The sequence below is a fragment of the Phaethon aethereus genome (genome assembly GCF_964289735.1).
Source record: "Phaethon aethereus genome assembly, chromosome: 31".
NCBI lineage: Eukaryota > Metazoa > Chordata > Aves > Phaethontiformes > Phaethontidae > Phaethon > Phaethon aethereus.
The window spans coordinates 1,635,873-1,704,210 of record NC_138607.1 but is presented as its reverse complement, the minus strand read 5'-3'; the positions used below and the strand labels follow the sequence as shown (position 1 = coordinate 1,704,210).

The following is a 68,338-nucleotide window of genomic DNA, read 5'->3' as shown; positions in this document are numbered from 1 at the left end:
ATTTCCCACAAACTTCCCTCCCATTACGCCAATGTTTAGACAAGCTCGGTCTCCACGACCTGCAGATTTTTGCTGCACCGCGTTGCTTTTGTGGCACCTTGTGTCACAGTCCACTCTCAATAGCCATCCTTGGTAGCAGACATGTCACTAAATGCAAGATGCCATTAATCGCCTCATGCCATTACCACCTGCAAACAGAAGATACAAAGCTGTTGAATGCACGCTTCGTCTGCGAGAGAACAAAGCTCCACAGCTCTGCTCATCCGCTCTGCTCTGATTCCAAAGATAACGCTTCACTGTCAGAGACCTCCGCGGCACCTGAAAATCCAGAGCGGCCTAATGCCAGATCTGCCCTAAAGTGACCGACAGCTCTGATGCCTGTCACGCTGCTCCTCGGACCTTGATTCCTCAACTGTTTCCCCAGGCTTGCTACAAGGTGCCTGCAAAAACCATCAGGAAAACCACTACCAGCTTACGAACTTTGTTCATGCTACCTCACAAACTGACTGTGATCTGCTCAACTCCCACTCACATGCAGAGAGACCTCAACGTCACATAACCCTCTATGCTGGCTCTGCAATGCCATACGATATCAACATAAGACAGATGTACAATGCGTGTGCAGATATAATGCTGTACAATGCAACACTCAGATCAGTGTCAAGGCAAAACACAATACAGTGTGCCACAATGGAAGACCAAACACAATACAGGGCCATACAACACAAGAGTGTCTCAAAGGACAGTCAATACACCTAGGGAGTGATATCATACAAGTTGTGACACAGAGCCATATGACACGAGACGGTCTCGAGCAGCGCTCGATATGAGTGTGGAGGGATATGGTAAAACACCCATACAGAGCCAAATGATGCGTTACAAAATTCAGCTACAGAGCAAGTTATGACACGAGGCCATATGACGCCATACAAGTTCAAATGTGGCATGATACAATGCAGAACGTGACACAAGGCCATACAATACGAGACAGACTTGAGCGGCGGTTGAAACTAGTGCAGAGTGATAGGGTACAAGCCAAACGATGCATTTATAAAATTCAAATGCAGAGCGACAGAATACAAATGACAATGCAAGGCCATATGACAATTCAAATACAGAACACACAACACAAAATTACATCAGGCCATGCGACGCGATCGTGTCTCCAATAGCAGTCAATACAAGCACAGAGGGTTATAACAATACGAGACTAAACAGAGTGATATGACGCAAAACAAAAGCGCAAAGTGAGGCAGTCTCAGATGGTAGCTGAAACCAATGCGGAGTGCTGGAGCGCAATACAAAACCAGAATATTGGTTGTATGCAAAGCCAGGCTTGAAGACCTACACCCATAAGGGTGCAGGGATGAAATGCTGCAGGGGATCTCTATGGAAAGAGAACTTTTCAGAGCAGAGCTGTCATCGCAACCCGGATCGCCTCCACAAAGGCGACCCTCCAGAAACTTCTGTGATGCAAAATGCGCTTTAAGCTCTGATCACAAGACGAGAAGTGCTCAATGGGCTCTACGCCAAAGCAGCGAGGCATTAGAGAGCCCACAGACACCTACTGAGGTGGGTGCCAAATGCAGAGAGCCCGTGGAGCAGTAGAGACCCCCGGAAAGCACCATACAGGAGACTGAACGCAGACAACACAAATGACGCTAGGACGCAGACACTGGCCAGAAAGTTCACATCCTGCAGGTTGGACCCCAGGCCCTCTATCCACCCCCAGACATAACAAAGCCTAAATAGCCCTCTCCACAACAGTCATTAAACCACCCTCCTGGCCCCACCCCATCCGCTGCTTTTGCTGTTTACCCTTCAGAGGGCAGGGTCCAGAATCCATGCTCAGCAGCAGCGCTTCCTGTAACTGGGATGCTCCTGCATTCACCTGGTTCCTCTTAATCACCCACAAGACAGAGCACCGCTAGTCACTGACAGGCCGGCCAGCATTGACTGCCACAACAACACGTTCCTCAGAAGTGCCACACTGATCCCCAAGAAAAACCCAGATGTTGCAGCTGGCATATCCTACAGAAGCAAGAGAACTCAAGACATAAATCGCTTATCCTGCTCTGGAGCCATAACCTGCTCGGCGGTTCCTGCCCTGATGCTCCTCTCTCCTCAAATCCTCAGCTGTTTGAGGAAAGTCCTCACGGTGCCTGTAAAGACCAAAGACAAATGCTTGACTGAGTAGTCACACGATCCTCAGTGATTCAAGCCCAGCCAGACTGCATAATGAGCCACTTGCCTTTTCTCAGACTGGTCATTGCTGTGTGGCTTCACTGCTCAAAAAAGAAAAACAGAGGAAAAAGCATGGCACCAAGATACTGCCCAAGTCCTCAGCCCACTCGTGGCACTTCCTCTCTCCCACTCCTCCACCTAGGCTGCTCAGACCCAGACTCTTTGGTCTGCTGTGACAAGGCCTGGCCACCACCTGCAAAACACCAACAGGGTATGATTCTAGCTACATGTATATTATGACCCCTCAGTAAACTGCTAATTCAGCACACTGGTCATGTCTCACCTTGCCAGAGACCACTCCAGTGCGGATATCCCACCTCACACATTGATTCAGACCTAGAAGATACCAAATAAGCATAAGCTAGTCAAGCTCTGCCGACAGTCATGCCAATTCTCAAACATCAGATGCCAGCCCGCCTTCATCTGGCTCTCTGCTCGCCTCTTCCATCACCCTTTGGTGCACGGCTCATCACTCTGCATCTGAAAAACCCAAGCAAACCGTGTAAAGCAATTCGCCTGGATGCTGACTGACAGCTTGACAAGACCAAAGGTCTGTCTTTCTGCATATGCCTTCTAGATACATCTAAAAAAAAACAACCAAAGCCCAGATATTGAGCCCCACATACACAAGCTAAGGCACATGCAAGCTTTGACCCACTTGACCACCACAGAAACTGCTGCTCCCAGGAAGGCCAGAGTCCAAGCTCTGGCACCTGGAAAACATGATAAAAATAACTGTGCCAACTGTCTACAGCTACTTGTCCAGAGATGGACCATATAGTCCTTGCCAGAAGTATCAGGGCAGGTCAACATAATACCACACCACTGTAAAGCTATGCCACCCACATCTTTAGTATTTCTACATCCCCAGGCAGGGCAGCTCCACCCGACACAGAGCAATGCCGTGCATGGACACCACAAACATGACTGAGACACAAGAAGATGGCAAGCAACAAGAATGACTCCCATACAGAAGATGATGCTGGCAGAGAAACCCTCTGACACCGCAATGGTGCAGATGCTTTAGAGCAGCCCCAGGAAAGAGGGGCGATGGCTGTGGCCCGAGAGAGAAAGCTAATGTCAAAACCAGAATGAAGGATGCATGAGAAGCTGGGCTTTGAGACCTAAGACTGTTAAGGACATAGGGATGAAAGCCCAGAAGACAGCTCTGTGCAAATAGAACTCTCAACAGCAGAGCTGCAGGCACCAGCTAGCCCCACACTGCAAGAGATGACCTTTCAAACATCTATGATGTGGCACAGGGCAGATGAATGCAAACTGTAAGCTATCATTGCAAGACAACAGGAGCTTGATAGGGGTAGTGCTGATGAGGGGATGCACTCGAAACTCTCCAGAGGGATACGGAGGTGCCTGCTGATGACAAAAAGCTCTCGACTAGAATCATGATTCCTGGACCAGAGACACTGTCAGGCAAGATGACCTACAGGCCTGCAGCAGTGATGTGAGGAGGCTCTACAGCAACCCCAGAAAGAGTGGAACGTAATGGCCTATCATAAGAAGTTCCTGTCAAAACTGAGATGACCAATGCCTAAAGAAGCCTGGCTTCAAGACCTAAGAGCATAGGATGCAGGGAAGGAGTCCCAGTCTGAAAAGGGATGCCTAGAGAGCAGAGCTGCTCACCCAGCCTGGAAGGCTGCTACAAAAGAGGACCCAGCGGAAACTTCCGAGACACGGGACCAACACATGCTTTAAGCTTGTTACGCAAGAAAAGCGGCACCCAGTTGCCACAATGCTGATGAGTACAGGCATTCAAGACCCTAGCAATGGCGCCCAAGACACAAGTATGAGGACATCAAGACCTGAGGAAGGTCTAAGACACACAAGACAGACTACACAACAACAGACATGGGCTGGAACTGCCCTGCCTGGCACACACTACTGGACTGAAGGGTAACCCTGCTCCCTTTGCCCAAAAAGGGGACTGACCCTTCCTGGACAGCCCTTTCCCCTACGCTAACTTTAAAACCCCTCCTGGCAGTTCCCAACCTTGTCACTTCCTCCAACCAGCCTCTCCCCAGCTGTGATCCCTCAACTTAGCTTTCAGAGGGCAGAATCAATCAACAAAAAACCCAAAACGCCAATCTTGCTGCACTCACCAGGTTCATCTTTATCATCTGCAATAAAAAACCCAAGTACTGGTGGCAGTAACCATCACATCAAGTGCCAAGCTCTTCCACAACACCCCACAAAACCACAAAAAAATACAAAGAAGGGATGCTTATGCCTTCACCAACAACATGACACGTGAAACACAAATGCTATTTCAGCCCAACAGTCATTGCTCACCTTGCCTGAGCCACCTCTGGTGCCAATATCCTGCTTTGCTCATTGCCTTACACCTGCAAAATAAGAAAACCACAAACCTCAATGTACCCACATAGCCACCAGTCACATCTTCCCTCTGACGCCATGTGCCAATCCACCTTCTCACAGTACTCCGCCCATCACCTCCACTGCTCTTTGGTGCGCATCTTGGCTCTCTGCCTCTGAAAACAAATTATTAAACAGGTCACCTGGATGCAGATGTGAAATATGTTCATCTGATTCGTGTGATGAAGTGTAACCTTCTGTACTTTTATGGATTTCTCCTGCACCATAAAAAGGGGTATTTTACAGGAGATTGGAGTAAACTACTTTGCTGGTATATCAGCTCAAACCAGTTTGACCACTGACCGCATAATATTGTGTAAAGAGAAACTTGTAAAGTGCATGCATAAAGTTTGAGGTCATCCTGGGGGCACGCCAAGGAAGATTCGAGAAGACTCTAGAAGGAGAAGAGAGCATGCGCCAAAGACACGCCTATTCATGAATATGTATTAGCAGACAGGATATAAACCAAGAACAGGAATTGTACCGCGTGCGTCTTGGTGGAGCGGAGACTCCCGGCGCACCCAGCACTGTTTGCTTGCCTCTATCTGTTTAATAAATTGTAAACTTGAGTTGGAATCCTGTTAGGGACTCAATCATTTATCACAACTGGGGGCTCGTCCGGGAGGGTCTTGGTTCCTGAATTCTGACTTGATCTAGGAGGGGCGCCCCACCATTCAGGAGCCCCACCGGCTCCTGATCAGGTCGGGACTAATGCCATCCTGAACCTGAATAGGGGCAAGCAAAGAATTTGATTTTTTTATGAGCTCCCTTGCCGGCTGCAGCAATTTATTTTGCCCATAATTCTGTGCGCGAAGGTCCGAACGAAGACGACGGAGTCGTAAGTATTTAAGGTGTATACCGTTCGGTTGGGCAGGATTCGGTTGCCTGTGTCTGTAAGAGTGTGACAGACAGAACCTAGTTCTGAAGCGATTGTGGAGGTCTTCTAACCGCGGTTCCAATCTCCCACGAGGGACTTGGCCGGTGAAGGACCAAAGCAATTCCTATAGGATTCATGGGTGGGTGATAGGTCCTAAACCCCCTGCAAGACACTCTTACTGGTAACCAAGGGCTGTAGGAATTGCCACAGTAAAAATTCCTAGATGGGTCAGATGAAATCAAGAACCCAGGACCAGAAGAAAGGGAGCGAATTACTAGAAATACCTCCGGAGAGTCCATTAGGAATAACGATTAAAAATTGGAATGATAGGGGCCCCAGAAAAGGAGAAAGTAAATTAAAATTAGTTCAATATTGTATGGTAGAATGGCCAAAAGAACCTCTTGGACCACATGTCTTTTGGCCTGTTTTTGGATCTTTTGAAGACTGGGTCTGCCAGGCCTTAAATATATATGTTAATTCAAAGGAATCTTTTAGTCAGGAGGAAAGTGATTATGCAGGATTAGGGAACAGAACTTTACCTCCTTTTCCAGCCTCAATACTTACATTAAAAACAGATGAAAAGTTTGAGGAAGAAGAGGAGAAAACTGAAAAGGAAAAAGAAAAAGATGATAAATGGGAGCCACTGGATAACCTACCACCTCCATATTCTAATAATCCATCTCCGCCGGCAGCTCCCCCTCCGGTGGCCGTAGTACCTCTACCTGTACCACCGTTGCCCCTATCTCCACCACCAACAGCACCAGAATTAGATCAACCTCCGGCTGCATGTACGAGAAGTAGGACTGCTGTATCTGAGGGAGCTTCTCTATATCCCTTACGAGAAGTACCCCTCGGAGGCAATCAGGGAGGCATCGGGTTTGTGGCAGTCCCATTAAATACCACAGATGTAAGAAATTTCAAGAAAGAAATGGGGACCCTATTAGATGATCCCCTCGGAGTAGCTGAAAAACTGGACCAATTCTTAGGCCCCAATACTCATATCTGGGAAGAAATACAGTCCATTTTGGGGATCCTATTCACTGTTGAGGAAAGGGGAATGATTAGACAAGCTGGAATGAGAATTTGGGAAAGACAGAATCAGGCAGGACTCCCGGGAGATCAGAAATGGCCAAATGTGGATCCCCACTGGGATCATCAACAACCCCAAGGAAGACAAAATATGAGGGATTTGAGAACGTTAATCATACAGGGAATAAGGGAAGCGGTTCCCCGAGGGCAAAACATTACTAAAGCATTTAATGAACAACAAGGGAAAGACGAATATCCCAACAGAATGGTTGGAGAGGTTGAGGAAAAGCCTACAAATGTATTTTGGAATTGATCCGAATACAGTGTCTGGGACCGCACTCCTTAGAACACAATTTGTAGCTAAATCCTGGGGGGATATAAGAAGGAGATTAGAAAAATTTGAAGATTGGCAAGAAAGAGGATTAGAGGAGTTACTTAGAGAAGCCCAGGAAGTCTATGTTAGGAGGGACGAAGAAAAACAAAAAGCAAAAGCAAAAATTTTTGTAGCAGCGGTAAGGGAAAGTCAGAAAAATGAGAGACTGTCTGGAGAGAAAAGGGAAAAAAGAATAGAGCAGACACCCCAGGGACAGCCTTATCGAGAAAGATTTACAATTCCCGTCTGTTACTACTGTAACAAGAGGGGACATGTTCAGAAGAACTGCCGTAAGCGGGAACAACTGCCGTAAGCAGGAACAAGATGAGAAGATGTTCAGAGAAGATTAGGGGTGTCAGGGGCTCTATCTTCTGGGGACTTCAACATCAACAGAGCCCTTGATAAAATTATTAATTGGTCCCCATAAAGAGGAAGTTTTATTTTTAGTGGATACAGGGGCTGAAAAGTCAACCATTCAAAAACTTCCAAAAGGAATGGAAAAAGGGAAGAGTTGTATGTCAGTAGTAGGAGCAAAAGGAGAGCCTTTTAAAGTAAGTATATTGAAAGATGTAGAAGTAGAAACAGAAAAGAAAATTTGTCTTAATGAATTACTTTTGCTCCCTGAAGCGGAATACAATTTTTAGGAAGGGATTTGATTTTGAAGTTAAACTTGAGCATTCAGAGCCAAGGGGACAAATTGCAGATTAAATTATACACTTTAACACAAGAGGATGAAGCAGCTATTAACCCCTCAGTGTGGTATAAGGAAGGGGAAACTGGAAAGATAAAAATGGACCCCATAAGGGTTCAAATAATAGATCCGCACCACCCAATTAGAATCAAGCAATACCCTATACCTATGGAGGGTCGAAAAGGATTAAAACCTGTAGTTGACAGACTTTTGGAAAAAGGAACCCTAGAACCATGTATGTCACCTCATAACACGCCCATTCTTCCCGTAAAGAAACCGGACGAGTCATACAGGATGGTGCAGGACTTAAGAGCTGTAAATCAGCGAACAATCACTAAATTCCCTGTGGTGGCAAATCCTTATACTTTATTGAGTCATATATCTCCCAAACGTACTTGGTATAGTGTAATAGATTTGAAAGATGCTTTTTGGGCCTGTCCTCTGGATGAGGCATCCAGAGATTATTTTGCCTTTGAGTGGGAGGACCCCGAAACAGGACAAAAACAACAATTAAGATGGACTGTGTTACCACAAGGGTTTACAGAGTCACCAAATCTATTTGGACAAACTTAGAGAAAATTCTACAAGATTTCACAATACCTAAGGAGGTAAAATTATTGCAATATGTGGACGATTTATTAGTAGCAGGAGAAACTGAAGAGGGGACCCGAAAAGCCACCATTAAATTCTTAAATTTTCTAGGGGGAAAGGGATTAAAGGTGTCCCAATCAAAGCTACAGTTTGTAGAACAAGAAGTAAAATACTTAGGACATTGGCTGAGTAAGGGAAGGAAGAAGTTAGATCCTGATAGGGTATCTGGGATTCCATCCTTAAGACCCCCACAAACTAAAACGGAAATTAGGCAAATATTGGGATTATTAGGATATTGTAGACCATGGCTTGAAAATTATAGTGAAAAAGTAAAATTCCTATATGAAAAATTAACTAATAACCAACTTAAGTGGTTTATTGAAGATGATCAGAGATTTGAGGAAGTAAAAAAGGCATTAATACAAGCACCTGTATTGAGCCTCCCAGATCTAGAAAAACCTTTCTATCTCTTTGTGAATACATCAAGCCAGAGAGCATATGGAGTTCTTACTCAAGACTGGGCAGGAATCAAAAAACCCATGGGGTATTGTTCTAAGTTACTTGATCCAGTAAGCAGAGGATGGCCTGCTTGTCTCCAAGCTTTGGTTGCTACAGCATTATTAATAGAAGAAGTTAGGAAGGTTACCTTCAGTGCTCCTTTAAAAGTGTATACCCCACACAATGTCAGAAATGTTTCACAACAAAAAGCAGAAAAATGGTTAATGGACAGCCAAATCCTAAAGTATGAAGCAATGCTAATAGACTCCCCTGACTTAGAACTGAGGGTGACTTCTGCTCGGAGTCCAGCACAATTTTTGTTTGGAAAACCACCAGAGGAATTACAACATAACTGTTTAGAGGTAATTGAGACCCAGACTAAGGTGAGACCAGATTTAAGAGATGCTGAGTTGGAAAATGGAGAAGCACTGTTTATAGATGGCTCCTCCCGAGTGGTAGAAGGGAAGAGGAAATCAGCATATACAATAATTAATAAGGACTTGGAACTTGTGGAATCAGGACCTCCGAGTCCATCATGGTCAGCTCAGGCTTGTGAGCTGTATGCCCTATGTAGGGCCCTGGAATTATTAACAGGAAGAAGCAGGACTATATTTACAGATTCCAAATACGCATATGGGGTGGTCCACACTTTTGGAAAAATTTGGGAAGAAAGAAGTTTGATTAATACTCAAGGGAGGAATTTAATACATCAAGAATTAATAGTAAAAATTTTAAAGGCATTAAGAGAACCAAAGGAGATAGCAGTGGTACATGTGAGGGGACACCAAAAGGGGTTAGATTACCGAACTAGAGGAAATAACTTAGCAGATAAAGAGGCCCAGGAAGCAGCCTTGAGGACTAAAGTTGACCATTGGAAAAAGATTAAAAGAATTAAGAGAGATTGGGATGGTGGCCCAAACACCACCTTTAGGATTTGCAATTCATCAGTTAGAACCAGGAGATAAAATTCTAATAAAAACATGGAAAGAAGGAAACCTATCTCCCCTCTGGGAAGGACCTTTTCTTGTTTTATTAACTACAGAAACAGCTGTGAGACATGTGTCACGAGTGAAAGGTCCAGTGAAGGAGTGGAAAGTCACATCTGACTAAATTGCTGTGGGAATTTTATTGTGGCTACTCCTGTAATAGAAACAGGAGTGAAACATGAAATTCCCACAGTTGCTAAAAATCTATTTATAAATCTTGCTGAAAACATTGCTAAGTCATTGAATATAACTAATTGTTACATTTCTGGTGGAACAAATCAAGGTGAACGATGGCCATGGGAAGCTATGGAGAGCAATATAAGTAATCCCCAAGTTTGGAAAACAATGGGAAAGGGTAATAGGAAACAACAATGGGTACTCCAAACAAGTATAATTGGAAGGAGTTGTTGGCAAAATAAAACCTCAGAAAAGGAGCTGGAACTAGAATTTGTCCTTTGTGTAGAAGGTGGTGTGTATTTGTAAGATTAGTGTTGCAGGCTAACTGGCAGTTTTCTGTAGCCATAAAGCCTTGCAAATAAAGAGGATCGCCAGGCTCAGGCAACTGCTCAGGTCTGGACAAACCACTGATCTGGCAAAGCTCTGGCCTTCACAAGCAGTGCTGCATTCTGGCAAGTAGTTTTTCTTTTTCTCTCAATTAATTTGGGTACTAAGAAAGCACCCCCTTAAAGGAAGGAAGAGGGCAAGACCGGAGGGGAACTGGTGTTGCAGCTTAAAAAGGGTCTGCCAAGGGCTGCAACCCCTTCAGGCTGTGACCGACAATCACTATGGCCCTGACCGGACCTCTTCTAGTTCTACTTGGGGTGAGTTCCTTGACTCTGACTACGGCAAATAACTGTAGTCAATATTGGAACAAGTCCAGCTGGGGTTTACCCCAGAAGTGTGTAGGAACTAACTTAGAGGTAAAAACGGAAAAACTGAGGACCTTTTCTAATTGTACATGGTTGGTCAACTCTTGAAGGACATTATTGCATTTGTGGCAAGCTAGCATATGCATATTTGCCAAAGAATTGGAACAATAAAACCTAGTTTTTTCCTGTTACTCATAAATCGGGGAGAGCGACCAGCATTCCAGGTGTATAACAAACGGCCTCCTGAGAGACAAACTTGGAATGGAGTCAATCTAGGAGGATTTTGGGGAGATTTTATGGGTGGTGATTGGCTTACTAAAATCAGGATAGTTGTATTGGGGATATGTGGGGGATTGTTACTAGATTAATCCACTCGGTTATACAAGGAATGCAGATATCTGCAGTACTCAATTGGAAATGAAAACACGAATCAATACTATAAAGAAGATGGGGGATTGTGAAATATGTTCATCTGATTCGTGTGATGAAGTGTAACCTTCTGTACTTTTATGGATTTCTCCTGCACCATAAAAAGGGGTATTTTACAGGAGATTGGAGTAAACTACTTTGCTGGTATATCAGCTCAAACCAGTTTGACCACTGACCGCATAATATTGTGTAAAGAGAAACTTGTAAAGTACATGCATAAAATTTGGGGTCATCCTGGGGGCACGCCGAGGAAGATTCGAGAAGACTCTAGAAGAAGAGGGCACGCACCGAAGAAGACACGCCTATTCATGAATATGTATTAGCAGACAGGATATAAACCAAGAACAGGAACTGTACCGCGTGCGTCTTGGTGGAGCGGAGACTCCCGGAGCACCCAGCGCTGTTTGCTTGCCTCTATTCGCTTAATAAATTGTAAACTTGAGTTGGAATCCTGTTTGGCACTAAATCATTTATTACACAGAGATGAAGCTTAACAGTTCCGGAGGTCTTCTTTCCATTTAGGAACACCATCTAGAGTCCAACTACACACAGCCATTTAAAAAACCACCAAACTTTAAGCCCCGCACAAACAAGCCTTAACACCTTTGAGATACGATTTGCTCCACCACCATTGAACTGCCCCTACAAGATGCCTGCGATCATCTTCCTAAAACAGTATTGAGGCAACTCTCCACTCAGCCTGCCAGCAGCTACTTGGTGCAGGGTGACTGAACAGCCTTTGCCTAAACAGTCGAGGCATATTGACATGCTAGGCATAGGCTCCTACTGCTATTGCACCTACCCGTGACGCTACACCCCAGACAGAGCAGCTCCATGCCAAACACACACACGGTACAGACCAACATGACACAGAACACCACAAACAGCACAACTCAAAGATGAGACAACTGTCAGAAGAATCACGATTCCTGGACCAGAGGCACTGCCGGGCAAGGTGACCAAGAAGGCTCTACAGCAACCCCAGAGAGTCGAATGTAACAGCCTGTCACAAGAAGTTCCTGCCAAAACTGAGATTATGAAGGCAGGTTTCTTGTGCATCCAAGACCTAAGAGCATGAGGGTGCCGGGAAGAAGTTCCAGTCCATGAAAAGGGATGCCTAGAGAGCAGAGCTGCTCACCCAGCCTGGAAGGCTGCTGTGAAAGACGACCCAGCAGAAACTTCTGAGACACAGGACCAACGCACACTTTAAGCTTGTTACATAAGAAATGTGGCACCTAGTTGGCACTACGCTGATGAATATGGGCACTTGAGACCCTAGCAATGGCACCCAAGATGCATGCTGTACCCCTTGAGCACTGAGAGGTATGAGGACACCAAGACCTGAGGAAGGTCTAGGACACAGAAGACAGACTAGACAGACACAGGCTGGAGCTGCCCTGCCTGGCACACGCTACTGGACTGCTAAAGGGTAACCCCACTCCCTTTGCCTGCCCAAAGGGGACTGACTGCCTGGACAGTGAGGGACAGCCCTCACCCCTATGCTAACTTTAAAACCCCTCCCTGCAATTCCCAACCCATCACCCCCTGCCAGCCCCAGTCCCTCAACTTAGCTTTCAGAGGGACAGGGCTCTGAATCCATCCTCAACAAAAAAAACCCACATCAGCTCACTGATGTTGCTGTAGTCACCAGGTCCCCCTTCATCATCTGCAATAAAAAAGCAAATAGTGAAGGCAGTAAATATCACATCAGCAAGTGCCAAGCTCTTCCACAAAACCCCTCTCTTGAGAACCACTGTGATGTTCTTCTCACCTGCTCATTCCAGAGCCAGACGCTACAGCCATCATCTCCACAGTACCTAAGAGAACAAGAAACAAAGCCACTGCAATGCTTGTCAGTAGTCACCAGCCCCATGATACTCCTTGCTACTACCCCAGCTCACCTCAAATGCTCATCCGATTCCAAAGGTGCCCACACAGCACCTGCAAAAGAAGGTAAATGCTTAACCAGGTTGCCATAGAATAATTTGCTATTAGATACCAACCCCGACAACTGCCTCACCTCCTCAGACCGCTCATCGGCATACAGCTTCACCCCTCCGAGGCTGCGTGCGGCACCTGCATAAGGCACGTGCTGAGATACTGCCCGAAACCGCAGCCTGTGTGCGCCAATTCCTGACTCCCGCTCCCATAGCTAGGCTGCTTGCCTGACAGGCCCCTTTTACGGGTTGACATGTTGTGGCTTGGGTAAAACACTTGGGATGTTTATACCTTCACCAACATACACCACCTGAAAAACAGCTGCTAATTCAGCCCACTAGCCATCACTCACCTTGCTTGAGTCCACTCCAATATCCTGATTTGCTCAATGCTTCATACTTTCAAAATAAAATTTAAACCAAGACCTGTAAGCTAGTCATAGAGCCACAAGTTGCATCTTCCCTCTGACCCCATATGCCAACTCAACTTCTTACACCTCACCCTTCCACATCTGCAAAAACATCAAACAAGTCACCCAGATGCTGATAAACAGCCTACCAAATCCAGAGGTCCTGTTTCCATTTAGGAATACAATCTAGATTCCAATGATAGCCTGCCATCATAAAAATCCACCAACATTAAGCATATGTGTACCAGCCTTACCACTTTTCAAATTCAACCTGTTCAACTACCACTTGATCAGCCTCCCTCAGATAGTTCTGGTCATCCCCTCGACATCCTCACCCACTGCTGCTGCAGGCTACTTGCTCTGAGGTGAACTGTACATTCTCTAACTAAACACTCCAGGCATGTCAACATTAACTAGAGACCCTTCTCGTAATTCTTCCCCTGACTAACACCGCTACGCCCCTGGGCGGAGCAGCTCCAACCCAGACACATGTGCAAACTGACACTGCACACAAGACAAGTGACTTGACCCAGAAACAAAAAGATGACTCTCAGCAAGAAGAATTATTCCCAGAGGGAAAACTCCTTTAGGTGAGAAGACCTAGGGGGGCTGCCAGGAAGAATCTACAGCTGCCCCAGAAGTCAAACTCTGCAGCCCATCACAAAAAGATACGGCCGCAACCGTGACGCTGGATGCACGAGAAGCCAGGCTCTAAAACCTAAGACCAAAAGGATGCAGAGAAGTAGACTCAGAAAAGGGCTTTGTGGAAACAGACAGCTCAACAGCTGATATGCTGATGCATCCTGGATTGCTGCCATGAGAGAAAACTGTTTGTAGACTTCTCAGACAGGAGACATGCAAGATAAATCTCTGTGTTGAGCATCTAATGCTAGCCAGGAAGCGCTCAGTTAGCGTTCTGCTGATGAGTTGAGGCACAGGAGACCCTCAGTATGGTTACCCATGTGCCCACCTAACACAAAAAACCCAGTGGGAACATCAAGACCTGAATAACATATGACATCACGCACAGAAAACAGATGACACAGTGACAAACTTGTGCTGGAAATAAGTGCCTAGTCAATGCCTCTGAGTAACATTGACTCGGACATCCTGATGGACGGTGAATAGATGGATGCAAAAATTAAGTTGGGAATGAAGCAAGTAAAAGGCAGAGAGAAGCAAAGACCTCAGAGTCCTGGAGGGCATGTTTTCATGTACATAATGCTTTCCAAGAGGACTCATCTGACATTTGGCCCCACGTATGGCAACACAGATGCCTGGATGGTTTACCCTGCATCGCTCATGATTTTGTCATGCCTCCCACCAGCTGTGGAGAGACCAAAACAGAACAGGCCTCACCGACACCCAAATCCAACTGCAAAGCCAATCTGAGAAAGGCTGATGAGCCCTCCTCCCTTTCCCAACCATTCCCCTGCCCCAAAACGTTAGAAACCCCTTCTCTTCCCCTGAACTGCCAGGGAAGGAACTCCGCTCCTTCCTGACAGCTCCTTCCCTGTGTTTGCATCCCCTGAACCCCCTGCACTGGCCACTCCTCAGAAGCTGCTCTTCTGAGCCATGCCCTACATTCTGCAGGCACCTTCTATCTCCTGTCTTCCCACGGGCTCTGCTGCAGGCCCACAAAATAAGTGAAGTCCTGACACTTAGAATCTACAAGGGGCCTGCTGCAAGCTGCCAGTGTTCTAGGGACAACGGGGTACTCCGTGGGCAATCAGGAAAAGCGGCGAGCTGTCCCATACCCTGAAAAACACCATGCCCTGCCCCTTTCTTGAGAAACGCTAAAACTACATATACAGATGCATACAAGATGCTCACGCTATACCCAGCTAGATAGTCTCACCGCCATTCCTATTAAGACAGGTGATATCAGCAAGTTACACAGCATACAGCAAAACCAGTAAAGAAGACAAGGTCCCATCTTCATACAGTCAGGAATTCTAGGAAAATGCAATGCACCTAGGACAAAAAAAAAACCACACCACCAACACATGCTATTAAACCACCTTGCTACTCCTGAACACTCAACACAAAATTACTGACCTGAAGAAAACAGAAAGCTGCACACAAACGTACTTTCCACTATATATGCCGCTTTACCTCAGTTGGTCCTGCAGCTCTTACCTCAGACACCTCTGCTTCTCTAAATGCCAAAACACACCTGCACCAAACAGCTGAGGCAGCTCAAGAGCAGCAGAGAGCCCCAGAAGCAGCAGAGCCCTGACCCCACAGCAGCCCAGGAGCACACTGAGCTCCCTGCTGCAGGCTGTGGCTCTTATACCCTTGGGGCCCCGCCCACTGCCACTGGGGCCCGCCTACCACCCTTGGAGCCCACCTACCACCCTTGGGGCCCACCCACCACCCTTGGGCCCCGCCCACCACACTTCACAGCATGCAAAGCGCTGAATGGGGAAAGCAAGCCTTACTGGGAATGACAATACCTTCTCTTTTACTACATCTATTGCATCATCAACATGACTGGATAGGTAATTAAACTTAATTTTTCTGGGGCATTGATAGAAAAAGATAGATGTCATACTAAGACATCACAGAATCACAGAATCATTAAGGCTGGAAAAGACCTTTAAGATCATCAAGTCCAACCATCGACCCAACGCCACCGTGCCCACTAAACCATGTCCTGAAGTGCCACGTCTACATGTTTTTTGAATGCTTCCAGTGATGATGACTCCACCACCTCCCTGGGCAGCCTGTGCCAATGCTTGACCACTCTCTCAGTAAAGAAATTTTTCCTAATACCCAGTCTAAACCTCTCCTGGTGCCATTTGCTCTCATTCTATCGCTAATTACTAGGGAGAAGAGACCAACACCCACCTCACCACAACCCCCTTTCAGGTAGTTGTAGAGAGCGATGAGGGCTCCCCTCAGGCTCCTCTTCTCGCAGACTGAACACCCCCAGTTCCCTCAGCCGCAAATCATCAGACTTGTGCTCCAGACCCCTCACCAGCTCCGTTGCCCTTCTCTGGACACGCTCCAGCACCTCAACGTCCTTCTTGTAGTGAGAGGCCCAAAACTGAACACAGGATTCGAGGTGTGGCCTCACCAGTGCAGAGTACAGGGGCACGATCCCTGCCCTGCTCCTGCTGGCCACACTATCACTGATACAGGCCAGGACACCTTTGGCCTTCTTGGCCACCTGGGCACACTGCCAGCTCATGTTCAGCCGGCTGTCAACCAGCACCCCCAGGTCCCTTCCTGGCGGGCAGCTCTCCAGCCACTCCTCCCCAAGCCTGTAGCATTGCATGGGGTTGTTGTGACCAAAGTGATTTAACACCATGCACCACAAGTCTATGGGCTCGGCCGTCCAGCCAGTTCTTGACCCAGTGAAGAGTGAACCTGTCTAAGCCACGAGCTACCAGTTTCTCCAGGAGAATGCTGTGGGAGATGCTGTCAAAGGCTTTACTAAAGTCCAGGTAGACAACATCCACAATGTAGGATGTATGAAAGGAAGTTTCCTGCTATGTAGAAAAGTAGTTAATTAAATTCAGTAACAATATTATTACTTAAAAAATTATGTGCTTTAGCTTCCTATGAAAAAACCCAGAATGCTGTGGGGTAACACTTAAACTTAACTTCTAACTTCTGGGTGCCTGTACACTCACCCTTCCCCTGGGATAACTCCACAGTCATTGCTGGAGCAGCAGATACAGAGAACAAAAATACAGTAATGAGGAGCAGGACAGAGGAACAGAAAAAGAAAAATGAGATGAGGGAGAACGACTGAGGAGCAGAGAAATAAAGGTACAGGGAAAAGGACAGTGAGATGGAGAAATCAATAAAAAAGGCATGAGGAGCCCTGCAGGGTCACGGTGGAAGAAAAACAGGCTCAGGGACAGAGGGAAAGAGAGAGAATATGACGAGCGTGGAGCAGAAAGGATGGACAGAGAGAGAAACTGAATGAGAGGAATAAAGAAGGCAGAAGGGAGAGAAAAAGACAGGGAACAAGCCAGAAGGACCGAGGCAAAAAGAGAGACACAGATCAGGACAAAGAGATGGAGAAAGAAAAAACAGTGATGGAATGCAGGATGAGAGAAAAGGCCAGGGAGCGGGACAGAGGGGGATAATGGAACAGCAAGCCGGGCAGGGGGATATAGCGAGAACTGACGGGACAGGCAGTGGCACGGAGATACAATGACAAAAAGTTAGGGGGTGGATGGAGGACAGACAGAAGAGAAAAGCAGACGGCAGTGTGGAGCGCGAGAGCTCCACCGTGCATGCGCGGCTCCCGAGCTGCAGTACCGAGATTTGGTCGCCGGGCGGCAGTGGCGAGTCCGGCGAAGCGCGCCCAATACGCATGCGCGGCTCCCCAGCTGCAGTACCGCGTTTTGGTCGCCTGGTGGCAGTGGTGAGTCCGACGCGGCGCTCCCACTGCGCATGCGCATCTTTCCAGCTGCAGTACCGAGTTATGGTCGCCTGGAGGCAGCGGTGAGTCCGGCGAGGCACGCCCACTGCGCATGCGCAGCTCCCTAGCTGCAGTACCGAGTTTTGATCGCCGGGCGGCAGCGGTGAGTGCGGCGAGGCACGCCCACTGCGCAAGCGCGGCTCCCCAGCTGCAGTACCGAGTTTTGGTCGCCGGGCGGCAGCGGTGAGTCCGGCGAAACGCCCCCATTACGCATGCGCGGCTCCAGAGCTGCAGTACTGAGTTTTGGTCGCCAGGTGGCAGCAGTGAGTCCGGTGAAGCGCATTCACTACGCATGCGCAGCTCCCTGGCTGCAGTACCGAATTTTGGTCGCCGGGCGGCAGCGGTGAGTCCGGCGAAACGCCCCCACTACGCATGCGCGGCTCCAGAGCTGCAGTACTGAGTTTTGGTCGCCAGGTGGCAGCAGTGAGTCCGGTGAAGCGCATTCACTACGCATGCGCAGCTCCCTGGCTGCAGTACCGAATTTTGGTCGCCGGGCGGCAGCGGTGAGTCCGGCGAAACGCCCCCACTACGCATGCGCGGCTCCAGAGCTGCAGTACTGAGTTTTGGTCGCCAGGTGGCAGCAGTGAGTCCGGTGAAGCGCATTCACTACGCATGCGCGGCTCCCTGGCTGCAGTACCGAATTTTTGTCGCCGGGCGGCAGCGGTGAGTCCGGCGAAACGCGCCCACTACGCATGCGCGGCTCCAGATCTGCAGTACTGAGTTTTGGTCGCAGGGCGGCAGCAGTGAGTCCGGTGAAGCGCATTCACTACGCATGCGCGGCTCCCTGGCTGCAGTACCGAATTTTGGTCGCCGGGCGGCAGCAGTGAATCCGGTGAAGAGCATTCACTGCGCATGCGCACCTCCCCAGCTGCGGTACCGCGTTTTGGTCGCCGGGCGGCAGCGGTGAGTCCGGCGAAGCGCGCCCACTGCGCATGCGCGGCTCCCAGCTGCAGTACCGTGTTTTGGTCGCAGGGCGGCAGCGATGAGTCCGGTGAAGCGCGTTCACTGCGACCGAGTTTTGGTCGCCCGGCGGCAGCGGCGAGCGGGCCGATCCTTTCTGAGCCAGGTGCCCTGCTACCTCCTGGAGCGCCCCGGGGCTCGTGCCTGGCACCGCATCAGTTTTGGGGTTCATCGGGGCTCCCGAGCTCGGCCAGGACCCCAGGGGAATTTTGGAAGGTCCCCCGAGGGTTTTTTTTGGGGGGACTGGGACCTCTAAGGGAGTTTGGGGTGGTCCAGGACCCCCAGGGGAGTTTTGGCGATCCACAACAGTCATGTGGTGTTTGGAAAGGTGGATAATACACACGTGACCCCGTGGTTGCTGAACTCGGCCTCCAGTCTGCGCTGAGCAGCACTGGGTTTTTGCATGGGGACGGGGTGTTAGTGGGGCACCCATGGGTGCTCGAGGGGGTTGCAGCACCCCTGGGTGCTGAGGGGACTTTGCAGGACCCCTGAATGTTTTCGGGGCCATGCAGCACCCCTGAGTGCTCAGCTCTGCCTGGAGGGTTTTGCAGCACCCCTGGGTGGCCAGGGAGAGCTCAGGGTGGCAGCACCCACCTCACCAAAGCTTGGGGTGGGTGCAGCAGGTGCTGCCAAATTCTCCAGGGCCCCCGTGCTGCCCTGCCATCAATTGTTCCATTCATGTATCCACCCGCGCCCATGGGTGCTGCTGACAGGGGTGCTGAGTCAGCACATTGCTCGGCTGCTTGGGGGGGACCCAGGCATCTGGGCTCCCCTGGGTGTGCTGTGGGGGTCCCAGGGGCACTTAGGGGGTCCAAGGGTGCTATGGGACTCCCTGGGGTCCTTTGAGGGTCCCAGAGGTGTTTTGTCTGTCCTAGGGGTGCTATGGGTGTCTAAGAGGTGTTTTGGGGGTCCTAAGAGTGCTATGGGGATTCTGGGTGTGTGATGAGTGTCCCAAGGGTGTTATGGGGGACCCCAGGGGTGCTTTGGGTTCCGAGTGTCCTTTGGGAGTCCCAGGGATGCTTTGAGGCTCCCCTGGGGTGTCCCAAGGGTGTTTTGGGGGTCATGGGGGTGCTACAAGGGTCTAAGGGTGTTATGGGGGTCCACTGGGTGTTTTGAGGGTCCCATGGGGTGCTATGGGGGTGCCAGGGGTGTTACAGGGGTCCCAGAGGTGCTATTCCCCCCCCCCCAGCCAAGGGGTGCCTCCCAAACCCTGCACCCCATCAGCCCGGTACCCATGTACCCATGCACTCCTGCACCCATGCACCCATGCTTCTGCGCACCCGTGCAGCCTGCGGATCACGCAGGTGGGCATCGATGCCCAGGGCAAGAGCAGACCCGAGCCGGGGGGCACAGTTTGCAGGACACGTCCCTGTCCCCTCCAGCTCCTCTCCCTCTCGGCTCGTCCCCAGCCACCGAGCTGGGAGTCCATCACTGCAGCCGCAGGCCTGGCCGACTAAATCCAGCCTCGTGCCACCCTCCATCCCACTGGATTTTTTGCTGAGTACCCTGAATTCCCGGAATTCCCTTGGGGTGGGGGGCGGGGGGCCCGGGACAAGGGACACCCTTGTCCCTCCGATCCGTGGGTGGGTGCTAGCGGCAAGTTTGGGGTGCGATGCCAAAGGGGGGGGTCGCCAGCGTGGAGCCGGTGACCTTTGCTGAGCCGGCGTGGGATGGAGAGCCCGGACGCCTGGGTTCTCTTTTAGGGGGGGCCCGGACGCCCGGTCCCCCCACCCTGCTTGTGGGGGGAGGGACACAACCACTCACTCACGGAGTGCCAGAGCAGGAAGGAGCTGTGAGCTGAGGGGTGTCTCGGTGGACCCCAGCGGAGAGGTTTTGGGGTGCAGGGTGGGAAAGGGGGGGCCCCCCGCTCTAGGGCTGTCCACACTCAACCTGCGGGTGTGGGGCAGGGGGGGAGGGAGCTGCGCTGAGGGGGTTGGGGAACTGCAATGGAAATGCTGGGGTTCTGCAATGGGGGGTTGGGGGCTGCAATGGGGGGAGGTGGTGGTCTGCAATGGGGGGGTATCTGCAACAGGGAGTTGGGGGTCTATGCCCCCTATTTGCAGGAGCCCGAGGCGCCGGAGCACCCCCAGCCCCTGCCACCGCCAGTGACACCCCTCTGGAGGAGGGGACGCTCCCCATCCCCCCCATGGAGGTGAGGGCCGCGGTGGGTGGTGGGGCACAGCGTGGGGCAGGGAGGAAGGGCCAGATCCCACCCCCACATCCCCTCTGCCCCTTAGGAGGACACAGAGCTGGTGGAGCTGGAGACGGCACCCGAGGCCGGGGTGACGGGTGTCACCGTGGCCCGCGACCGCCACGGCCTCTACATCACCAAGGCGCCCAAATCCCTGCGCATCCACCAAGGTGGGGGTCCCCGAAATCCACCCAGATTTGGGGGAGGGGGGGGCATTAAGGGTGACAGGCCCTATGGCCCCTATAGGTGACCGGCTCCTCAGCGCCAGGGTTTTCTTCGAGGGGGCCCCCCCGGAGGACGTTGCGCGGGTGCTGGAGGGTGCCAGGTCCTGCAAGGTCTCGCTCTGCCTCCGGCGTCGAACAGCCGGCACCCGCATCCCCCTTGGCGGCACCAGCACCGGCGGCGAGGGACACCAGGGGAAGGTGGCCAGGCTGGTAGGTCTCTATGGGTGCAGCACCATGGACGCGAGATGCTTGGGGAGGTCCCATGGATGCAGGACTGGGAAGCGGGATGCTCGGGGGTCCCTATGGATGCAGCGGGAGGGATGCAGGATGCTCAGGGGTCCCTATGGATGCAGCGGGAGGGATGCAGGATGCTCGGGGCATCCCTATGGATGCAGTGGGAGGGATGCGGGATGCTCGGGGGGTCCCTATGGATGCAGCGGGAGGGATGCAGGATGCTCGGGGGGTCCCTATGGATGCAGGACTGAGAATGGAGAAAGCTTGTGGGGTCCCTATGGATGCAGTGGGAGGGATGCGGGATGCTCAGGGGGTCCCTATGGGTGCAGGACAGGGATGCGGGATGGTTGGTGGGGCCCCATGGATGCAGGACTGGGAATGCAGGATGCTCGGGGTGTCCCTATGGATGCAGGGCAGGGATGCGGGTTACTCAGGGGCATCCCTATGGATGCAGGACTGAGGATGCAGGATGCTCAGGGGGTCCCTATGGATGCAGGACCACGAATGTGGGATGCTCGGGGGGTCCCTATGGATGCAGGGCAGGGATATGGGATGCTCAGAGGGGGCCTATGGATGCAGGACCAGGAATGTGGGATGCTCGGGGGGCCCCTATGGATGCAGGGCAGGGATATGGGATGCTCAGGGGGGGCCTATGGATGCAGGACAGGGATATGGGATGCTCAGGGGGCCCCTATGGATGCAGGACAGGGAATGTGGGATGCTCGGGGGGCCCCTATGGATGTGGCACCGGGGATGCCAGATGCATGGGGGTCCCTGTGGGTGCATGCCTGTGTGCAGTGGGTGCCAGGTGCCATCTGCCCCCCCTCACCCAGAGCATCCCGATCCTGACGCCCTCCAAGAAGCCACTGCCAGCACCTGGCACAGTGAGTGCGGCACCCGCGGGCACTGTGGCCGTGGAGTTTGCCCTTCCCAAGCTCACCAAGCTGGTGAAGAGCCCGAGCGCTGCTGAACCGGCACCAACTGCCACATCCACCACAGTGCCACCAGCGGAGCCCAAACGGCCACGCACGACGGTGTCCCGCTTAACAGTGAAGGAAGCGGCAGCTGGCAAAACACTGGTGATGGAGGAGCCGCCAGTGAAACCAGAGGTTCCTGGCATTGCCACCAAGGTGCCAGCAGGTACCAGCACCTGGCTACCAGCTGTGGAGGTGGCAGCACCCAAAGTTACTGTGGGGCTGAGCCTTACTGGTGCAGCACCACCAGCCACTGCCCAAGCCAAGGAGCCAGCATTACGGCTGCCACAGTTGGAGGTGGCCGTGCCAGCATTGCCACTGCCAGCAGCAATGCTGGAGCCCGGTGCAGCCATAAATCAACCCCAAATCAAGCTGGGGGAGGGAGAGACCCCTGGCAGCAGCCATAAGGGTGGGGGAAGCCCAGTGCCAAAAACCAAGCTGCCAAATTTCGGCATGACCCCAGTAGAGGATGAGGACAGGGACGCCGGCACGCGAGGGGTGTTCGCTGGCATGCGTGTCCCCTCCATCGCCATCGCCATCCCCAGTGCCGCTGTGGAGCTGGTCCCTGAGCTCGGCATGCCCAAACCAGAGCCAGCCATCACCGGTGGGAAACCGCAGTTGGAGGTGAAGCTGCCAGCACGGCGGTCAGAGTCGCCACCAGCAGCACCAGCTCGGTTAAGCTTCCCAGCAACAGCAGTGCCATCCATTGATATTGCCGTGCCACGGGTTGATGTGGGTTTGGCATTGAAAACAGATGCCGGTGCCGTGGCAGTGCCGGATGAGGGGGATGCCATGGTGATGCCGGATGTGGCAGCCAGGTTTGCCAAAGGGCTCCGAAAGCTCAGCCTGGAGCTGGAGCCCACAGCACCACTGCCAGTGGTGGAAATTGCCACCCCAGCACGGCTCACCGGGGATGTGCCGGCAACCGGCGCCAAACCCAAAGTCCCCAAATTCACCCTTCCGCGGTTCGGGTTGTCCCTTGCCAAGCTCAAAATGGGCGGCAATGGTAACGGGTATCCCCCGACGTCCCGCAGCACAGCCGCGCCAGCACCGTCCAGCATCACAGTCGCTGGTCCCACGGTGGCCTTAGACCTGGCTTTGGGGACAGTCGGTGCCACAGGTGCTGGAGTCAAGCTGAAGGTCCCCAAATTATCCCTGACACCTTTCGGTGTCAAGGATGGGGACAAGGGTCCCCAGGATGCCAGTGCAGTGATGAAGCTGCCATGGTTGGGAATTGGGGGGCCGGTGGGGGATGATGGGAGGTCAGTGGAACCAGGGTGCCCCAGGACCCCCCGGCTTCAGGTACCGCAGGTAGACATTGCCCTGCCGGCAACAGGCAGCCGGCACGTGCCATCGTTGCCTAAACTCCCCGCTGGGCCAGAGCTGGGAGGCAGGGTGAAGTTGCCAAAATTTGGGGGATCCAGCCCTGATATCCGCATCGGGGGAGACCCAAAAATGATGAGGCGTGGGGGAAGCGCTGAGAGCTTGAGCATTGGCACGGCAGGAAGGAAGATGCCAGAGTCTCCCAGCTCGATCTGGTTGAAGCTGAAAAGCAGGGGGGCAACGGATGGTGGGGGGGTGCAACTGTCGACCCCCCGGTTCACTGTCCCCACTGTGGGTTTCACTGTGCCGGTAAAACAACTGGAGGATCCAGTAAGCCTGAAGACACCAAAACCCACCAGCATGCCGGCGTTGAAGGTGCCTGTGTTGGAGTTGGCACCGCCGGGCATAGATGAGACAGAGGAGACCACCGGGAAGGATATGGCACCGGGACGCCAGTCTAGGGTCAAATTGCCAAAATTTGGCGCAGGTTTTGCTGGGAGCGGGTTGGAAGGTGAGGGGAGGATGAGGATGGGCGGTATGAAGAAGGCAGTGTTGGTGTTGGTGAAGCCGAAGGAGAAAGGAGAAGACAACCGGGTGGTGGACCCCCATCCCCACATCAATGGGGAAGCAGAGGGCAAGGCCCGGCGATGGCGGTGGGTGCCCAGGGTGGGTTTCTCCCCCGGGGGGTCCCCACCAGAGCCCCCCATACTCCAACCCAAAGGGGAGAAGATGCGGTTACCAAATATTGAGCTATCCCCTGGGGACCCTGAATTCAACCAGCAGCCAGTGATGACGGAAGTCACCCCACGCTTGAATTTGGGGGGAGGGGGCGGTTTGGAAACCCCTAAATTTCAGCTGCCTAAGCTGGTGCTGAGCCCCCACCCCTGCGGTGAGCATTGAACCCCCCCCCAAGCATGGGGGTCTTTGGGGAACCCCTGAAGTGGTGACAGGGTGCTAGAGCATCACTTGCTCCCCCAGACCCTCTTTAACCCCATTACTCCCCAAAAAATTCCTAATCTGTCTTCTTTTTGGCAGTGTTTGAAGCTTTTTTGGCCATTTTCCAGGTGTTAATATTAACCGGGGAGGTGGGGGGACAGCGGCATCACCCCCCCCCAGCCCCTTGCTCTTGGCTTGGCCAGAATAAATGTTAACCCCCAAAAAAGCCCTTAAGCATGTCTGTGGAGTCTGGGGAGGGGTTTGGGGGGGGAGGCATGGGTTTGGGGGACCACTGATGGGTTTTGGGAGGCTGGGGATGGGTTTTAGGGGGATGAGGATGGGTTCTGGGGCTGGAAATGGATTTTGGGTGTCTGGCATGGGTTTTAGGGGCCCAGGGATGGGTTTCAGAGGGCTGGGTTATGTGCGGCCGGGGATGAGTTTTGGGGGCCTGGGAATGGGTTTCAGAGGATCAGGGATGGGTTTGGGGGGGCTGGGGCTGGGTTTTGGAGGGTTTAGGATGGATTTTGGAGGACCGGGACTGGGTTTTTGGAGGTTACTCCACCCGGACTGCAGTCCCTAGCACAGGGGAGCGGTTGCTCCTGGGGACAACGTCAGCAACAGAAGGTGTCGTCACGGCAATGCCAGAACCAGCAGTGCTGTTGGGGGCCAGGTTGAGGTGGTTGGGGGTGTCCCAAGCACCCAGTTGGGTGCTGAGTGCGGGGTCACAAGCCCTTGGCGATGAGCCAACCCACCATGGGGACACTGGTGGTGGGTGCCGAGCGCTACGACATGGTGGCCACGGTGGGGAAGGGGACCTTCGGGAAGGTGACCCAGGGCTGGCGGAGGAGCACAGGGGAGATGGTGGCCATCAAGATCCTGAAGAACGAAGGCCACCATGGCCGGGTGGCAAAGAATGAGCTGAGGCTGCTGCAGGCCTTGCGGGAGGTGGACACAGAGGAGTCGCATGTCGTCCGTTTCCTCGAGTCCTTCAGTGATGGTGCCTGTACCTACCTGGTCTTCGAGCTGCTGGAGCAAAACCTCTTTCACTTCCAAAAGCAGAACAACTTCTTGCCATTGCCCGTCCGGCACATCCGTACAATCACAGCACAGGTGCTGGCGGCATTGGTCAAGCTGAAGGAGCTCTCCATCATCCACGCTGACCTCAAGCCAGAGAACATCATGCTGGTGGACCATGCGCGCTATCCTTTCCGCGTCAAGCTCATCGACTTTGGCTCGGCCAGCATCTTCACCGAGGTCCGCCATGTCAAGGAACCCTACATCCAATCCCGCTTCTACCGGGCACCAGAGATCTTGTTGGGGTTGCCCTTCTGCGAGAAGGTGGACATCTGGTCTTTGGGTTGCGTGGTAGCCGAGCTTCACTTAGGTTGGCCACTCTACCCCGGCATCAACGAGTATGACCAGGTCCGCTACATCTGCTCCACCTTGGGGCTACCACGGGGTGAGTTGCTCTGCGCTGCCCGGAAGACACGGTCCTTCTTCCAATGGGTGCCACGTCCCACCAGTTCCTGGCAGCTCAAACCACCAGGCGAAGAGATGGCAAAGCCAACAGAGAGGAGGAAGTATGTCTTCTCCTCGCTGGATCAGTTGGCAGCGGTGAACATCCACCCAGTGTCTTATCCCAGCCAGGAGGCACTAGCTGAGCGCTGTGACCTGCACGGGATGGTGGAGCTGGTCAAGAGGATGCTCACCTGGGATTCGCACGAAAGGATTGTGCCCAGTGCCGCTCTGAAGCATCCCTTCATCTCCTTGCAGCAGGTGAAGTCCAGCTTTGAAGCCACCCAGTACTACCAGCTCTGCCAAGAGGACCTGAGGGCATCCCATAAGGATGTTGGCACAGTCAAGATCTTCCCTGGCATGGAGGAAGGTGCCTTCATCCCCACCGGCCAGTGCAGCATCCAGAAGGCCATCACCCAGATGGATGGGCTCAGCCTGGCTGAGCCGGTTGGGGACACTGGTGACAAAAGCCAGCAGGGCATCTGCCAAGCCCCCATCCCCACCCACTATGACACCCGGCACCGCCAGCATCACCAGCGTCCCAAGACAGAGCCCACTGCCGGTAACTTGATCGTGCTGGGGTCCCCCAGCAGATGGGAGCAGCGCGGCCACCACAATGGCGGCATGGTCTTTGGTGGGATCACAGAGCAGGACCTGCCTGGAAGACCGTACACCTTGCCCCATGCCAAGGTATGGCCACAGGGTTGGGGGCTCATGCAGGGACTGGGGGTTCCTGGGTGTGGGTGCTCCTGGGCATGAATGCTCTGGGGCGCTGTGTGCTTGGGGTCCCTTGGGTGCTTTGTGTCCTCCAGGTGCTTTGGATCCCTGGATGCTCGAGGTCCCTGGTGCCCCCATCACGGGTGCTTAGGGTCCCTGGATGCTTAGTGTCCCTGGTGCCCCACATCATGGATGCTCAGGGTCCCTGGGTGTGCCAGGCCACCACAAAGGGATGGGGACTCCACCCATGGGTGCCATTCACCCCCTCCCTATGCTTCTCCCCACCGCAGCGAGCTCCGGTGACGCAGCGTGACCCCAAGCCACAACCCATCCCTGAGGATGGGCTCTGGGGACCAGGTTGGGACCTCCCTGCTATACCTGGCATGCTCCTCCCGGCACAGAGCCGGCAACATCCACAGCACCGCTGAGCCGCCACGGCAACCCTGGCAAACACCCTGGCAGCCAAGAGCTCACCAAAGACCCTCCTCTTCCTCACCTTCGGTCACCCTGACCAGCAAAACCCGGCTCCACGCTGGTAGACAAGAATGTAGCCAGGGATGCACCAAGATGTGTTGTGCCGGATGCTACCGGCACTGGTTCTTGCAAGGATCCCCCAATAAATGGTTTGCCAATGGCCAAGCACTTGACCTGACTCTTTGCTGTGATGGGTTTGGCAGTGCCAAGACTCAAGGGGCGTCCCAGCTTCCCTTTCAGTGCTGGCACAGTATTTGGCAAAGGTCCGGTGCTCTCCCATCACTGCAGTACAGAGGACACCTGCCCCCCCACCAATAACAGCAATGCAAAGTCCAGAAAATTGCTTTTTTTTCTGTTTTTTTCCCCAAATTGGAGCAGGGCGGCCAGATTCGGCACTGCCAGAACCTCTGGTTCACTGGTGGTCCGTTCCCCAGCACCTAATGGGAGCCGCAGAAGCTCTCCCACCGCTCGGCATCGCCGATGTCAGCGCTGTACTGGGAGCTCCAATCCCGCTCAAAAACTGCCTGCAGCTGCTCCCGGATTGTGCTGGTGCTGGCAGCAGTGCCAGTGGTGGTGCTGGCACCAGTTCGGCTCACCGTCTGGTTCACCACCAGTGCCGATCCCGCCGTCCGCACGAAGTAGTCACCAGACCAGTTGGATGTCCCTGCAAGATTTGGTGGGGGGGGAACACACCCCAAAAAACACCCCCAAGCCATCGTCAGCAGCAGCTGACGGTGACTCACATGCTGGCACCGCCGCTTGCACCACACTCACCAATATAGGCTGCCTTCTCCGTCACCATGTACTTGTTGTGGTTCACCCGGGCGTAGGGGATCTGGGCTTGCGCTGCACTTGCCGGCACCATGAAAAGCCGCTGCGGGAAGCGAGGAAACGTTCACCCATTGAAAGATCTCCCGCCAGCACGCTGCAGTCACACTGCGATACCCACCACCTCCACGCTGTAGCGGGTCCGATTATCAGCGACGGCGGCGAGGGATTTGAGGAAGGGGAACATCGTCACTTTGCTGTGCCGCCAACAACCCACCAACAATCGAACCTCGACCCGGCGTTCAAAGACGGCTTTCCGCAGCCGGTTATCGATCGCTGGCCAAAATCTGGGAAGGGAAAGCTGTTAGGCATCACTGGTGCCAGCAAGCCAGGGTTGTTATAGGACCATACGAACCTTTGGGGGTGGGAGAATTCGGTGGTGGGTAGGTAGCTCATCACCGCGATGTCCACGAAGTCCTCGGCGGCATCAATGACATTGAGGAGGGCGCTGAGATCCTGAGTCCGACCAGCGGCACAGAAAGCCGGTGGGGAGCTCTGCCAGAATCATCAGAGATGGATCAAGCACCAGCACAGCCGACCCTCAGCACCAGGAAAACCAGCCGCAGTGGATCAGGGACATACCGAGAAGTAGACAGCGGCATCGGTGTCATTGAGCTTCAACTCCAGTGGCGTCTCCATATTGAAGGTGGTGGAATAATTTGCTGGCCAGGGTACTGGGATGGAAGCACCGGGAACGCCAAGAGACCAGTAAGCTTCAAAAATTTTGCCTAAATCTTTGGCCAAGCAACTGCAGTTGTAGATGGCAGCGCCGAGCTCCTTCACCTGTGGCGAGCAGCACAGTGGCACTGTCACATCACCAGGCAGTCCTGTCATCCCTCTCCAATGCCCCAAGTCCCATCTTATGGCATTGAGCATCCCTTGATTGGGATAGTGACAGGGATGGTGATGGGGGGTTGGTTTTGGGATAGCCCTGGCACCGTTTGGCACAGGTTTGGCACCATCTGGTGGTATGAAGGTGCTGCCACGCTCCTCACCTGAGTCAAAGACCTCCAGTCCATGTTGGCACTCCCAACGTAGAGGTGGGTGCCATCAACAAGCCAAAACTTGGTGTGCAACACGCCACCAGTGAGCCGTGGCATATCAACGGTGCGCACCACAGCACCTGCGTGACCATGAGTTGGATGTCTCCCACTCAAAATGCCCCAAAAACCCCAATTTGGGGGTTTTTCCATCACTCACCGCTCTGCTCCAGTGCTTGGAGATCATTCAGGGGCGATTTTGACGACGGGTGGCTGACGGCAATTCGGACGGTGATGCCACGCGGGGATAATTGGAGGAGTTCCTCCAGGATTTGTTCACCCTGAATCAGCACACGGATTGAGGCCAAAAAAAGCAGAAATTATTAAAAATTATGGGAAGGTGAGAAAATGGCAGCCGGCACCAGGCTCAAGTGCCAGAATTGCAGCTGTGCCACGTGTGCCGGTGCAGACCTGGGCAGCAGAGGGTTCGTGTGTCCGTGTGTCCTCGTTGGTCATGGTCCAGTAGAAGGAGGCAATGTCCAGGCTGTGGGTGACAGTCCCCAAGAGGTTCATCCACGTGGAGAAGGTGGATGGATTCAACACAGAACTGTCACTGAAGGTCATTCCCTCTGGGATGCTCTCCACCAGGACAATTCTAAGGTGGAAATTTGTCAGCGCCGGCACCGGTGAGATTGTAGCGCCAGGATGCCAAGGGTCTTGGGGGAGCGTCACCCCCCATAAGCTCATCTTACCGGCACGTGTCACCGCAGGATCCGGCGTCACCGCTGGCATCGCCACGGAAGGCTGAGCTCAGCCAGAGATTGAAGAAGAGGAGGAAGATGAGGATGAAGAGGGTGAGGAGGACAGCGGAGAGCAACGTGCCACAGGAGCACTGGGATGGGCAGGGTGCGTCAGCGCCCCAAAATTAAGGAATAAATTAAATTATGTGGTTTAAAACTACCCCAACATTGGTGGGATCCAGCAAGGGATGGCACTGGACCCAGCTAGCACCAAAGCTGACCCCCATAGACCGAGGAGACTTACCTTCAGTGGGAAGCGGGTGGGCTGCGCCCCTCGGTCCTCCAGTGGGTCCAGCTGTGATAGGAGGCAGAGAATCCCAGTGGGGGGGACCCTGAACCAGGGTGAGGGCTGCTTTGGGGGTAAAACCCACCCCAAAATGCCCAAGGTCCCCAGGGAAAAGTGTCCCCCCCCATATTGCTGGGCATCCCCACAGGGTGCAGGGTTCTGGGTGAAATAGGGGGCATGGGGTGCCCCAGGTTGGGGTTGTGAGGTGCTGGGGCAGGGCAGGGGCCTATGGGGCACCCCAATTTGTGATTTTAGGGTTCCAGGATGGGGCAGGGAGCTAAGGGGTGCCCCAGTTTGGGGTTGTAGGCCACATACCTGCTTGTAGGTGCCATCGGGCTTCATCCCGGCGTGACGCTGGAACAAAATGAACTGGATTTCTCTTGACGTGCCTGGACAAGCAAGACACCCCAGGGTGCGGCACAGCTGGTATTTCTGGGGTACGGATAAGGGGAGAGACCCCAAAAAAACGTGCGGGGCAGAGGCTTTCCCAGCTGACTCACAGGATCGGGATGCTCACGCGCTCTGACCCTTTGGGGGCGGGGAGGGGAAGTGCCCGGTCCTCCCCACCCCCGCCCCCATTTGGGCTGATCCCCCACTGGGAACCGGGTGGGGCACCCCAATTTTGGGGCGCAAACACCTCCCACCACGCTGGGGACCCTCCCCTGTGCCTCAGGGACCCCACAAAAAGGGGGTGCTCGGCCCCAGGGATCAGCCCCCCCCAGACCCTGCCCTGTGCTTGGGAAGGGGTTAGGGCTGGGGGGGGGTAAGTTCTGTGGAGGGTTACGCTCGGCCTGGTGCCACCCCCTTGGTTCAGCTGAATTGAGGGGGGGGGCAGGACTGTGTTGCCGGTTTAAGATGGTGCGTAGGGACGGACTTAGGGCCAGGGTGATGTTTAGGGGTCGTTTAGGGCCAGGGACATATTTGTATATTTATCTCGGGGGTTGGACTGGATGACCTTTAAAGGTCCCTTCCCACTCAAACTAGTCTATGGTTCAGGGCCGGGTTTAGGGCCAGGGCTCGGCTTAAGGCCGAGGTTAGGGCCAGGGACATATTTAGGGCCAAGTTAAATAGCGAGGGACGTACTTAGGACCGGGTTTAGTACCAGGGTTATATTTGGGGCCGGGTCTAGGGCCAGGGCCGGGCTCGGGGCCAGGAACCCACTCAAGGTTGCGGCTCCCGGGGGTGACCGGTGCCCCCCGCCCTCCCCGGTCCCCCCCGTACCGGAGACGGCGGCGTCCGCGGGGGGAGCTGTTGCCGGAGCCGTCCGCGTGGGGGCGCCCTCAGTCCTCCAGCGCTCTATGGCCGCCCCTCCCTTTTCCCCCACGCCGTGCCGCCGCTGCCTAGAGCGGCCCCCGCCCCAGCGCGCGCGACTGGCGGAGCGCGGGGCCGGCCGGCGAGGTCACTTCCGGCGCTCCGTGACCGGTATTTCCGCTGGGGCCCTGCCCGGCGGCGGCGGCGGGATGGGGCGCGGCGGGAGCGGAGAGGTTGGGGGCGGGGCGGGGCAGGGAGGGTCTATGGGGCAGGAGGAGGGGGCAGGAGAGAAGGGGAGGGGGAGGGGATGTGGGGCAGGAGGACGGGGCAGGGTGGGCGTGCGGGGCAGGCGGGAAGGGGAGGGTGTGCGGGGCAGGCGGGGGGGGGCAGGAGGGAAGGGGAGGGGGTGCGGGGCAGGCGGAGGGGGGCAGGAGGGAAGGGGAGGGGGTGCGGGGCAGGCGGAGGGGACGGGGGGGCAGGAGGGAAGAGAAGGGGGTGCGGGGCAGGAGGAGGCGGCAGGAAGGACGGGGAGGGGGTATGGGGCAGGAGGGAGTGGGGGCAGGGAGGGTGTGTGGGGCAGGAGGAGGGGGCAGGGGGGCAGCAGCCACCCCGTGCCAGCCGTCAGAGGGGCCAGGCGGCCGCTCTCACCCGGCAGGCTGCTCCCGGCGCTGCTGCCTAGCCCTGTGCCCACGTCCAGCTTCTCCACCATGGTGTCCGTCACGATGGGTAAGGGGCACTTCCCACCCCACGAGCGCGCCACACTGCCCCGCTCTCCCCTCCACCACCCACAATTGCCGTTAAATTGCTCTAAATCGCTCTTAAATTGTGTATTTTCATCCCGGAGACCACACGCCCCACATCCCCAGCCCCGCTGCCATCCCGGGAGCATAAATTCACACTCTGACCACCCACGTGTGAACGAGGAGGGCAAGGAGCAAGGGGGTGATGCTTGCTTGATGCCCACAAGGTGTGGGCACCCCCCACCCATGGGTGCAATGAGCAGCTCTAGTCTCAGCACCATGATCCCGTTAATCGCAAGACGACAGCTGCGAATGCCCGGAATGAGCCTCTTGGTCGGCGCCTGCTGAAATCCAGGCGACCGCCCCACCCCTTTTTCCATATACACTTAGTTTTTCCTTTTCTGTGGCTTTTTTTTAGCAACATCTGAATGGATCCAGTTTTTCAAGGAAGCCGGGATCCCTCCAGGCCCTGCTGTCAACTATGCTGTTATGTTTGTGGATAACAGGTGAGGTCAGCAATGAGGCGGCACCTTTTCATTGCATCACAGAGGGAAAATAGCACCAAAAGATACCCTTGGTGAAGGGGAAGGAAGGAGTTAACCGATTATCCCACTCTTAATTAGTTACATTAGCTATTTATCTGTGGTGAACTTTTTTTTTCATTATTGGTACTGTTTCTGTGAGGGCGGTGGTGTCCAAACCCAGGTTGGGGTTGTCATGGTGCACCTCGCTCAAGGCTTAATTAATCAGAGCTTGTAATGAGGGGAGACCTCTTTAAGCTCAGTCTTTCCTCACCACAGGATCCAGAAGAACATGTTGATGGATCTGAACAAGGAGATCATGAATGAGCTGGGTATCACAGTGGTGGGAGACATCATCGCCATCCTCAAACATGCCAAAATCGTGTACAGGCAGGTACGGTAAAGGCTTACCGGCATGGGTAAAGCCTCATTTGTCTCCGAAGAGTCTGAGGGAAAAACCTTCCTCTGTGGCTTTTTCCTTCAGGAGATGTGCAAGGCAGCCACCGAATCGCTCTGCCCTGGCTCCCCCAACGTTCAAGCCGAACTGCGTCGCAACGCCAACAGCGGTGAGCGCGGGCGGGAGGTTTCTAGGAGAGTAAATCCTCTCACCTGATTAATGAGGTTCATTAATTATCTTGAAAGTGAAGGGCTCAAATGATGGCTGCCTTCCCCATGATCCCGGGGAAGGACTGGTCTTTAATTTAGCCGACAAGACGGACACTTGTTGCACTTGCCAAAGCCCCTCGGGGTTTAAAACCTCTCCCTCACTGCGCCGTCCTCCCCTTCCAGCCGCCAGCCGGATGATCACCAACAGCTTGAGCAGAGACTCACCTCCCACCACCCCACTCCGACAACGGCCTCACGCCTCCAAAATCTCCATCACCGTCTCCAACAAACTGGCCGCCACAAAGGCAGGTAGGGAGGGCGATGGATCCTGGCAGAAATAATGCCAAAAGTTGCTTTCTCCTTTCTGTTTCCCATTAAACACCCTCCCTCAGTTGAATTTTAACAGCCGCTTTGGATATAGCTACAGATTTTTTTGAGCTAATCACACAACATCCTTGTCTCTGAAACGGAGAGACATGGATTTGAGGGGTGGAGCCCTTGGTGGCTAAGGAATTGGACAGATGGTTGCAATCTGGCTCAGTGTCTGGGTGAAGACCAGTGATGAGCAGGGTCCTTCAGGGGGTCCGTACTGGGACCAGTATGATTTAACATCTTTGTCGGGGACACGGACAGTGAGATCAAGTGCACCCACAGACGGTTTGGGGGTGACCCCAAGCTGAGGGCGGGGGGAGGTTGATGCTCCAGAGGGAAGGGATCCATCCAGAGGAACGGTGACAGGCTGGAGATGGGGGGCTGTGCCAACCTCGTGAAGTTCAACAAGACCAAGTGCAAGGTCCTGCACGAGCAGGTCCAGAGGAGGCCACAATGGAGATCGGGGGGGCGGGCTGGAGCACCTCCCTTACAGGCTGAGAGAATTGGAGTGGTTCATCGAGAGGAGAAGGCTCCAGGGAGACCTTAAAGCAGAAGGCAGGGGCAGTGCTTGCAGGGGACTACAGGAAAGGTGGGGGGGCTCTTTATCAGAGGGTGCAGAGACAGGGTGAGGGACAACAATGTTAAACTAGAAGAGGGGAGATGTCCATTAGAAATTCTTGACTTGTGGGACATGGGAACAGGCTGCCCAGAGAAGATGTGGGTGCCTCCGCCCTGGGACTGTTCAAGGCCAGGTTGGACGGGGCTGGGAGCAACCTGGTCTAGTGAGAGATTTCCCTGCCCACGGCAGAGGGTTGATGGTCTTTAAGGTCACTTCCAGCCCAAATGATTCTGTGATTTTGTGGTTGGGAGTAGCTAGAGACAGGGGGGCAGGGTGTTTGCAGAGCCCCAGCACTGCAGGAGCCATCTGTTGGTGCCAAAGCAGGCAGTCGCAGAGCTCGCTCGAGCCTGGGATTGTGCCCCCGTTCTCATAAAACCCTTCCACCCCCTAAGGCTTCTTGCAGTGAGCTCTCAATTTGCTTTTCCTTCATCCCACCAGGTTTGTGTGACGCGGCAGATGAAAATCCAACGGTCCCGGTTAAACGCCGACGGGTGACGGCAGAAATGGAAGGGAAGTACATCATCAACATGCCCAAGGGCACCACGCCAAGGACAAAGAAAATCCTGGAGCAGCAAGCAGCCAAAGGTACCAGTGAGGGGTTTTGATCTTCATTTCTTCTTCCAGAAGCCCACTTTAGTCCCAATTTAGCCTGTTGTTAGAAATCCCATGAAGATTTTCATGTCTAGAGAGCTCTTGGGTAGAAGTTGTTTTATTCCAAGGATATATTAACTCACAGCGAGCTGTAAAGGTTTTGCTCACATCCATTTAAGCCTCAGGAAGGAGGGGCAGGTGGCTGTTCACACACCTTTATCAGGTGGATTTTATTTGGCTGGGTGCCCTGATGGTAGGATGGGGTTGAAAGGCTACAAGCCCTTGGCACTGACCCAGCATAGCTTCATTTTTCCGGGGAGACCTCAAAAAACCCCACGTTTTCTTGAAAACTGCAGGTCTGCAGAGAACGTCCGTCTTCAATAGGCTGGGAGCTGAGGCAAAAGCAGACACGACCACAGGAGGGAAGGTGAGAGGATGCGGGTTTTCAGCTGCAGCTCCATTTAGCTGTCACATTCAGCAGCTGTGCCAAACCCACCAAGATCCCGAAATGAGGGACCTCTCCCCAGAAATTATTTTGGGATTTGCAGCCACCCACTCATTGCGGAGGGGCTGAAGGAACCTTCAAATAACTGGAAAATGGTGGGGAAATACCGGAGAAAAGCAGGAGGGAACCACCAGAGGCAAGCAGATACCCAGTCCATGGGTGATCCCCATCTGCGGTTCTATGTTGACCCCTTTAATGGGGGATACAGGAGGTTTTTTCTCTCCTATGGAGGCAAAAACCTCAGCATGGAAGTCTTGGGGTGTAAGCCAAGTTGCAGACTCAGCCACTCAAGAAAATAAGAGGGAATGTGATTTTATGTGTGATTTATAGACCTGTTATTTAATTGCTGGAGGCAGCGTTTTGCATCATTACATCTGAAAACGCTGCGCGGGTGAGGTCAGCGTCCATCTTGCCTCTGTCACAGTGGCAGAATTCAGGGGGCGAAGGGGAAGGGCAGGGTAAATTGAGCACCTGAAGTGGGGGTGCGGGTGCTGACAGGCTCTCCCCCCATGTCCCCCAGCCCACAGGGGTCTTCAGCAGACTAGGTGATGCCTTGGGGACCGATGGGGACAAAGCCACTGACAGCGACGATGACTGCTCTGTCCTCCAGTATGCCGGTGTCCTAAAAAAACTTGCCAAACCTCCCCGTAAGGAAAGCACTGAACCGGGAGGGACCATCAAGGCAAAAGCCACCAGTTCGGAAGCCAAACCAGTCACCGTCACCGCCGCCATCCAGCGGCTTAGTCACAGGAACACCACTGCTATCCGTATGGGGGTGAAACCGCAACCTGTGGCATCCAAAATTGGTGTCATCGGTATTGCTGCGGTGCCGGTCGAAGCCCAGGACGGCGACGTCACCAGCACGAAGGATAAAAGTGAACCTGAATTTCGGGTGACGATCAAAAGGACCTGGGGATGCGGGAAGGTGAGCAGCACCAGCGAGACCCCCAGCGCTCAGATGGACAATGCCGGCACCATTAGTGTCTTTAAACGGCTGGGGAAGAAACCGGATTGATCCCACAGCTTCTTCCCACACCGGATGAGTCGTCCCAATGGTTTTTCGCTTGTCCCATCCCCTCCTGACAGTCGCCTGCTGTCCTCCAGCCCATTTATTCATCCCCAAGAATGGCAAAGTCTCATCTTACCTTCCTCCTTGCTAACATGGGGGAAAAAGCGCTAATCCCATGGGGAGACACAATCCCACAGGGAAACACTAATCCCGTGGGAAAACAGCAGAGGGAAAAGGGGAAAAGCCCTTCCAACAGATTTCCTGCCTGCTGCACATCCCTGCCTGCCCCTGCCTGCAAAGCCAGCAGGTGCAGGGACAGATCGTTGCTCTCCATCTCCTACTGGCACCAAAACCTGTTTATTTTCTCCCATATTTTTCCCTCCTCTGCAGGATCTTCCCTGTATTTAGGAATTCAGACCTGGAGAACTCCATACAGAGGGTGGGGTATTCCCTATTTCTGTTTTTTTTCCTGTATTTAGGAATTTGCATCAAAACTACTCCATAAATAATCATTACGGAGTGGTGGCTTGCTGCAGGGATTCTTAATTTTTAAGGATTTCAGAGCAACCTCCAAAAATAAAAAACTAAAAGCTTCAAAGAAATTCCTCGGGGGCTCAAAAAAATCCCAAAATTGCCTTAATGTAAGCAACACCTTCAATCTGCTGCTCATGGTTTTAGGCTCGAGCTCATCCTGCCACAAAACCTAAAATGGCCGCTATGGCATTTTACCAAAATTATTTATTTCCCCCCAGATTTATTTTTGATGACATCACCTGGGATGTCTTCACCCTGCACCTGTCTGGCATTGCTGGAAACCCTGAAAAGACATTTTTTCTCCACAAAATAAAGTCAACGGGGGTGGAGGCAGCTGCAGGGTAAGTCAGGGCCATAACAGTGAATCTTTTTTAATAAGAAAAACCACTAATGTCTTTGTTTTACCCTATTTTCGGAGGTTTTCTTTGCGCTTTGGGCGTTTGGTGTGTGAAAATGAGTGGTTTTTCCCAATTTTTGGCTTTCTACATTGCCCACCAGGGAGCTTTTTGCAATAAAGTGTGGAAATGGCTCTGTTTGGTGTCAGTTGAGCCCCCCAACCTGTGTCTGGGACCCCCCCAAAACCACCCCAGCGTGCTGAGACTGGAGCTGCTCAATGCACCAATGGGTGGGGGTGCCCGTGCCTTCTGGGTCTCAAGCAAGCATCACCCACTTGCTCCTCGTCCTCCTCGGTCACGCGTGGGTGGTCAGGGTGTGAATTTATGCAAATGAGAGCGGCACTGGGAGGTCCCGCTGCCCCCCCGCAGGCTGGGGGGACGCCGCCGAGCCAGAGGCGCATGCGCGTTGGGAGGCGGGCGCGCCCCGCCCATTTCTCGCCCCTCCGCGCAGGCGCGATGCCTCTTCGCCGCATGCGCAGTCGGAGGCGGCGGCGCAGCGCCTGCGCAGTGCGGCCCCGGGCAGGCGAGCGGGGTCCTTCCCTCTCCGTCCCCCCCTCGACCCCCCCTCCACCTCCTCCCCGTACGTCTCCGCTTCCTGCGTGCGTGGGCCCGGAGCGGGCGGGGTATCCGGGAGCGCGGGCGCCGTCGAGGCTGATAAAGCGGAACGGGGCGGGAGGGGGGGGGGAGAGCCTCACCGCTACCGGGATGAACGACGGCAGCCGGCTGGGCCTGCGGCGTCCATGACAGGTGAGGCGCCGGCCCTGCTTCCCCCCTCACCCTGCGCCGCGCAATGGGCTCGCCCGCCCCCCGCTGGGCGCCGCGCGGAACGCACCACCCGCACCTTCTCCGCTAGGGGTGCGTGGCACCGCCCCCCCTTTGCGCCGCCGAATGGACCCGCCCGTCTCCTGAGGGTCTCCGCGGGGACCGCACCACCTACGGGGGGGGGGAGCGCACCCCCCCATGGGGCTGTTATGCGCCCGCCCGGCGCGGGGCAGGGAGCGAACCACCCGCCGCCGGGGGGGACAGGGACGGACTGCAGTGTCCTGCAGGGACTGGACTGGGCTGAACTGAGCTGAGCTTGGGCGGGGGGGCGGCTCTGTCCTAGGAGTGACTGGACTGGGGGCGTCCGTGCAGGCTGGGGGGCCTGTCCTAGGGGCCTGAGATGGGTCTGACTGATAGGCTTAGAGGGGCCCTGGCAGGCCTGGGGGGGTCAGGAGGGCTTGGGGGGTGGTTTATCCAGGGGGGATGACATGGGGGGGGGTCTGTCTTAGGGCCTTGGCAGGCTTGGGTGGAGGGCTGGCAGTCTTTTGGGGGGGCTGGCCCAAGAGGTGAGGTGGGGGGGCTCAAGCAGGCGGGGGGGGGGGGTAATCCTAGGGGTTTGATCTGGGGAGCCCTGGCAGGCTGGAGGGGCTCTCCTAGGGCCCTAGCAAGCTGGGGCGGGGGGGGTGGGGCTGGCAGGCTTGGAGGGCCCTGTCCCAGGGGACTGAGGTGGGGAGGCTCCTTGTCGGCCTCTCGGGTTTGGGGGTTGTCTCTCACCTGGAGGTTGTTCTGCCAATGCAGAACAAGGTTTGGAGGCTCTCTGCAGACTGAGGCATCCCTGCTGGGTGGGGAGCAGCAGCACTGGAGGACCCATCCCCCTCCCCAGCAACCCCCTGAGCAAGCCCAGCTGAGGGCTTTGACCCCACATAAGTAACAACTGCAGCCCCCTGCCTGCCTCCGCAGCTGGGGGGGATGGTACCCAGCACCCCCACACACTCCTCTGGAGAAGGGGGCTTGGGCTGTGCTGTTCCGTGGCTTTCCACACTGAAACCTTTCAAAACTTCTCTGAAAGCTCCTCACTGCTTGTCTCGGGGACAGGATGCACGCTGCCACACTTCGAGATGCAAATCTGCTACAACACCGCTTCACAGCTGGTTTAAATGCGCCTGAAATGGGGCGCTTTTGGTGGTTTTTTATTGCCACTTTACGGTGCGTGCCTGAAACCGCTCTCACGGTGACTGTGGGGCTGTCAGGATCCCTCGGTGGCGGATATAATCCCCATCCATCATTGGAAATAACCATAATGAGCAGGGCTCAGAGAATGTGTGTAATGACTGCTGCTCATTCCCACTACTCATTAGCTGTCAGGATCATGTTAAAAGTCCACTGGTGCCTGCAGGAACAAGGAGGGGACCATGACGGTGTTTGAAGCTTCAAGCTGCTGGCAGTTCCTGAATCACAGTTCTCCCACTGTCATAATTATCCTTAAGCACACACAAAAAGTGATGGTTTGGGTTGGTTTGTTTTTTTTTAAACCAATACCTTTTTTTTTTTTTTTTGGTATTGCTGTTGAAGGATGACTCGGTGTCAGCTCGGAGAAGTCTGCAGGCTCTGGGTTCAAGAGCCTCGCCATCCCATACTTTGCACAAAAATATAATCAAAGGTTAGGTACAACCAACTGAAGGCTTTTAATTGCAGACAGGGTAATTTGCGCAGCATAGAAACAAGCCCTGGATGCAAACAGGCGATGCCCAGACTTCGCTGAAAACATCTTTGCTCAGCTGCTGGGTTTGAAGGCTCGTAGCATCCTGACTGTGTTTTACCGCGCTCTGATGCCACAAATTCGCTGGATCCTCTCTGCTCTGGTGACACTTGGCCACAGGATGACCCAATCCCAAAACACTGCAACCTCCATCCCCGTCAAACAGCTTGTTTAGGGACTGTTTTTCATAATTTAGGAGGGTTTTTTTATTAAAGCCTCTTGTGATCTCATTTGCATCCATGGTCCGGATACCTCGTGGGATACTTGTGGCAGGCTTAGCCTCTCCAGGCCAGCTCCAAAATCAATTAGAGCCCATTGCGCAGCAAGGTTTTTATTTCCTTTTTAATTACTATCAACAAGCTCTTTGCCGGAGTCGGGCTAGGATTGGATCCATCTGGAGATCGACCCTTCAGCAGCAGGAGAAATGTTAGCTCTGTGCACTGCCAGGTCCTACCTGTATTTGGTCTGCCAGATCTGCCTAGCAGCCTACCCCAAGTCCTTGTCCACTGCTGGGTGAGCGGGGGAGTCTCGGGGCGAAGCAGAGTCCCCAAAATCCTCCTCCCCATCTGGGATTGCAGGAGCATCCTGGGATGCTTGCAGGGGGGATGGTTTCCCATCAGGAAGGCACAGGCAAATTTACAGGAGCGAGGAAGAGAAATTCTTTCCCTCCCACCCACTGTGCTTCCCTTTGGAAACCCCCTTGTCCCTGCAGCAGAGAGAGCTTTAAAGGTGAGATTGAAGGTTTTAAAACTAGGCTGGAGTTTGGGAGTTAGGCAGGCACTGGGATTGATCCGGAGGGATTGCAGGGGAGTGGGAGCTCCATCGGCATAACACGATGTCCGAGGAATTCGTCTTGGGCTGCTCTGGCTCTTGCCTTGCTTTGGATGCAGCCAGAAAAACCCAAACCCTTGCACCCACCCATAAGTTTGCGGGCTTGGGTTTTATTTTACCCTGATTAAAGCCAGCGGATGGGGGGAGCAGCAAGCCCAAGGTGACTGTCGTGGGGGACAATCTCCAGCCACCACAGGGACGTGGTATGTCCCTTTGTCCCGTCACCTCCCATCGCTTTGCGCAGCGGGATTTCGGAGCCTGGGGAGTTAATCCTGTCAGGTGACTCCGATTAATTTTTCTCTAGCTGTTTGTTTTGCAAGGGACCATGCCCCCCTGCAAGCTTGTCCAACCCTCCCGAGGCTTTTTAATCCCTCATCGCACGGCAGCCAGGTAAAGGGACGATGCCGACAAACCTGCTCCATCCCGGCATCTCCAGGTTTGCAAGGCTACCACGCTGATTTTTAATTTTGGGGGGGGTTCCTTTTTTTGAGAAACTGGTGCAGCAAAGGAGTTTTTAATTGGCACGTGGGGGTGGCTTCATGTGGAAACCAGTTGCCTCCTCTCGAGGGAGAGGAAAGGAGAGTGTCAGAAGCTTTGACAACTTGCTTTGAGCATCTCTTTCTTCTCCCACAGGTTGTCTCCACTCTCGCCGCTCTTCCTGCAGCCACTGCCACCAGTGTTAGCCACTTCCCCGGTCCTGCGGCAGAGAAGGGGTTAGAGCCTGCAGCACCACCATGAACGAAGTGTCGGTCGTGAAGGAGGGCTGGCTGCACAAGAGAGGTGAGGGAGGGGAGCCCTCCCTCACCAAAAGGGAGCCAGTGTCGGTGGCATCCCTCCAAGGCCAGGTCACTGCAGGGAATCCGGCGCTGCAGCTGCCGCCAGGAAAGGAGAGCTCTGGTTTCCAGTTACCAGCAATTTTAACCTTTCCCTGGCACAAATGCAGGGGGTTCTCTGCTTCCCCTCGCCCCAAAACGGGAGGCACCTTGCCACTGCAGGGCATCCCAAAACCCACCAGCATCTTCCCCCTTCAGCTTTCTCCCACTTCTGGCTCAGCTCAGCAGCTTTCCCAGCAATCAGCAATGCCACTTCGCTGGCGTTCAGTCTGTACCGCAAACAAATCCTCCAGCAGCAGTGTTTTTAATTGCTTGCCGCGTTGGGAAGTCTGAGGACAATACTAATATCTCCCCACAGACCCTCAGTTTGCCAGGCAACCTGCCGCTGTGGCCCTGCAGCAAGACCCCCAGCCAGCCCTTTTATTTTTAGCTGTACATGGGGAACGTCACAGTATTGTAGCAGCTGCGCACATGGGATTTTATTTTTAGACCCATTGAAGGTGGCTATTATTTTTCCTTCCCTTGCTGAGGGTGGTTTGCAAGGGGAGTGGGCATGAAAGCCAGCTGCCTCCAGCCACCTTTCTCCCACCGGCAGTCCAGCCAGATCCCTGTGTTCATGGAAGCTTTTTTGCACTCTGTTACCTTGGAGCAAGCATGTTTCAGCCTAAGCCACTGCTCACGCCTCTCCTAAATTACAGCAGCCGGCCTCTTTTTGCAGGAGCTTCCCCAAAGCAGCTCCTAGAAACAGCCTGAAGAAAAACATTCACTTAGTTTTCCATCTGCAAGGGGTCCTTCTGCCATTTAATTTTCCATCTCGGCAATGGGAGCCCCCGCTACAAGGGGTCATTCCCCAAAAACCCCTGTGCCATGCCCCCCCCCCGCTCTGTCTTGCAGGGGAATACATCAAAACGTGGCGTCCTCGGTATTTCCTGCTGAAAAGTGATGGCTCCTTCATTGGCTACAAAGAACGGCCAGAGACATCTGACCACAGTTTGCCACCTCTGAATAATTTCTCGGTAGCAGGTACGTTGGCGCAGGTGGCTTCGGGGCTTTGTGCAGTTAAGAGCTGGTGTTGGGCAGCGTGTCTTCATCCCTGATGCCATTGGGGATGAGGTTTTTGGGATGAGGGTATTTGATCCCAAACCATCCTCTTCCCTTTTTTACTTTATTTTTGAACCTTTGTAGAGTGCCAGCTGATGAAGACTGAGCGGCCTCGTCCCAACACCTTTGTCATCCGATGCTTGCAGTGGACGACGGTCATAGAGAGGACCTTCCATGTGGACTCTCCTGAAGAGCGGTAGGTGTGCGGGATGGCCCCTTCCTTTGAGAATCTGTGATAAGTAGCACGTTGTGTTGATCCTAGCTGGAGGAGAGCCCCAAAATCTCTTGGCTGTGACTCCCATCTGCCCGCGAAGGCTAGAGGGGCAGGCGCAGCACCCCTCAGTGATCCTTACCACCTACCAATGCTGTCCATCCCATTTTTTTCTGTAGCGAGGAGTGGATGCGAGCCATCCAGACGGTAGCAAACAGCCTGAAGAACCAGGAACCAGAGTCAGACACGATGGATTACAAGTGTGGATCTCCTAACGACAGCACCAGCGCTGAGGAGATGGAGGTGGCCGTCAGCAAAACCCGCGCCAAGGCTGTAAGTTGCCCACTTGCCACAAGTGGGATTGTGGTGGGACTGCCAAGCAGTGAGGGAGGTTTATGGGATAAATCTCATCCCCTTGGCGTCAACTTTCACCAGGATAATCGTGAATGAAATAGCTCAGAAAACCCTTTCCCATCCAAGATCCTGCTTGCCCATGCCGCAAACTCTCAGCCCTGTCTCCCCATTTCTCCCCAGACCATGAATGATTTCGACTACCTGAAGCTCCTGGGAAAGGGCACTTTCGGCAAAGTCATCTTGGTGCGGGAAAAGGCCACCGGCCGCTATTACGCCATGAAAATCCTACGCAAAGAGGTCATCATTGCGAAAGTACGTGCTGAGCCCCAGCGGAGGGTGAGGGGACGTCGGGAGCCGGCTGGGCTTAGGGGATCATAGAATAGTTTGGGTTGGAAGGGACCTTTAAGGGTCACCTAGTCCAACCTCCAGATGTTGGCATGGCTTTCAAAACATGCCTCTGAAGCTGCTGAGCGATGGCTGGCTCCTGCTGTGCTCTAAATGCTGGCAGGTTCCAGGAATTATCCTTATTTCAAAACCCTGGGTATGTGTTGCAATGCACAGTTGGGTGACACGGTGGGATCCACTTGCTCACCTCTCTCAGGGGATGCAGCGTGGCCACGTCCTCCTCTGGACAATCTAGCCAGTGAACCCTTTGCCCCACAGGGACGAAAACAGGGCGGAGGTTGGCGCTTTGAGCTCCTATCCCTGTTGTTTTTTTTTTTTTTTCTGGGAACAGTTTGCAGCAGTGAAAAATCTCCAATTTTCCCAGAAATGGTGGGGATAAATGACGCTTAATTTCTCCTCCCTTTGCAGGATGAGGTGGCACACACTGTTACAGAGAGCCGGGTGCTGCAGAACACCAGGCACCCCTTCCTCACCGTAAGTATGGCTGGTTGCAGCGAGGGAGCAAAGGGGCTGCACACTGTGATGTGTGCTGCGTGCCCCAGAACAACCCTTCCCTTCACCTCACTGCCTCCTCTGGAAGCACAGAGCCCCACAGCTTCTCCAAGACCTTTTTTTCCCCTCTTGCAGGCTCTGAAATATGCCTTTCAGACAAATGACCGGCTGTGCTTCGTCATGGAGTACGCCAACGGCGGAGAGGTGGGAGCTTAAGACCCAACGCTCCCCCCACACCTCCTTCCCTGGGGCTAGGAAGGATCTTGTCCACATGTTAAATAGCTGTTTTCAGCTCGTTAGTTATAGACAATTTATTCCACAATCTCCCCTCAGCATGTGTTTCAGGAGGTAGAGAGCTGTACAGCTCTTCCCCCCTGCTCGCCCTGTCCCCGTCCCCCGAGCTTTCCTGGCTCGTCGCTCCCCTTCCTCATGCTTGATATTGCAGCAAGGCTATTGCATGCATGGAGCAACCATCTAGGCTCCCCGGGGCCCTGCTCCTCATCACCTGGGGAGCTGCACACCGCAGCACCTCCAGCCATCACTGGCTCCGTTATGTTCCACCCTGTGCTAGCGTCTAGCTTTGTTTCGCCACTCTGGCACTCTTCCCTTGCGAGGCGGAACGCAGCCGATGGCACAGCCCCTCTTTCAGGCAATGCACAGCGGCATTTTCCCCACAGCTCCCTCCAGCAGAGCGGAGCGGGGACCGTCAATATTTTGACCGCTCAAGGCGAGGAGCTTAGGACACATATGACTGCATTAGCTGCATGCTGAGAGTGATTAACCTGGGTTTCACTGGGGTTTTTTTTAAGTGCTTGTTGATCAGCTGTTCCGTTGTTTGTTTTTTTTTCCCTCTCCCTCAAGCTGTTTTTCCACCTCTCAAGAGAACGTGTCTTCACAGAGGACCGAGCCCGTTTCTACGGCGCAGAAATAGTCTCTGCGCTGGAGTACCTGCACTCCCGGGACGTGGTGTACAGGGATATTAAGGTACCAGCCCAGCAGCAGCGGTGTCCATAAACAGTGCCTTCACCCCATCTTAGTGCTTGCGCAATTTCAATCTGCCTGGGCTGGCATTTGGGGGTGTGAAGTCACTCCCAGCTCCCCTAAAACTTACCCTGAGGGGCTTCAGCCAGCAGTGCATCATGCTCTGTTGACGCGAGCCACCTTTCTCCACTCTCGCTCACTGTGGGTAACAAAGAGCTGCTCTCGGCTCAGGGCTGGCGATGTTTTCACACATGTTGTTGCACGAGGGAGGGCAGGAGCTTGAAGAGAGCTTGAACCTGCCCTGCAGGGAGGTGTCACCCTCGTCCCCATCTTGTGGCAATGGATCAAGACCTCAGCCGTCAAGCAAAGCCTTTTGGGGAGCAGCATCCTGCTCCCGTGCTCCTGACTTCACTCAGCTCCAAACCTTTTCTCCAACCTGTCTGCTTTTTTTTCAGCTGGAAAACCTCATGCTGGACAAAGATGGCCACATCAAAATCACCGACTTCGGGCTCTGCAAGGAAGGCATCACGGATGGAGCCACCATGAAGACCTTCTGCGGCACTCCTGAGTACCTGGCCCCAGAGGTACTTAAAGCATTCCTGCAGCCAGGCTTTCCTTGAAATTCTTGCGCCAAAGAGGTTTTTTGCTGGAGGTTATTCCTAAAGTTGAAGATGGCAGTGGTTCAGCGGGAGCTTTCCCAAATGCTTGGGTTGCAGGAGTCTCTAGAGCATCTAGAATGGGTTTCCTTTCTCCCTCCTCGTGTTGCTGCCTCATTCTTCAGCCTCGTTGGCACCATCCTCTCCATCTTCCCCAACACAGGTCCTGGAGGACAACGATTACGGCCGTGCTGTGGACTGGTGGGGCCTGGGGGTCGTCATGTACGAGATGATGTGTGGTCGCCTCCCCTTCTACAACCAGGACCATGAACGCCTCTTTGAGCTGATCCTCATGGAGGAGATCCGCTTCCCTCGTACCCTCAGCCCCGATGCCAAATCCTTGCTGGCTGGGCTGCTCAAGAAGGATCCCAAACAGAGGTGAGGGTCTGCCAGGGATGGATGGGGGTGACCATGGCACTGCCAGCAGTTCTGGATGCACCTCTCTGCCTGCAGGCTTGGCGGAGGTCCCAACGATGCCAAGGAGGTGATGGAGCATCGCTTTTTCGCCCCCATCAACTGGCAGGATGTGGTTCAGAAGAAGGTAGGAAGGGAAGGGAGCTCTCTGAGGGGGTGAAGGGGCAGGCGGGCACTTGGCATGCTGCTGGCGAGCGAATTTCTCCCGGTCTCCATCAGCTGGTGCCACCATTCAAGCCCCAAGTGACGTCTGAGATCGACACACGGTATTTTGATGATGAGTTCACTGCCCAGTCCATCACCATCACCCCACCGGATCGCTGTGAGTGCCAACCCCACCCAAAAATGGGAACCCCTTTTGTCACCTGTACTCCTTCCTCTTGTGCAGCCTCATTGTCCTGTCACCATGGTGGTGGCACATGTCAACTGAGGGGCTGGTGGCATTGCTGTCACACCTCTCCAAAAGCTCAGGGTCCCTCTCACTGCCCTGGAGAGGTCTTGGGCAGCTTTGGTGGCATCTCTGCCACGGGAGGGAGCGGGGAAAGTTCTGGACACACCAGGGAGGCTTCTTCAGGGTCTGTCACCCTCAAACCCTTCCCTGGCCCTGGCTTTACAGATGACAACATGGGCTCCCTGGAGAATGACCAGCGGACACACTTCCCCCAGTTCTCCTACTCTGCCAGCATACGGGAGTAACCGGCAGCAGCAGCATTTGGCCAAGGAGGAGGAGGGTTTGGGGGTTCATTCACGGCAGGGGGGCATTTCTCTTCTGTGCCCGGCAGAAGGGGTGCAGGATGCTGCAGCTCACCGATGTTATGCCGCAGCGCCTTTCAGAAGCCATACCCCTACCAAGTGCTCTTGCTCCACTGCTCCCACCGGTACAGAGCCGTGCCTCCTGCCTCTAGCCTAGGACTGCTTTGATTTTAATTATTTTTGGTTTTTAAACTCTTAGAAGTGCTTACAGCTTTTTAAACCAACGTCCCCACTTCCCCACAACTGTGGCCTTGCCCCCCTGGAAGCTCAGCCAGCACTCCGCCCAGCAAAACCCACTGCTCCCAGTTGGGGAGAAGCTGAAGGGGCAGGGGGCTGACCCATGGCCGGGATCCAGTTACAGCTGCCCTAAGAATGGGGGGGACAACAGGGCAGCACCCCTCCCGAGACTGGGGGGGCCACATCTCAGCCCCTCAAATCCTCCCGGCTCTGCTTTGAACTGAACCTGCAGTGACTGAAAACCAGCCATACCTCCAAATGGGCACCTTGGCAGAGGAGAGCGCCTTGATCCCGTGGCTGGCTGGCGTGGCCCTAAGGAAAATGCAGTCCTAAAAGCAATAGTTTGGCTTCTCCCGTGCCTTAAAGCCAGGACCTGTGGTGACACTGGGCTCCGGGACACCAGCCACATCCTCTGGCATCCTCGGTGGATGATGGCATCACCGGAGCCAACAGCCTCTGGTCCCAGCGCAGTGTTGCAGAGGGATGGGGCTTTTTCTGCCACACGGCCGGCTTGGCATCCACGGCTGCCGGCACCAGGACTGGGTTTCTTCTGGCGTGCACCATTGCTGGCGATGGATCCACACCCAACGGACACTTTGCAGACGCTTTTCGGTAGAGGCCACTGTCACTGGAGCTGTTGGCTCCAGACCCCACCAGCATGGCACAACACTGGTGGGACTTGGCACTCGGGGAGCGCCACCGTCACCGCAGCACCTGCAAGTGGCACCTGCAAGTGACAAGCTGGACTTGCTGCCTGGTGTCTCCTGGCATAGCTGACACCAGGGCCACGGTTTGGAGATAGGAATTTGGTGCCTGATGCCACTTCCCTGCAGGGAGGAACTGAAAAAAGTCACTTTCTAGTTGCCCAGATTCAGCTGAATTAACTTAAAAATACTGGAGTGGGTTGAGGGATGAGACCCCTCAACAAGGTGCAGTGGACATGGTGGCCTGGCATCCCCCATGTGGTGGTAGGGGCTGGCCGGCAGCTCTCACGTGCCCTCATATTTGTACGGTATAAGCAATAACATGGGGGGGGGGTTGTTCTTTTTTTTTCTTTTTTTGGAGGAATTGGGCTCCTTTGGGGCAGGAGGGCAAAGGACATACTCACCATGTCCCAAAGTGCCACATCCGCACTTTTTTGAATACCTCCAGGGATGGCGACTCCACCACCTCCCTGGGCAGCCTGTTCCAACGCTTGACCACTCTCTCGGTGAAGAAATTTTTCCTAATACCCAGTCTAAACCTCCCCTGGTGCAACTTGAGGCTGTTTCCTCTCATTCTATCGCTAGTTACTTGGGAGAAGAGGCCAACCCCCACCTCACCACAACCCCCTCTCAGGTACTTGTAGGGAGCAATGAGGGCTCCCCTCAGCCTCCTCTTCTCCAGGCTGAACAGCCCCAGTTCCCTCAGCTGCTCCTCATCAGACTTGTGCTCCAGACCCCTCCCCAGCTCCGTCACCCTTCTCTGAACACACTCCAGCACCTCAACGTCCTTCTTGTCGTGAGGGGCCCAACACTGAACTGCATGTCCCCATGTATCGTGTGTCCCTGTCTCCAGGGGTGTCCCTGTGGCAGGTGACAGCACAGGACACGGCATCAGTCACCAAGCACTTTACTGGTGGCTCCCAGCACAGCCGGGGGCAGCCCGGAGTCCCCCGGGGGCTCAGGCTGGGGCCGACAGCGGGGACTGCAGGGCTCAGAGCTGCAGGAACTCGGCCACAAAGGTGACCAGGATCTTGCACAGGTCCTCCACGGTGGGGGGGTGCAGGTTGTCCTCGGTGTCCTCAAGGGTGTGCCACACATGTGGGAAGGGCATGGGGATAAGGTGCAGCACAGGGACACCTGTGGGGACACACACATAGGTAGGGGACATGTCCCCTGGGACATCAGCCCACGGAAGCCCAGCTGCCCGCCTTGCCCCAGCCACGCTGCGTGGGGATGCAGGGACAATGTGCCCCAGGGGACGGGGGAAGGTGGGGACATCACCTCGCTGGAGGAAGGGGACGTGGTCATCCTCAACGGGTCCTGGGGCTGGGCTGAGGCGGAAGAAGGGCTGGTCCTGGGGCAGGGCGTGCAGCAGCCCCAGCTGCCGTAGCCGCTGCTCTGCGCCAGCAACACGGGGGACAGAACCTTCTGTGACATCCCCAGCCTCCTCCCTGTCCCCATTCTGTCCCCATTTCCATCCCTGCCCCGACCCTGTGTCCCACCTTGTCCCCCATCTGTGTCCCCACCTGATCCCATCCCCACCCTCATGTCCCACCTATGCCCCATCCCCATCCATGTCCCCATGTCCCAGCCCATCCCCAGCCCTGTCCCGACCCCATCCCCTTGTACCCATCCCCATCCTGACCCAGTCCCGACCCCTGCGTCCCTGTCCCCATGTCCCACCAATGGCGACGAGGCGCAGGAACCAGTGGTGGGTGCGAGGGAAGTGGCTGTGGATGGCAGGGTGGTGGGCGCCCAGCAGGTCCAGCAGCACCATCAGGCTCTAGGAACACCAGCATGGCCATGGGGACACCAGCACAGGTGCAGGGACACCACAGTGCCACCCCTCTCAGATGCCATGGGACTGTCCCAGCTGGGCCAATGCCATGTCACCACCCTTGGGTGCCACCAGACCACTCCACTGCCGTGTCACCATGCTTGGATGCCTCCAAACACCACACCCCCATCACCCTTGGGTGCCACAAGACGCACCCCACCACCACGGGGCTTGGTGCCACTCACCATGGCAGTGATCTGGGTGCCGTGGGGCCCATGGGGGGTGGTGGCCATACGCGCTGCCAAGTGCCGGGCACCATAGAGGGAGTCAGTGATGCTCCAGTCCCCGAAGGCTTCCTCCCCGTCCAGGAACAGCAGCTGCAGCGTCACCTCCACACCCTGCTGGGACCACAGTGTCCAGCAGCTGGGAAGGGATCCTGGTGTCCAGGGGGGACCCAGACATCCCAGGGGGGCCCAGGTGGGGCCCCAGGTGTCCTGGGTAGGCAGGTGTCAGGAGGGACCCAATTGTCCTAGAGCTGGGTGTTCTGGGGTGGTCCAGAGGGACTCAGGGGGGACTCAGGCCCTGGGACCACCCATCACCCACCCTGTCCTTGGCGTGCTGCAGGGGCTGGTCGAGGGCAGCTGCCAGCTCCAGGAGGATGGCGCAAGGCACAGCTGAATCGGTGGCCCCCAAAAAGAGCTGCTGGCCAGGACCGGGGGGCAAGACCTTGGTGTCATAGTGACAGGCGAGGACCAGGCGGCGGGGGGCGGCAGGGACCACTGTGGCCACCACATTGGTGAAGGTCACCAGGCCCCGGGGAGTCGCTGCTTCGAAGGTGTCAAGCTCCAGGTGCCAGGCAGCACCCAGGGTGCCCAAGCACCCCACGATGTGCTGCAGGGACAGTCACCCTGGTGAGGGGCACAGCAGCACCCTAGGGTGGGTGCGGTGGCACCCTAGGGTGGAGGGGGTGAGGTATGGGGGTCTTACCTGGCGGGCAGCACGGCTGCCAGGCCCCCCTGGCACCCGTTCCCGCAGGAGGGGCCGCAGAAAGGTGTCCCACAGGCGGGTGGGATCCAGCCGCCTCAGCAGTGCCCGTAGAGCCTGCTCCGAAGGGGGGACAGGGGGGAGCTGGGGGGGGCTGTGTCAGTGTCAAGGGAGGGCGTTGGGGATCCCCGGAGGGGTCTGAGGGGCCCCATGATGGGGGCTGGGGGACCTTAGGAAGTTGGGTACCCTCAGGGGGCGGCCTGTGTGATATTAGGGGGCTTGGGGGGGGCATGTCTGGGTGCCCCTGGAGGGGTCTGGGCTGCCCACGAATGCATTGGGTTCCCCCATGATGGGGTCTGGGTGGCTCTGGGAGGGAGCTGAGGGCCCTGGAGGATGTTGGGGGCCCTGAGTGGTCCCTCGGGGGGGGGGTGTCTCCCAGGGGGGTCTGAGGAGTCCTGGGGGAGCTCTGGAGGCCCTTGGGGATGTTGGAGGTCACTGGAGGGGTCTGAGGTGCTCAGGGATGCATTGGGTGGCCCCATGATGGGATCTAGGGGCCTTGGAGGAGGCTGAGGGCGTGGGGTGGAACGGGTCTGAGTGCCCTAGGATCCACTGGGTGTCCCCATGATGGGGTCTGGGGGACCCCAGGGACTGGGGGATCCTGAGAGGAGCAGGGGGCCCCGGGGGAGATCGGGGGGTCCCCATGGAGTCTGGGGGCTCCCGGGGACAGCAGGAAAATGTCGGACATCCCCCTCCCCGGGACCCCCCTCGCTGAGACCCACCGGGACCCGTCCTCCCAGGTCCCCACCTCCCCGCTCACCGGGCCAGTGCCTCGTTCCCCGCCGGGCCAGGCGACGTAGAGGAGGGCGGCGGCAGCCGCCAGCGCCAGGAGCGGCAGCAGCGGCCGGGGGCATCGGCGAGACCGCGAGCAGAGCCCGGGACCCGGCGCCGGAACCGGCACCGTCACCGGGCCCGGAACGGGCCCCGAACCGGTGGCACGGGCCCGGCGGGAGCCACCGGCACCCTTCCGCATGGCGCGGGGGCGGGGCCTCCTCTGTGGGGGCGGGGCTTCCCGGGGGCGGGGCCGTGGAGGACAACCTGGTGACTTGAGCCGCCGGTGATAACAGCTCGGGGCGGGTTTTGAGCGCTAGGCCACGCCCTCCCTCTGAGCGGCGGGCTACGGGGGTGAGCGGGAGCGCATGCGCAGTGCCCTGGGCACACATTGGCGCATGCGCATCCGCCGGTTCACGGACCGGCCTGAGAGCGCGGACACGGCGGGGGGGACGGGACGGGACGGCACGGCCGGGGGCCGTCATCCCCGGTGGGATGATGTCAGCCCAGAAATGTTGATGTCCCCCTCAACGTGTCACCCAGGGTGGGGGCATCACCCCAGGCCGGGTATCATCTCGGACCAGGACATCACCCCAGAGCCATCACCCTGGATGGGGATGTCACCACCAATGGGGATGTCACCCTGTACCGGCAGGTCACCCTGAATGGGGAAGTCACTCCCGAGAGGATGTCAGCATGGACAGGACATCACCCCAGAAGGGGCCACCACCCTCCATGGGGCTGATGTTGCCTTCCATGGGGCAATCACCCTCCACAGTGCCATCAGCCCGGACGGATCATGAGTGGGCCATCACCCCAGTTGGGGATGTCACCCTCTAGAGGGCCACCACCCTCCATAGTGCCATCGCCCTCCTTGGGGCCATCAGCCCAGTTGGGGTGATTGCCACGGTGCCTTCTCCCTCCATGGGGTCATCCTCCTCCACGGGGCCAGCACCCTCCATGAGGTCATGATCCTCCACAGAGCTGTTACCCTCCATGGCACCATCACCCCAGACGGAGATGCCACCCTCCACAGGGCCTTCACCCCAGATGGGGACATCACCCCAGATAGAGCCATCACCCTCCATGCTACCAGCCCCCCATACACTCCTGCCAGCCTCCCTCCACTTTGTTCCTTTTTCTTTTTTTCCTTCAAGTTTTGCGGTTTGATGATTTTTTTTTTTCCACCTTCTCCTCCACCCTTTCCAGCAACCGCCACAGGCAACCTCCCCGCTCTGTGTCCCCAAGATCCGCCACCACCGTCCCCGCCGGCGCCTGTCCCTTCACCTGCCGTCATCGCGCCGGGTGGCTGGGTGTACCCAGTTGTTATCGTGCAAGCCCACCCTGCAACCAGGCGCCTCTTTATCAGGTCTCCGGCAGCACATCCAGTAGGATCGGCCATAAGGCAGGTCATGGTGGTAGGGCTTGGGATGCCAGCGACACAGAGACACGTCCCCCTTCTCGTAATGCTTCTTGCACTGCTTGCAGGGATCGTCACGGTAGAGGGGGTCACGGTTCCAGCGGGAATCGGTGGCCTGCACCCCGAAGGTCTCGATGATGGACTTGAAGTAGTGACAGGAACATTTGAGGGCAGCCAGCGCTTGGGTGGGCAGGTAGCTGAAGATCTTGACCATGACGTGCTCTGGCAGCAGGAGCATGTACTGACGGGGCTCCAGCAGCCGCTGGATCTTGAAGCGTATCTCCAAAAAGTCGTGGGAGACGTGACGGTATAACCGGCAAAGCGAGGGGTCGGGGACAGCTGACGGCTCCTCGCCAGCCTCTGTGTCCTCCACTGCCGGTGCCTCCTCAGGGATGGGCAGAAGGAAAAGCTGCCCTGGCGGTGGGTCCTCCTGTGGCGCCACCGGCAGCCGCACCGTCTCCTCCTTCATCTTCTTGGCGCTGTCCTTGCCAAAGAAGACACATTGGTCCACCACCCCCGTCACCACCACATCCACGTGGAAGCCGGAGGCGCAATCCCGTGCCGATGCTGACACCCCCTCGCTGGTTCCTTCACCCATCTCTGGCTTGACAGCAGTCGCCGACCCCTCGCCGCACCCCATGTCCACATCGGGGCCATCCCCGTCCCCCTTGGGACTGGCAGTGGCCAGGAGGAACTCCACATTGTTGGGCAGCGCATCGCGGGATGGGCTGATCAACTGGTAGAGGTCACAGGTGATCTTGTCCTTGGCACGACCGCCGGCATTACTACCGCCGCTTGCCGTCCCACAGCTCATAAAGACGCAGTTGGGACGCCCAGCAGCACCTGGCTCAGCTGCAGGGGCTCCAGCACGGGGCTCACGGCCGCTGGAGATGCGGAAGGCGATGCGTACCTCGCCGGGACCAGGTGCCGATGATGCTGCTGCCGCAGAAGCACATTCAGCACCCGGGCGGCACAACCCGTTGGGTCGGGTGCCGCCATGCTCCCGCTGCCGTGACTCAAAGTGGGCAACAGCTTCGGCTACCCGGCTGCAATCGGAGCCACTTGGCGCTTTGGTTTCACCACTGGCCGCCTCCATGAAGACAACCGGAGAGGCAGGAGCGCCACACGGCCGGGGAAAGCTCTGCAATGCCAGTGCCGTCCGCTGCTCCACCAACGCCACCATCTCTGCCACCGACAGCAAGTCAGGGGCTTCACTAGCAGCAGCAGATGATTCACCAGGACGTGGGCAAGCTGGGTCCCTGCCACTGGTGGCCCATGCTGGGCTCAGCTTGCTCTTAGTGGGGTCGTGGCAGCGCCGGCGCCGCTTGGCTTTAGAGCTATCACTACCCCAGTTGCCTTTTACCTTCATGGTGCTGGCACGGCCTCCGCTGCCGCTGCCACCAATGCCACCACCACACTGGTGTGCCACAAAGAAAGCTACCTTCTCCTTGGTGTTGCCCGGTTTGATGACATACCACGTGTCCAGCAGCACCCGACCTTCCTCCGCTGATGCCGGGGGAGCCAGGGCAGCATCGGCAGGAGCCGGCGGCGTGTTTTCGGAAGGGGCCCGGGCTCCTGCGGGCTCTTCGGTGGGACGGCAGGAGAAGGGTTTCTTGGTGGAGCTGGGGCTGGGGCATGGCTTGTTCTGGGAGTAAGTGCCGAAGGGCCGCGGGCACCAGAGCTGAAGCTGGGGGAAGGCGTTGGGCTCCATCAGGGCAGCATGGCACTGCCAGTGATGCCGATGTTGCCAAAGCTGCCAACGTCGTGGGCTGCCGGCACCCGTGCCCAGGCCTGCCAGCAGAGAAAGGGGTGTTAATGGTGCTGGTGGGGATGGGGTGGTGATGGTGGGGCAGTATGGGGCTGGCAGGCCCAGTATGGGGCTGATGGTCCTGGTAAGGACAGTATGGGGCGGGTGTGGGGTTTTTGGGGGCACTGTGGGGCTGTCAGGGCAAGCATGGGGCTGAGGGGGCTAACGGGGCCATTACTGGGCCGTTCCCAGTATGGTTACTGGGTCGTACTGGGCACTGGGACGGTGCCTGGGCTGTGCCCCTCCCCGGCTCTTCCCTCCTTGCACACTCACCCCCGACGCCACGCCCTGTTTGCACACTCAGAAGCCCCGCCCACTCGTGCACCCGGCGCAGAAGGAAACGCCCTCAAGTCCAGAGGCCACGCCCCCTCACCGGCTCCGGCCCGGCGCGGCCCGCGGAGGGGCGGGCACGGCCCTTAAAGCGGCCGCAGCGCTCGAGGAAGCGGGTCCCGCCCACCCCGCGCGGCCCCGCCCTTTTAACGACCGGCGGCGGTAGCCGTTTGTTGACAGGCCCTGCGCGCGAGGCGACGGCCAATCAGGCAGCCGCATTCGGGCCATGCCCATATATGGATGGCGGCAGCGCCGTGGGCCGGGAGCATGGCCGGCGGGGGGCGTGGCCGGCGGGGGGGCGTGGTCCCGTGTCCCCGCCCTCCCCTGGGCCGTGGGGACGGGAGGGGGGCGGACACGGTCCCGCGTGGCCCCGAGAGGGGTCCCGCCCGCTCCACACCTCCCCGGGGAAGGGGCGAGGGGGAGAGCCGATGACCCTCGTCGGTCACGCGGAGCCGAGCCTGTCCCCACCCCAGGTGTGACACGGGGACACGCCCGCCCTCCCCACGCGACAGTTGGACACGCGTGTCCCCACGCGCGACACAGGAACGTGCCCTCGGTCTCACGCAAGGCGAGGACCGCCCCGTCCCCGAGTGCAAAGCGAGTGCACGCCCGTCCCCGGGATCCCACCGGCGCGGACCCGTCCCCGCAATGTGCCGCGGCTGGGACACGCCTGCCCTCCGGTGTGCCGCGGGCACGGCCCCATCCCCCCGTTGTGTCACGAGTGAGAGACGCCGGTTCCCGGTGTGACAAGGGAACACCCCGCATCCCGCCTTCCCCCGGACCCCGGCCCAGCGGAACCGCGGCCGTTACCGAGCACCGGCCCCAGGGCTCCGCCATCGCCCCGCAGGGCCCCGCCACGCGCCGGGGCCCCGCCCGCCCACGCCCACGCCATCCCCCCCCACCCCGCAGCCCGGGCCCCGCCCGGTGCCGCCGCCCCTCCCCCGCTCACCGGGCAGGTGCCGGGCGCGGCCGCTCCGCCTCTCCGCGCCGCTTCCGGGGTGCTCCGCGCATGCGGTCACCCGCCGCTCTCCGCGCGTGCGCGCGAGGAGGACGCTGGGAGGTGTAGTCCGCATAGAGCAGGGCGACACCTGCGCGCATGCGCTGCGCCGGGGGGGAAGCTGGGAATTGTAGTCTGCCACGGTGCTGCTTGGTAACTCCGCGCATGCGCGATGGGGTACCGTGTAGTCCACGGTGGGAGTGGGTCAGGGGGTGACGGGGATCTCCCCTCCCCGCCCTCAGTCATCCTCCCCACTCCGTTCTCCCATTAACACCAGCCCATCGCACAGTGACAGCCCAGCACTCCCCCCATTGACCCCCACACACCCCCGGTCACGCACTGACACCTGCAATGACCCCCCACGCCAGTCACCAGTGACACTCTCAATGAACGTCCTCAGTAACATCCAGCCCTGGTCACCTGTGACAGCCCAGTAGCACCCAGTGCCACCCACCCCAGCCACCAGTGCCCCCCAGTGACACGCCCAAGGGCTCCTCTGTGCCCCCCAGGTGATCTCACAGGAGCCACTCGTGGGTGTCACATGTTTCTTTAGGGTACAAAGCTGGGGATGCCTGGGTCCCCACAGCCCGGATGCCCCTGCAACACCCCACAAACCCCCAGCACCCCAAGATGTCAAGACCCCCCCCCCAAGATCCCCTGACACCCCTCCAGCACCCCAAGGCATTGGGCACCTCCCTCATCACCCTAAGGTGTCTGGGGAACCCCCTCAAGCCCTCCTGCCTCCCCCCCAGCTCCCAAAGGTGACAGGGACACTCCTCCCAGCACCCAAAGGCTTTTGGAACACACACCCCCCCAGCACCCAAAAGTGCTGCCCCCCGCCTCAGCAGCAGCTCTCGGCGATCAGGTGCCCCCCGGGATTGGGGGGTGCTGGGCGCTGCCCCCCCACGGCCATGTAGCAGCGGGTGCCACGGGGGGGGGCCCGGGGAGGGGCGAGGGGGCAGGGGGCACCCAGGCGGCACCGCTGCCACCCACGCCGCACCTCCGCTTGCACCTGTGGGTACCAGGATGTGTCTCAACATGTCACGCCACGTCACGACATGACTCCCCCTCCCCAACATGCGGCAATGCACCCCGACACACCTCCTTGTTGACGAAGCAGTAGAGGATGCTGACAACGAGGCCCTGGGGGGGGCACCTCGGGGTGGGGGTGCACCCAGACATGTGGGTGCACATGGTCACACGCACACGTATGTGCACCCCTCGGACCTGAGCACTCACCCCCTGCACCTGCATCCCATTGCAGCACCCACCTCCAGCAGCCCCCCGTTCCCGCCCCCATGGAGCCCCCATTTTAGCCCCCCATTACACCCCCCCCATTGCAGCCCCTCCCATTGCAGCAGCACCCACACCATTGCAGCCCTCCCATCCCACACCCCCCTTGTACCTCCCATGGCACCCCCATTGCAAGCCCCCACCCCATTGCAGGAGTACCCACCCCATTGCAGCACCCATCCCATGGCACCCCCCATTGCAGTCCCCCCCCCATTGCAGGAGCACCCACCCCATTGCAGCACCCATCCCATGGCACCCCCCATGGCAGCCCCCCATTGCAGCCCCCCATTGCGCCCCCCACGCCCCCCATAGCCCCCCGCACCTGGGAGGAGGAGAGCAGCAGCTGCAGGCAGAGCCGCACCAGGCGCAGGGTGCCCCCACCCTGACCCTCCCCCACCAGGGCGAAGGCCACCTCGTGCACCCCCAGCAGCGGGATCAGTGTCAGCGTCGACCTGGCCAGCCTGGGCGGGGGGACACGCTTGGGGACACCCCCGGGGACACCCCCAGGGACACCCCCGGGGGACACCCCCGGGGATGGGGGCACCCCTGGGGACATGCTGGGTGACACCTGCAGGGACACCCTAAGGGATGGGGACCCCCCTGGGGACATGCTTGGGAATGGGGACACTCCCAGGGACCCCTTTGGGGAGGGATGGGGACAGGGACACCCTCAGGGACAGGTTTGGTGGCACCACAGGGATGGGGACAGGCTTGGGGACACACTTGGGGATGTCACAGGAATGGGGACATGGTCAGGAACATGCTTGGGGACATTACAGGCATGGGGACACATGGTCACAGGCTTGGGGACACACTCGGGGTGTTATTGGGACAGGGACATGCATGGGGACACACTCGGGGACATGACAGGGATGAGGACACACTCAGGAACACGCTTGGAGGTAGGGACGGGGACACACGTGGGGACACGCACGGGGCTGGGTTGGGCACGAGGACGTTGCGCGGGCAGCATGGGGACACGATGGGAAGAGAGGTGGGGTGCGTGACCCCCACTGTCAGTGTCCCCACTGTCCCCATGCACACCCCAGTGTCCTTGTGTCACTGGTGTCCCCATGCCCATCCCCAGTGTGCCCCCCCCCAATGTTCTTGTGTCCCCACCTGACCCTCGTGTCCCCACGGGACACCTGATGTGCCCGGACTTTGGCCACCAAGATGCGGATGATGCGCACGAACACCACGAAGTTCACCTGGGGATGGGGACACTGGCAGTGACAACCCCCACGGTGGGGGCACTGCCCGAGGATGGCCACCTGCCTGCTGCGTCACCCACCGCCACGGCCATCAGGATGGGACAGCGGATGATCCACCACACCGCCGCCTTCTCATTCCTCTCCCAGCACCTGCCGGGGGTGGGGGGTGGTCATGCCTGGGTCCCCTGTTGGGGACATCAGCGTGTCCCCCGGGTGTGACCAAATGGGGCAGGAGGGTGTCCAGGCGCCTCACCCCTCATTCTCGTAGAGGTACCTCACCACCACCCATGGTACCACGAAGAGCACAGGGGCTCCTGGAAGGATGGGGACAAGGTTGGGGAGGGGACGTGGGGACACGTGGGGACATGGGGTTCGTGGGGACGGGCTCACCCCAGCCGAGGAGGAGGAAGGCGGGGAGGCAGCGCTCGCCAGAAAAGGCTGCCAGCACCAGGAGCTTGTGGAGGAAGAGTCCCTCAGCCAGCAGCCACCCGTAGTTGGCCCCCACACAGTACTGGGTGAGAGCCTGGGCCAGCCGGCACCCTGCCACCGCCTGCCGTGGGGACACCCACACCGCCACCAGGACACCGGTGTCGGGGAGGGACCAGCATCGGGGTGGCACTGGCACCGGGGTGGCACCAACATCGTGGTGGCACCAGCATCATGGTGGCACCAGCATCGTGGCGGACCCTTGGGTCCCCCATCCCAGCGCAGCCCAACATCCCCCACCCACGGGTGCTCCCCCCACGGATACCCCCCCATAGGTGCCCACCCGCTGGCCCAGCAGCTGCAGCGGGTGCCCGGGGCCGGGGCGCAGGCGGCGTCGCAGCAGCGCGTCCCGCGTCAGGATGGCACCCGCCCGCAGCACGAAGGAGAGGAAGAGGTTGGCGTGGATGAAGTTGCGGGTGCAACGCAGGCGCCTGCGGGGGACAAGAGGCGGTGGGTGGCAGCACCCAGGGGTGGCCCGCTAGCACCCAGGGGTGCCCCGGTGTGGGTACCTGAAGAGCAGGAGCAGCAGCAGCGCCAGGAGGAGGGCGACAAGGGAGAGGGAGTAGCCGACGGTGTAGAGGAGGCGGAACTGCTCCAGCAGCCATGCCTGCCGCTGCGGGGACAGGGGACGCTGGGGACAGGCGCAGGGAGGTGGCACAGGGCACGGCGTGGGGCAATGGGGCACGGTGCGGCGCGCGGTGCGGCGTGGCGCAGCACGGTTATGGGAGGCTGCAACACAGCGCGGCGCAACAGGACGCGGCACGGCGCGGCGCAGCAGGGTGCGCGGCACAGCATGGCGCGGTGCGACGCGACATGGTATGGCGCGACGCAGCACGGCACGGTGCGGCACGGCACGGCACGGCGCACAGCGTGGCGCTACACGGCACGGCGCGGCGCGGCCCAGCGCACGTCATGGCACAACGCAATGCAGTGCAGCCCGTCAGCTCCCGGCACAGTGCACGCCGCAGCACAGCCCAACAGCGTGCGGCACAGCGCAATGTGGGGCGCAGCGCGTGTCAGCCCAGCGCGGTGCAGCCCCCAGCATGGCCGAGGGCACAGCACAGAGCGCGGCACAGCGCCGGGACACGGCACAGCAGTGCACAAGGAACGGCACGGGGCACGGCATGGTGTATGGCGCAGCACAGCGTGGCACAGCACAGCGCGGCACAGCATGGCACGGTGCGCAGGGCATGCCACGGGGCACAGCACGGCACGACGGGGCACGGCACAGCAGGGCGCGGCAGCGTGATACAACCCAGAGTGGCATCTCCCAGCAGGGCACGGCGCGGCACCTCGCAGCACGGCGTGGCACCTCGCGGCACGGCACCCGGCCCCCCACCTGCAGCGGCTGCTCCTGTGCCAGGTCCTCGCACTGTGAATGGTCCTGCCAGGGCCGCCCCGTCTCGTCTGTCACCCACCGCCCGTCGGGTCCGCAGCGCCGAGCCACCACCCCACCCTGCACTGAGCACCCCATCCCGTCACTCTGCGGCACCCAGGGGCACCCTCGGGGCCCCCCGGGGGGGGTGCCACCCCCACTGTTACCTCGGTGGTGCCAGGGCAGGTACCAGGGGCAGGGGATGGTGATGGTGCTGTTGGGGGCCGCATCCCCCCAGCAGGCGTACATGTCGAAGCTGCGGTTGCAGACGAGTCCTGGGGCGGGGGGGGGGGGGGTCAGGGTGTCCCCAGTGTCCCCCCAGCGTCCCCACCCTGTGCTCACTCACCAAGTGCTGGGGGGTCAAGGCGCAGGCGCAGCTCACAGGCATGCCGGTACTCATGCCAGGCGGCCAGCGTCGCCTGGGCTGAGCGCTCCTCCTGCAAGGGGACACCATGGAGGGGCCACCACCAGGGTCACTACATTGGGGCAACCATCATGGGGACACCACCACTGTGGTCGCCTCCATGGGGCTACCAGCATTGGGACACCTCTATGGGGACACCACCACTGGGGTCACCATATTGGAGCAACCACCATGGGGCCACCACCATGGAGCCACCATGATGGGGCCACCACGATGTGGCCACCACAACAGGGGCCAACACTGTGTGGCCACTACCACTAGGGTCACCACCATGGGGACACTATGACTGGGATCACCAACACGGGTACACCATGATGGGGCGACCACCATGGGGCCACCATGACCGGAGACACCACCATGGGGTGGCGAGGACAGGGACACCACCATGGAGACACCATGGTCCTGGAGGGGAAGTCCTGGAGGTGGCAACTGGGGTGGGAGTCCCGATGAGGCAACGGGAGGGTCCTGAGGGGGGTCTCAGCAGTGGCAGTAGGGGGTGCCAGGGTGTGTGGGGACCCCAGGGGTGTTGGGAGGGTCCTGGGGGGTGGGGGTCTCACCTCTGCCCCACGCAGGACCCGGCTGAGCAGAGCGGGGGCCAGTGCCTGGTGGCCCATGGCAGTGACAGCAGCTCCTGGGAGGGAGCACCGGGAGGGATGGGCGTCCCGGTGTCGTGTCCCCCCCGTTACCGGCACCACCCCCGCCTTTGACGCGCTTGTTACCAGGGAGCTGCAGGTCGTGCCCGGACGCCTGGGTCCCTCCGGGGACGGGACCGGGACACCCCCCGCACCGACATCCCCATCCGGCACCGACACCCCCCTCAGGTGGGCGGACACACGTGGGGACAGTGGGCGGGGGTAGCCGTCGTGGGGGGTGGGCAGCAGCCGCCCCCCCGAAGATGCTGCTTCCTCCCAGTGCCACCTCGGTGTCCCCTGTCGCTCCCCCCAGTGCCCTTTGTCCCCCCCAGTGTCCCGGGTCCCCCACACCCGTGTCCCCCGCTGCCCCTCAAAGTGCCCCCATGTCCCCTCCACTTCACCCCGACCCCCCCCCTCGGCCCCGTCCGGGTGATGCCAGTGCCTCCCGGTGCCACCCCCGGTGTCCCTTGCCCCCTCCGGTGTCCCGGGTCCCTCCCAGTGTCCCGGGTCCCCCCATGCGTGTCCCCATGCGGCCAACCTGTCCCCTACCCTTCACCCCGACCCCCCCGCGGGTCCCTCCAGTGCCCCCCGACCCCCCCTCGGGGCCCCCGGTACCGTCTGGGCGCGGGGCTCCGCCAACCCTCGGGGCACCGCACCGACTCCGGCGGCACCGCCCCCGGGAGGGGCGGGCGCACGGGGGGGGGGTGCCACCGTGGGGGGCTCAGTCGGAGCAACGTGACCCGGTGGTAGCGTGGAGCCTGGCCCACGTCTCGGGTGGAGATAGCCAGGAGGCTGCCCCACAGGTCCTGGGACTCCAGGGTCACCCAGGGGGGTCCAGGGTCACCCAAGGGGGCACCAGCATCACCCACGGGTGCCCCAGTGTCACCCACGAGTGCTCCAATGTCACACAGGGGAGTCCAATGTTACCCACGGGGACTTCAGTGTCACCCAGAGGCCTTCAGGGTCACACACGGGAGCTCCAGTGCCAACCAAGTGGGCTCCAGTGTCACGCAGGGAGATTCGGTGTCACCCAGGGGGGTGTAGTGTCACCCACTAGTGCTCCAGTATCACCCGAGGGGCTCCAGCATCACCCAGGGGCTTACAGCATCACCTGGGGGGGTTCACTATCACCCACAGATGCTCCAGCGTCCCCCGGGGGGGCTTCACTGTCCCCCACGGCCATTCCAGTGTCACCCAGCGGTCTCCAGCATCACCCACGGGTGCTTCACAGTGACTCAGGGAGGTCCACGGTCACCTGGTAGGGCACCAATGGCACCGGTGGGTGCTCCAGCATCAGCCAGGGCGGCCCAGCATCACCCACGGGTGGTCCAGTGTCACCTAGGGGCGTCCAGTGTCTCCCACAGGTGGTCCAGAATCACCCACGTGTGGTCCAATGTCACCCACGAGTGCCCCAGGGTCACCGGGAGTTGTCCTGTGTCACCCTGGAGGGTCCAAGGTCACCCACAGGTGTCCAGCGCCACCCAGGGGTGCCCCGACATGCGAGGGTCTCTCTGCGCGTGGGGGGAGCCGGCCTCACGCTGCCAGCCGAGCGGGGGGGCGTGTCCAAGCGGCGCGGGGGGGCGGGGCAGAGGGGCGGAGGGACACGCCCCCCGCTCTCCCCGCGTCGCGCGGCGCTGAGGTCACGGCGCGCGCGGCGGAGGATGGTGGCGGGCGCGTTCCCGCTGGCCAAGCTGCTGACGCTGGGCGCGCGCCAGCTGAGCCGCCCCCTGGCGGCCCGCATCAAGGCCGGGGCGCGCGCCAGCCCCTTCTTCCGCGCCTACATCTGCCTCCCGCCCGCGCAGCGTGAGTGGGGGGGCACGGGGGGAGGGCACCGGCGGGGAAGGACACCGGCGGGGGAGGGGCACGGGGCGGGGGACACACACCGGGGGGAGGGACATGGGGGGGGCATCGGCGGGGGGGCCGCCATGCCGGTGCCCCGCCGCTCCCTGCCGGTCCCCCCCCCCCCCCGCAGTGTATCACTGGGTGGAAATGCGCGCCAAGATGCGGCTGATGGGTTTCCGTGGCGCCGCCGTCAAACCGCTGAACGAAGAAGCGGCGGCAGAGCTGGGAGCGGAGCTGCTGGGGGAAGCGATCGTGTTCGGCGTGGGAGGGCTCTGCCTCTACCTGGAGTACGCCCGGCAGGCGGGGCAGGCGCGGCGGCGGGAGGACGAGCAGGCGGCGGCGCTGCGGGAGGTGGGGGAGCGGCTGGAGCGGCTGCGGGAGGAGCTGGACGCCATGGCGGCGCGCCTGCCGCCCGGACACGCCCCGGGACACGCCCCCGCCGTGTCTAGCCACGCCCCCCCGCCCGCAGCCGGCCACGCCCCCGGAGCCGAAGGCGGTGGCTCAGGACACGCCCCCGCCGTCGCTGGACACGCCTCCGCTGGACCCGGCCATTAAAACGCGCTCGTGCTCTTCCCGCCGGCGGTTTCCTTTAGGGGCGGGTCTTGCTAGAGGCGGGCGGTGATAGGGTGCTGGGGGCAGCGCCCCGAGGCGAGGGATGGGACTTGCCCACCGTAGGTGGAGGTGGTGATGGGCGGGGCCTGGTGGAGGGCAGGTGTTCGGGTGAAGGGACAGTTGGGGCGGAGCTAATGGTTGTGGGCGGGGTCTGCAGTGGGCGGGCCTTTGGGTGGAGTGCAATGGGCAGGCAGAACTAATGATGGTGGGCGGGGCCTAGCGTGGGCACAGGCCTTCAGGTGGGCTGCCACTGGGGGCGGAGCCAGGTGCCTTTGTGGTGAGGATTGGCACCATACTAAGGATTAGGGGCGGGGCCTGGAGGGGCGGGGCTTAGCCTTTTGGGGTGGTGTTTAGAGCAGAGGCAAGGGTTGTGGGTGGGGGCACGTGTCAGGGGCGTGGCCAGGACCTTGGGAGCCTTTACAATCCCTTGGGGGAAGATAGAGGGCGGGGCCTAATCCCATGGCTCCTCAGGGGCAGGGGTTCTGTACCCGGGAGGGGGCAGGGCCACAACTCCATGGCTGGGCTGTGATTGGGGGGGGGCGGGCTGGGGGTGGGTTTAGGGTGAGTGGGCGGGGCTTTTCTCCCGCAGGGGGGGCTGGCACGTGCCATTAAAGCAAAGCGAAGCCCCCGCTGTCCCTCTCATTGCTGTGATAGGGGCAGGGTTGGGGGGCAGTGAGCCCCTAGGGGTGGGTGACAGGCCCCCCCCCAGCTGACACTGATGAGGACACAGGTGGCATGTACAAAATAACCGTGTTTATTCGTGGCAGAGGAGGGGGACCACCCCAACCTCCCCCTGCTGCCCCCCCCAACCAAAAAAAGGTGAAAAACCCAAAAGTGGCATAAAAAAAGACCCCAGGGGGGAGGAAGAGGGGCCACCTCTCATTTCCCTCCCCAAGTATAAAAAAAGGGGGTCCCCAAACTAGGGGGGGGGGCACAGTGGGAGGGGGAACGGATTTGGCCCCCCCAGCCAGTAAGGCACAGCCTGGGGGGTCCAGCCTGGAGCCCCCTCCAAGGCGGTGGAGGGGTGAAATGGGGGGGCGGGGTGTGTGAGGCTGGGAGAGGGGAAGTAGGGGGACACCCCCCCGCCATCCTGGCCCATCTTGTGGGGGCTGGGGGGGGGTTAGGGCGTGCTCCGCTTCCGCAGCTCCACCACGAACGCTGAGGGTGGGGAAATACAGCGTCATGGGGGGGGTGCCCCAATTATCCCCCTCCAACTCCCCCCCGGAGCACCCCCAAAGGACTCACCCCTCTCCTATTGGCCCCACTGCCCAATGTCCTATTCCCCCCACTTGTCCCATGAGCCCCCCCCTTTGCCCCATGGTGCCCCCACCTTCGATGATCTCCTCCTTCATCTTCTGCAGCTCCCTCCGCACCTCCTCCAGGAGCTCCTGGAGGGTGGGGGCACAGGGTGAGTGGATTTGGGGGGACCCTCCCATACCCCCCCCCCCCCCAGACCAACCCCAGTACCTGTTTGATTCGCTCCAGGTCGGGCTCATCAGCAGGGCCGGGGGGGTCGGCAGGGGCAGCCGGGATGGCCGACTTCATCCTGGGAAGAGCACAAATAGGTTGGGGACCTGCCAAGACCTCCCTGGCTACCCCCATCTTGTGTCTTGGGTACCCCCAACCTGCCAGCCCCCCGTCACAGCCACTGCCTCCAAAATCCTGCTCTGGGGGTACGACAGACACACCCCCCCCCCAGCACCCCAAACTCCCCTCCCTGGGCACCCCAAAACTCTGCTCCAGCCCCTAGATGCCTCCCTGAACACGCCTGCCCACCACAAAACCCACCTGGGCAGCGTGGAGCTGGCCTTCTCCCAGGGCCTCCGCACAGGCTCTGTGGGGAGAGGGCAGCGGGTGAGGGGGGGTCCCGCCCCCCCAACCCCTCTCCTTCCCCTAAAGAAGCCCCCCAACGCTCCCCTGCCTGCCAGACTACATTTCCCAGCGTGCCCGGCCACGGGGGTGGGCCGCGGGGCACGCTGGGAGTTGCAGGCCCGGCACTCACCCGCGGGCTGCGCCGGGGTCCTAGTGCCCGGCTCCGTCTCGTCCTGCGGGGGCAGAGAGAGGGGTCGCGGCGGGGGGGGGGATGTGGACACGCGGGGGGTGGACACGGTGGGGTCACCCACCTTGTCTGAGGACAAGGGGATTAACTGTCCTTGCAGTAGGCACGGGGAATAGGAGGGCGCACGGAGCACCCCCCAACGGGGGGGCCCCCAAAACGTGGTATTGGGGGGGGGGCACTCACACTGGTGACGTCCTCGTCCCTCTTTGGCGCTGGCTTGTCCCCCTGCAGGTTGGCTTTCCTCCTGGGTGGGCAGGGGGGTCAGTGTGGGCACAGGGGTGCCCCCCCTGGGGGGGGGGGGGGGCTACTGTGCTGAGTGGGGTACCCTCACCAAACCCCCCCCTCACCGTCGGGCCAGCATGGCGCTCATCTCCTCCATCAACCCCCCCCCGGCCCCCCCACGGGCACCCTCGCCCTTGGGGGGTGCAGGGGGGGGCCCTGCACCCAGCGCCTCATCCTGCCAGGAGAAAGGGGGTGATGCAGAGCACCCCCCCAGGTTATTTCCCCCGCCCCCATTGTGCCCCTCCCCTCACCTTGCCAACTTTCCTGAGTTTAGCCCCTGCAATGGCAGCAGCAAAGCCGGAGCCCCCCCCGGGCACCCCCCCGGCAGCACCCGCCGCCACTGGCAAGGGGGGGGCTGGTGGGACCCCCATGGCTGGCAGGGTGCCAGGGGGTGGGGGAGGCCCCGGGGGCGGCGGGGGGCCAGGGGGTGGCGGGGGACCTCCAGTGTGCACGGCCTGGGTGCCTGTGGGGGGGGGAAGGGGTTTAGGGGGGGTTCTGAGGGGCAGCCCCCATCCCCAGTGTGGGGGAAGGGAGTCAGCCTTGACCCCCCCATCACCCACCTGCAGCTGCTCCACGGCGCTCAGGCTCCTCCAGCGCCTGCCTGGGGGGGAAAGGGTCAGCAGCCACAGCCCCCCCACAGCATGGGGGGCCCCCAGCACCCATGGTCCCCCCATGGCATGGGGAACCCTCTCCCAGCACCCCAACATCATGGTTTCCCCCCCCAGCACCCCCAATTTGGGGGTCCCCCACCTCTCCTGCTGCTCGGGCTCCTCTGGAGCCAAACCATCGGGGTCCGGCCAGGACAGCGGGGTGCCTGGATAGGGGGGAGACACAAGGCAAGGCCATGGGGTCAGGACCCCCAGGGGTGCCCCCCATGACCCCCTGCCAATACTCACCCTCCTCCAGCGCTCGCAGGGCCCGCAGGACAGCGGCGGCAAAGAGGGCGGCCTCGCGGGGGGCCCCGAAGCTGAGCCCCCAGACCCGGCGGGCTTCCCGCCACTGGTGGAACTGGGGGGTGGCCTGGCTGTAGCGCAGCCCGCGCCCCAGCGGGCAGTTCAGCACCACCTGCGGGCACCCGCAGGCGTGGGGGGCAGGCCCGCACCCAGGCGTGCCCCCAGCCCCCTGCACCCAGGGGTGGCCCACAGAGCCCCCCCCGTACCCATCCGTGCCCCACAGAGCATCCCCGTGCTTTGCGTTGACTCATAGCTCCTCCTGCACCCATGGGTGCCCCATACAGCCCCTCCATACCTATGGGTCCCCCCCCAGAGCCATCCCCCATACCCATCGGTGCCCCACAGAGCATCCCCACGCTTTGCATTGCCCCATAGCCCCTCCTGTACCTTTGGGTGCCCCATGCCCCTCCCATGCCCAGTGTTCCCTGCACCCATGGGTGCCCCATAGCCTCGCTGTTTTCAGCATTACTCCATAGCCCCCACACACCCAGGGCTACCCCCCTGCACCCATGGGTGCCCTCTGGGCACCCTCACCTGCTGGTCCGGCTGCATCTTGCGCCCCACCAGGCGGAAGGCATTGGTGCCGGGGTGGTGGTAGAGCTGGACACAACTGAGGGTCTGGGGACCCCCACCCGCCGCCACCCACTGCTTGTGGGTGTCGTCGTAGAGTAGCACTGCTGCCCGAGCGCTGCACAGCACCGTCTCGCTGGGGGGGCAATGCTGGGTGGGCACCCCCTGGTACGGGCATCTCCCCACAAGCTGGGGACCCCCTAGTGTGGGCACCCGCCACAGGGTGGGACCCTCTGGGTGTAGAACCCCTCAGCACAAACACACCCAGGTGTGGGACACCCTAAGTGCTGGACCCCCAGCATGGTCACCTCCTGGGTGCAGGGGCTGCTGATGTGGGGACCTGGGGACCCCCAGGGTGATGGATGCCCCCAGCTTGGGGACCCCCTGGGTGTGGGACCTCCCTTTACAGGGATCCCTTGGGTTTGGGACCCCCTGGGTGGAGGTACTGCCCCCCACATGGGTAAACCCTGGATGGGAGGGACCACGAGGGTTGGGCACCCCCATGCATGGAGACCCCCCCCAGGACCAGGTATGGGGCACCGCAATAGGTGGGGCACACCCAGGACCAGCCGTGGGGCACCCATGGGCGCTGCCACCCCCCCCAGCACCCAACCC

The 68,338-nt window shown here is 58.1% G+C and overlaps 9 protein-coding genes across 10 annotated transcripts; 4 read left to right on the top strand and 5 right to left on the bottom strand.

Moving 5' to 3' along the window:
- Window positions 1–25,358: 25,358 nt before the first annotated feature.
- HIPK4 (homeodomain interacting protein kinase 4) lies at window positions 25,359–27,265 on the top strand (the record flags this gene model as incomplete). Its single annotated transcript, XM_082012103.1, has 2 exons — window positions 25,359–26,810; window positions 27,128–27,265. The coding sequence occupies 2 exons, from the start codon at window positions 25,359–25,361 to the stop codon at window positions 27,263–27,265; spliced, it is 1,590 nt and encodes a 529-aa protein (XP_081868229.1).
- A 450-nt stretch (window positions 27,266–27,715) lies between these two features.
- Window positions 27,716–30,547, bottom strand: PLD3 (phospholipase D family member 3; the record flags this gene model as incomplete). The annotated part of the gene is made up of 11 exons (XM_082012030.1): window positions 27,716–27,975; window positions 28,086–28,185; window positions 28,261–28,426; window positions 28,495–28,634; window positions 28,722–28,922; window positions 29,135–29,262; window positions 29,340–29,460; window positions 29,591–29,774; window positions 29,872–30,038; window positions 30,164–30,214; window positions 30,521–30,547. 11 exons carry the CDS (start codon window positions 30,545–30,547, stop codon window positions 27,749–27,751), a joined length of 1,512 nt encoding a protein of 503 aa, XP_081868156.1. The 3' UTR covers window positions 27,716–27,748.
- Window positions 30,548–32,163: 1,616 nt separating this feature from the next.
- On the top strand, window positions 32,164–36,425 carry LOC309414745 (uncharacterized protein C19orf47 homolog; the record flags this gene model as incomplete). Its single annotated transcript, XM_082012116.1, has 8 exons — window positions 32,164–32,182; window positions 32,615–32,702; window positions 32,997–33,111; window positions 33,202–33,283; window positions 33,507–33,632; window positions 34,753–34,899; window positions 35,262–35,332; window positions 35,931–36,425. The coding sequence occupies 8 exons, from the start codon at window positions 32,164–32,166 to the stop codon at window positions 36,423–36,425; spliced, it is 1,143 nt and encodes a 380-aa protein (XP_081868242.1).
- Window positions 36,426–41,434: 5,009 nt separating this feature from the next.
- AKT2 (AKT serine/threonine kinase 2) lies at window positions 41,435–46,843 on the top strand (the record flags this gene model as incomplete). Of its 2 annotated transcripts, XM_082012064.1 has the most annotated exons (13): window positions 41,435–41,480; window positions 42,428–42,556; window positions 42,719–42,830; window positions 43,025–43,178; window positions 43,380–43,511; window positions 44,013–44,078; window positions 44,232–44,300; window positions 44,958–45,080; window positions 45,533–45,661; window positions 45,897–46,111; window positions 46,187–46,274; window positions 46,367–46,469; window positions 46,764–46,843. In XM_082012064.1, the coding sequence occupies 13 exons, from the start codon at window positions 41,435–41,437 to the stop codon at window positions 46,841–46,843; spliced, it is 1,446 nt and encodes a 481-aa protein (XP_081868190.1). The 2 variants fall into 2 exon arrangements, with proteins under 2 accessions (XP_081868190.1, XP_081868191.1); XM_082012065.1 differs by lacking the exon at window positions 45,533–45,661.
- Window positions 46,844–48,832: 1,989 nt separating this feature from the next.
- Window positions 48,833–51,632, bottom strand: QPCTL (glutaminyl-peptide cyclotransferase like; the record flags this gene model as incomplete). Its single annotated transcript, XM_082012043.1, has 7 exons — window positions 48,833–48,978; window positions 49,123–49,239; window positions 49,525–49,624; window positions 49,864–50,016; window positions 50,222–50,509; window positions 50,606–50,746; window positions 51,420–51,632. 7 exons carry the CDS (start codon window positions 51,630–51,632, stop codon window positions 48,833–48,835), a joined length of 1,158 nt encoding a protein of 385 aa, XP_081868169.1.
- An 890-nt stretch (window positions 51,633–52,522) lies between these two features.
- FBXO46 (F-box protein 46) lies at window positions 52,523–54,686 on the bottom strand. Its single transcript, XM_082012041.1, has one exon. The coding sequence runs from the start codon at window positions 54,559–54,561 to the stop codon at window positions 52,714–52,716; it is 1,848 nt and encodes a 615-aa protein (XP_081868167.1). The 5' UTR covers window positions 54,562–54,686; the 3' UTR covers window positions 52,523–52,713.
- Window positions 54,687–56,825: 2,139 nt separating this feature from the next.
- On the bottom strand, window positions 56,826–61,387 carry LOC309414734 (glucagon receptor-like; the record flags this gene model as incomplete). Its single annotated transcript, XM_082012102.1, has 12 exons — window positions 56,826–56,996; window positions 57,086–57,127; window positions 57,600–57,738; window positions 58,397–58,485; window positions 58,569–58,638; window positions 58,742–58,802; window positions 58,879–59,038; window positions 59,150–59,405; window positions 59,484–59,850; window positions 59,917–60,624; window positions 60,696–60,786; window positions 61,331–61,387. 12 exons carry the CDS (start codon window positions 61,385–61,387, stop codon window positions 56,826–56,828), a joined length of 2,211 nt encoding a protein of 736 aa, XP_081868228.1.
- A 1,679-nt stretch (window positions 61,388–63,066) lies between these two features.
- OPA3 (outer mitochondrial membrane lipid metabolism regulator OPA3) lies at window positions 63,067–63,802 on the top strand (the record flags this gene model as incomplete). Its single annotated transcript, XM_082012101.1, has 2 exons — window positions 63,067–63,208; window positions 63,378–63,802. 2 exons carry the CDS (start codon window positions 63,067–63,069, stop codon window positions 63,800–63,802), a joined length of 567 nt encoding a protein of 188 aa, XP_081868227.1.
- A 939-nt stretch (window positions 63,803–64,741) lies between these two features.
- On the bottom strand, window positions 64,742–67,901 carry VASP (vasodilator stimulated phosphoprotein; the record flags this gene model as incomplete). Its single annotated transcript, XM_082012100.1, is given in 13 exon segments — window positions 64,742–65,017; window positions 65,190–65,247; window positions 65,327–65,405; window positions 65,648–65,693; window positions 65,862–65,904; window positions 66,102–66,162; window positions 66,266–66,375; window positions 66,452–66,663; window positions 66,761–66,801; window positions 66,951–67,014; window positions 67,097–67,265; window positions 67,688–67,868; window positions 67,870–67,901. Coding segments are annotated over 13 exon segments (1,134 nt in total). The 3' UTR covers window positions 64,742–64,979.
- Window positions 67,902–68,338: the final 437 nt, after the last annotated feature.

What these genes read in the sequence shown, in the direction of transcription:
- FBXO46 (XM_082012041.1), bottom strand. Translation starts at nt 54,561, where the DNA reads ATGGAGCCCAACGCCTTCCCCCAGCTTCAGCTCTGGTGCCCGCGGCCC.